We start from the raw sequence: 72,089 nt of genomic DNA on the forward strand, positions 1-72,089 counted from the left end.
GCTTGTGATATATATAGGTAAGATATGTACTATCGAGAAATTCCAATACAAATGTGAATATTACACCACTTTCCACTCAAATTCCAAGGTAACATATCAAACGTATATAGTGAGCTTGAAAACGATAGTTTGTAATTTATAAAAAAACTAGATAGATGCCAACACAAAGTTTGATTCAAACAGTGTGGAAGGCAAAAATGGTGCTTAATAAATAGATATACCAAGATTAAAAATTTAAAAATTTTATAAAAAAGAAATCAATATTATCTTAGATTTTATACATGAAATTTATTAGTAAGATATTCTTTTCTGCAAACTTTGTGTTCGTTTTAATCAAAAAAAACCTTTAAATTATGAAATTTTAGAAAGGCTCTTCCAAGGTTATTCCGAGTGAGCTTTTCTTAATTTCAGAAAAATAAGAATTTCAACAGAATAAGCTTACCAATGGTATTTTGTATCTTATTATGGCATTTTAAATCCAAAATCTAATATATACTTTTATTAGGCTATAAGAAGAAAACCTAGGGTTTACTATAAGCCTAGTATTCAAATACAAATGCCTATTAGCATTAATAGATTAAAATGATTTTTAGTGTATTGGTCTTTATATTTTTATTTATATTGCCCATAATTTTTTTCAAAAATATATGATTTTAAATGAGTTCATGCTTTCTGATTGTAATATACGTATGCTCTTTTTATTGCATAAAGCAATATACTATTTTTAACAATCAAAAAATGCAACGGAATATATAATACTAATATTCTGATAATTTTTGGCTAATAAAAGTGACAGCTATATAAACAAAAAACTGTGTATTATCGAAAAGTATCTTTAAGAATCCGATCATTGTATTGTGTTCTATATTAACATTGATAATTCGTATCTACTTGGTAGTAGATACAAGGCTTCTAGCATTCAATACGTAAATATAATAATATTTTGATTTAAGAAACATTTAATATATGAAAGTATGACTTAAGTAAGTAGAGGATAGAGAGTGAATATGAAAAAGCTGTAAAACATTTATGCTTCTATATCATTTAGGACTGTATCATATAAACAACGTATAACCCAGCTTTCGTGTGAAATAAGCTTTTTATAAATATATAGATGCAATAAAAAAATTTTCGAAGCAAATATCATTGTTCGAAGAAAAATATACATATTTTAATAATATATGTATTCTTTTTTTTTCAATCATAAGCTATTTTTTTGACAGAATTCAAGAAATTTACTTTTTATATTCTAAATTTTAAATTTATATTGTATATAAGCATATCTAAAATAAAGTTCTTTTTAACTAATAAATATCTTTTTGTTTCAAAACAATTTAATATTTTAGAAATTTTATAATTTTGCTTTTATAAAAATATCAAAATGAAAATAGAAATATTTTTTTGCCAAAGCGACATTATAAATTTATTAACTTGAACAAAAATATATAGAATCAGACCTAGATGAATTTTCCAAATTTATAGATTAATTTCAGCTTAAAACGTTATTTGTTTCAAATTTTTACAATCTGATATAAATACAGAACTTTCTTATATTTGATATAATGATCACATTCTTTTATGTGATAAGTGCAATCTTATATTTTGCTATCAGTAAAGAGAGGGTGAAACCAAACAAAACGTGTGATTGTTTGCCGATGAACAATGAAAAGAGGATAATATATATGATGAACACAAGGAATCAGATAGAATTTGATGATCTATCATCTTATTGTAAAGTTAACAAGGAGAAAGAAATAGGATCCTTCTATGAAATATTAGATCACCGAAATTCAGATGATAAATCGGTTAAAGGGATTTTTATTAACAATTACAAGAATGAATGTTCAAAAACAAAAGAGGGGATGGATTTACGCAAAAAGAAAATATCAGAATATGATATGATCTCTAAAACAAATGGCGTAATAGAAGGATTAAACGGAAGCTTTAAATACGAGGGTTCTAATTTTTATCAAGATTTTATTATGGATCGAAAGAAAAAAGATAAACAAGATAGTGAAAATTCATTACATACTGTAAAATCGAAAAATTCTATAATAATAGGAATACAAGAGGTTAAAAAAATAGTTGACAGGAAAAAATATTATAAAACAATATTTAGAGATAAAAGAGGAGATTTGCTGTATATGATTTATGACAATACTAAGTTCGAAAACTCTCATAAGTTAATGATCATGGTTTCAACAATTTATATGAAAAATTTCCTCTTCAAAACAGGAGTTAAGAGAAATAAAATAAAGCGGGTAGAAAATTCGGTGGATCTAAACCAATCAAAGTACAAGAAATTATTTTTGGTATATTACAAAAAATCAAAGGCTATAAGAGACCCTAATTTTTTGCCTTTTTTTGATAACTAACAACTGAGTATTTTTGATCTACTAAAAAAATCAATCTTAAAAACCTCAAAAAAAGTTAAACTAACTGATCATGGCAAATTTGGTAATGAACCTCCAGACATCAAAATAACTATAGAGAATGCTCTTAAAGAAACTAAGATCCAATCAACAACGGATTTGAACAATGAAAGAAAATATGAGTGTTTAAAAATGGAATGCAAAACCTCATTGAAGATTCACAGGAAACATCTGGCTACTCCTATTCTTGGCATCGGATTTAACGATTGGGGTGCGACAAATAAATAAAGGAACTCTATATGATATATTTTTTTGTTTTACTGTATTTATAAATATTGAGTCGATTATATCTTTGTTTTAAAAAATCATAAAATCACAAAATATTTATTATAAACACAGAAATCGGATGCTGATGGATAAAAAATAATAAAAATCAAGACTATCATTAGATATTTTATTGTTTTTAATGAATAAGTCACAATAATCTAAATTTTTGTATTTTTTATGATTTGGAGGAAATGGAATTGTTGAATGTGATATTTAGCTTTTTTATGGCTCAAAATAAATGTACATAATATCAATCAGCTGATATTCAAAACAATTCAAATCGATGGAATAACTATACTATCAAATCTGCAAAAAATATAAAGTTATTTAAATCTTCGTTATTTATAAAATTTATTAGGTTGATATCGGTATCTGATAATAGGTTAAAGAAGGAAAGAAAAATACAAAGACTAAATAACAAAACAAATACAGTCTAAGTATAATTGCAGTAACAAGATTTTTTGACGTAAAATTAACACACATAATATTACTAGAGTTTTCTTAACCACAGAAATCTGCAAGATTTACCCCAGATAATTACAAATAGATATAAGCTGTTTACGCCCAGATCATAAAGCTTCTATAAAGAATGCGAAAAAATCGCCTCAAAGGATTTCTTAGATATTGTAATGATATTCATAAATGTTTATGAAATTTACCCATTACAAAAATATACTTATAAAATACGACGAAAAATAATAAAAAAGCTTTAGGGGTGATTGAAAACAATAAAGAAAGCTAAAAATACTTGCTTATTAATTGAAACATAAAATGTGCATTATAAAAACAGAAAAGAACATTCCGTAACAAATAAAGCAATTTTTTTATGAGAGAAAAAATAACTCAAATTAAAAACATGCTAAAACGAGTACATAAAGATCCCCAAAAATCGCACATAAATTTCACAATATTTAAAAAAGCCGAATATATATAAATCAAGATATAGCCAAGAATCTATGCCGAAAAATGAAAATTTGATATTTTTTTGCAGTAGTAAACGCCTGTGAGAAAAGGCTAAAGCTAGTAGGCAACACACAACTTTACTATCAATCAATTCGATTTGTTTTTTAACACAAACGCTGGTGCTTATGACAGAATTACACAACGTTTCATAAGAAAATGGCCAATTTAAAGCATCATTATACGAGATGGAGTAAATGATACGTTTAAATAGAAGAAGTAAATATATTTTACGGTAATACTAATAAAAAAAATCACAACAAAAAATCCTTAAATAATTTAAATTTAGGCTTACGTGATAAATGGTAACCATAATGAGGTAATCTTCTTGATAATAACATTGTAGTACTAAGCAACATGAATATAAAAGCATATTGTCTATTATAATTCTTTATCCTATTAATTAACGAGCTAAGAGGCGACGATGATATTTGCAGTGAAAAAAGTATATTCACAAATTTCACGTGCAGTGGTTAGAATATAAGAAAACTTGTTGCTCATATGATAAGGATACTTACTTAGCTGTTTATGAAGCTATGTATATAAAAATGAACATTTACATTTCTCTCTATACTTTTAAATAACAGATATAAAATGTCAATACTAAACCATGAAGGCAAATATATAACGTTAATTGAAAAATAAATGCCATCGTTAATGGTTTAAACCACACATTTTTGTGCCGTGTACAAAAACTATAGTCAAATTTTAAACTTACTTTGCACAACAGTATCTATCAAAGAAGGTCCCTACGTTTGGAAACAACAATATTTTTTTGCCGAATCACAAGAGGTTCTACATAAAGACGTGCAAACTTGAAAATAAGACACAGAAGCAGACATTAAATTTATAGTTTAAGAATAGGAACTTACACAAAAAAATAAGAAACATAAATTGTATGAAACAAAGTAAAAGTAACATTACATCCAGAAAAATACGACCAAATACACATTGGAATATATGAGAACCGATACTCGAGACTAATATGGACTAATTTTATAACCTAGAAATAATATATGGAATTTTACATATTAGATGTAAAACTAGACTACAGAGTACTACTAATCACTGCTATGAATTATTATGCCGTATCGCAATGCTCTTTTGGGTATTTGAAAATAAAGACTTTGTATTACTAATTTCTGTTATAATCATAAGAACCCTTTCTTAAATAAATAGGTCTTTAAACAAAAAGTTTGTTTATATATTAGATAAGAAACAAATCTCGACGTATATTAGAAAAAAGGTGTTATGATCTGAAAAAATACTGATCCACTTAAAAAAATCATTATTATAAGAAGAAGAAAAATAACCGTGAAGAGCTACTTTGAATAATGAAAAAGCAGAACTACACCTGGCCTAATCGACTTGAAAATGTTTTAAAATGTAACAAAATACTCAAAGTTTTACCTAAAGTCTAAGTGGTAACAAAAATGGTATCTCTTCAACTTACAACCATAAAACTCCCCATCAAATTTTTTTTATAGCTTTGAAAACTCAAAGTTATATTTTGAACGTTATATTGCGTGAATATAGTATGAGTTAATATTTGGCGATTAATCCTGACTTTGTTTCATATTTGAGGATGCATATTTCTTAAGTAGAAAATAAAAATACACACAGTGATAAATTTTTAAAAATCTTGCACGTATAAAACTATTAAAAAACTGTTAGTGTACGATTACACGAAGAGACGGAATGAAAAAGTAAGACCCCATTCCTTCATGCTAGTGAAGAAAATATCTTTAATGTAACACAGAATATTCAATTATTCAGTAAAAATGTATATTGATTTACTTTCTGTATGAAAATTCTAGATTCGATACAAAAATTTATACAGTTTTATAGTAACAGGCCTTTACTTATATATACGATAAAAAACGAAAAAATGTATCATATTGAAAGAAACCTTGTAACAAGTTGTGATAATAAAAAAAATCTACAGACGAGAAACCGATTCTATATGATTAGATAGCCCATCTATTTTGCATTATTTGCATGCTAAGACAAAGATTATACAATTTGTTTCAGCATGGAATAGTGTGTACACACCAGGCTAACAGGCTTCGAAAAAAACTATTTGTTACATAGAATATTTTTTACTTTATTCAACCATGAATTTATAGTAAACTAAAAGGATATGTATTTTATTGAAGGAAGTTATTGAAGAAGATCTAATCGATAGTATCATATGAAGTGCCTTTTTAGAAAGAATAAAGTTTATACAATACGTGAAAATCTCATATTTCATTGCACAGAAAAATTTTATGCTTACCTTTTGTATAGATAGTTATAAGTATATCAAAAGTATGTAAACCCCGCTTTAATTTTTTTGTTTTCTGTGAATACGGTTATAGAAATCATTCTTTGTTTAAATTTGTTATATTGACATTAATTATTCGTTAGCCAAGTATTTTTAACTTAGATAAAATTTTATGTGATTACCAAGCCTTAAAGGATTGATAATAGCACCCACAAAAATAGAAAGTAAAGCCATAAACGTGCAATATAGCTTATATTAATACACCTTCTACATTTATAAAACTCTAGCTGTTGTTTAGATAGGTGTACTGGTAACCCGAAAAAACAATCGAGATAAAAAGAAATTTATTATATATTTGAGCTATTGAAAGCAACCTTATAATTTTTATGTCGATTTTATAATGTACAGATTCGCAATTTTGTTACAATTACATAGTTTATCATATAAAAAATCTATAATAATCAACTTCCAATCAAGAAATAAAACGATTAAAGAAATATAAATAATTGTTTACTTGGTGTTAAAATACCAAAAGTCGTATCTGAAGATGTAATAAATGCCAACAAAAGCGAAAGCATCCGCAAAAACAATAGGATTGTAGAAGACACTTAAACTAATAAGTCTTGAGTGAAGACGATGCATCGAAAAAGATTGTAAAATGATGAGATGGTAAATAGAATGAGCCAATTGTGTTATATGTAGTAATGTGAAGTTTTTCTTGATTAACTATAAAAAGCTGAAAATCAAATTTAGCTCATAAATTAAAATATTTGTAATTTTTTTTAACATTTAATATTAGATACCCTTTTCTAGATTTCGATTAAAAAATATCTTTTTTTGTATAAAATTGTTTTAATATTTCTAAGTTTAGCATATTTATTATTTAATAATGCAATTATCGATTTTATACAATAGTAAAGTATATCTAAAATCAATTTTATTTTATAATGTAATCACACTTCTCCTTTAGAGAAAATTTAATATTCTAAAACTTTGAGGTTTTGCTTTTAAAAGATAATATAGCAAAAGTCTGAATATATATAGTTCGTTTTATATGAAACATTTATAATATGGTGCCCTCTACATAATATCATTTATGCGATCTAGATGAATCTTTTTTAATTTATACACAAATTAAAATCTAAAACGTTCTGCGTATCAAAAATTATCACAATCAGTATAAATATATTTCTTTTTTGATATTTTATAAAATGAATATATTCTTTCATATCATATTTGTAATCTCAAATTTTACTACCAGTGAAGCATTGAAGGTTATGAAATCAAATTCAATGGGTCATTGCATGCTTAAGAAAAATGATGAAGAGGAAAAAAATGTTATGAACACAATAAAAAAAGAAGAATCAGGCCCTCTGAAATCTGATATAGATTTGAGCAATATGATAGAAATAGTTTCATTTTTTAAAACATGTCGCAAAGACATTCAAGAAGAAGAATGGAAAAATGTGGCTAATAAAAAAATATTAGAATCAGATGAGATATATACAATAGTGATATTGTTGGATAGAATTAAAGCAACCCTAAAATATGGGTCCGCAATAAATCAGGATTTTTTTAGTGATCGAATAAATGCACAAGCAAAGGATAGTAGAAGAAATCCTTTGAAACTGTGTGATTCAAACAGTAAAGGTAAGATAGAATTTTACAAAATGGTGGATACTAAAATAATTGCACGTGATCTAAAAGAAAATACAATGATTAATCTACTGTGGATGTTTTATCAAGAACAATTGCTCAAAAACATATACAGAGAAATGAAAAACATTTTACGTGCTATTGAAAAAAAAAGTCAATTCGAAACAGAAGTAAAGATAAATGGTATGAAAATACAGGAATTTAATTCAAAAAGAAAACGTGAAAGGGTCAAGCAAATTCTTTTGAACGTACTAGAAAAATTAAAGGCTATCAAAGATCCGTCGTCTTTACCCTTTTTTGAAAGCCATGAACTGGAGATTTTCTATTTTAAAAAAAGAACAAAGAAATTACAACCACCAGGGAATGAAGGTAAATCAGATTATGAAAACTCAAAAGAAATCAAACTAACTGATCACGAAAGCTTTGGTGCAGAGGAACCTGACAGTCAAATAAATCTAGCTTACATAATAATCAGAATTTTGATCCTGTCTTTAATAGCGATGCAACAAGATTTGAAAAAATTAGAATCGTTGGATTTTAGAATTAAAAGCTTATTGCGGCAGTTTTGTAGCATACTCTTGATTCCTAAAATTCTAGACTTCAATAATGATGACTGGGGGGGACCAAAAAATAAATAAAAAAAAAACAATAAGAAGAAAATATATTTACATGCTAATATAAAACAATAAAATAAGCACTTTTTTTATATTGACACATACAATATTAAATTATTAATATATAAGGACAATAAGTATGGAAATATTTAAATAAAATATACAACTATCATTATTGAAATTATAAATCGAACAATTAGTGTATATCAATATAATCACTTAATTTTACATATGTTTTTAGGATGTTTTAATCTTATCTTTGATCTGATTTAAGTGATATGTTCAAATTAATTTATGCTTTCATATATTACAAATGTCGACATATAATAGATTTTTTCAGTCATTTTCTATTAATACTAAATGACATTGTATTTGTATTTTGCATTTTTCGAATTTTACGTTTTTTAATTAGTAAATCCTCTGCATGTAAATAATTTTTTATGATTATATATTTTTTGAAATGAATCATTACATATATTATTTGTGTTATAAATTTTAGAGGCTTAGAAATTTTATGAAGCTATGATATATGACATAAAAAAACGTTTTTGTACGAAAGAAATTTATAATATAAAATACTAGAACAAAATAAATTCATATAAATAATGCTTCAACTGTAGAAATATATTCAAATTGATAAATAACCATATATATTAAAAAGGAAAAGGTGTAAAATAAATATGATTATAAAATATAAAAGCAAAAACAAAACTTATATGGTATAATATACATTTTTACGCACTAAAGTGATATAGAATGTATAAAGTATTCAGTATTTTTAAAAAAGGTATTTTAAAAGAAACACAGTTTGATACTTTATATCAAATAAACATGTGTGAGACATACTACAGTTTCTAACATGTTCACCTTACTTATAAAAAATTTGACTCGGATTATGTACAAGTTTTGCAGGAATACATGCACTAAAACGTCACATTTTTTAAAAAATGTAATAAATTTTTTTTATCTAAGTCATTTTCTGCATGATCATTTAACAATTCAGAAGTATTTCAGTTACATAAATAACATATAAATCTGATTATAAAGATTAATGCTACCTGAGCGCAGTAAACATTGTTTATATACCAGAATAATTTATTTTGAAACCTTTAAAATAGAAAAAATGTTCTTTTTATGTATTAGATTATATTTATATAATCATTAAAAAATTATATTTAAAATATTTGATAAATTTTCGAAATCTCTTTAAAAAGATGAAAATATTGCAGTATAAATATCTATAGATAAAAGATATGTTAAAAAGCCAAAAATATAATTTATTTGTATCCTTTTACAAATTTTATAGTGTCATTTGTAGCGTTTCTATTTTAATTTTTACTATTCATTTATTATATATACTTATAATTTGATTTTCTAGATGTGTGAAATTTGATTTTAACCTCGCTAAACCATTTCTGAATTCATTAAAAAATATTTTGAAATCCAAAAATTATATAAGCGTCCACTATAGACATATTTCAGAATAATATTTTGACGTGATACTCTTTGGTTTTTTACCCAATTTTTTTCGCAATAAAATAATTTAAATCGCCTTTTATTGTAGATTATTTGCCTGCAACGCACCTGCTAGTATTTGGAAAAAATGAATTTATATTATGAAACTCGAGTATTTTATTGTGTAATGAAATCCCTTAAAATTGTAGCATAAATGTTATTCTTTTGAAATAGGTCTAAAAAAATAGAAACAAATAAAACTTTTAAATAATATCTCTTAATAAATTATACGAACATTTCTTGTATTTCATAATAATAAATTATATATTATATTTACATGATAAGTTATTTGCAATAAAAAATTTATCCATTAGACTTTGATTTTCGTTATGGTATGAACATATTTTTAGTACTAAGGAACAAAACTAAGAAAGGGGTTTATATTTTTTTTTAACTAAGCTTGGCCAATGTTTTTTGATTTTAGTGCACGAATAGCATATTGATAAACCAAGTATAAATTTATTGAATATATTTTTCAACCGATTTATTACGTTCCGTATTGCGAAGTAATTAGAAATCTATATAAAACACTTGTTAATTATTTAGCAATATTATTCACTATGAAACCTTTATAACCTTTAAAATATAGCTTGGAATTTAGAAGTCTATTAATAACTCGAATAGTGTGATAAAAAATTTATAAAATGTAAATCTGAAATTCTTTTTGTTTTATTATAATACAGCATATATTTTCATAACGATCTTATTAATTTTAGAAACTAGATATGTAACCATATCCTAACATTTTCCTAGATTTCACTTTCTTTATGCACTGTTATTTGAGAAAATATATTTTTTTTATAACATTATAATTATAATATTTTATTTGTAAGTTGTAAAAAATATAGAATATTTAAATTAGATGAAACATATAAACACACAGTAGTTGATCAATTTTACAAAAAAATACAATAAAATTGATTATATTGAATATATCACCAATTCGTTTTTGAATATTGATAGAGGATTTTGTATAGCTTTTGTATAAAAAATAAATAAAATGCATTTACTCAATTTTAAATGTTGATGCTTGCTTAAACCTATAGTATGACAATAATAAAAACAAAGAAGACAAAAAGAATATAAGGCTAAATTATCCAAAAGATAGATATACACTGAAATATATCTTAAGTTTCTTGTTTATTTGTTCTTGAAGGCGAACAGGGAAATAAAGTTTAGCTTGTTTGTCGTATTGTTGATATGCTATAAGCATTACTTATTTAAATCAATAGAAGTTACATTACATCTTGAAATTCATAAATACAGACTTGGATGATTATAAGCATCTTTTTAGACGATATGATCATATCTTAACGTTTTATTAAAGTCTACACTTTTTCAAAATGAAAAAAAAATAAAATTTATATGTAAATGAAAAATTAACCTTTTAATGTTATTACTAGTTTTTTAAAATACAAATAGGTTTATATGACATCAAATTCACTAGATCTCAAAATATCGCTTTTCGAATATTAGTATGCTAGAAATCCATTAAGGATCAAGCAGCTTGACTTAATATGATCGTATTAATATCGCAAAATTACAGTAAAAGTACGGAGAAGGTACAGAAAAAGCTATTTAGAGCAATAAAATATCTAAGTATAAAAGTATGTCGTTTCTTATGAGAAATACAAAGTTTTAAGCAGAAAAGAATAATACGCACATAATTTGTTGTGTCATAAATTGATTTTCTAAACAGAATTGTTTTGAAATTGTAGTGTATATCGTTATGTTAAAATGTTGAATTTTTGAAATTATTAATTCATAAGAAATTTTATGAGTCATAATAAATGGCGTGAATTATCAACAACAAAGCATATCAAAATAATTATAAGATGATTTACATTTTTGTCAGACTTTTTTATTCAAGACAAAACTTTCTACGATAAATACAAATAAAAACTGCCATGTTGATTATAGAATTATTTCACTTCAAATCTATGTTTAAAAGTGAAAGCTAATTTTTATAACACATCATTTTTAAATTCAATATTGTATTAAATTTGACTACATACATTTATATTATTGTGAAAATTGTTGATTTTTATGTTTTAGCTCTTTTTATAAACCATATATCGAAGACGCAAAAAAATATCCAAGTAAATACTTCTAAATAACACTGGCGATAAATTAACTACATTATGTTATATGTGTACAAAATTCGATAAAAGTATAAGAGCTTTTTATTATCTTCCATCTAGAAATAATAGAAAATACTGATTTAAAATCAAATAATTACCTAATAAACAAATATAAATATCAAATTTTTGATCATTATGGGTAATGCAAATTTTGACGCAAAAATATAAATTTACTGTATTAATTTATAGCCGTTTTACATTTGATTATGCATATAATAGATTTATCTTGGTTTTATGCATAGCAAATATATGCATAAACACCACTTTTTATTGTATATGCTCTAGATTATGGATATGAGATTCGAAAGAAAGAATACATATGCAAAACAATAGATTTATGTAAGATCTTACAAATAAAAATCTTAGACGTGAAAATGTACAATGATTAGATATTAGATGGTTTTGTATAAAATATAACAGCAAATTGCCTTGTAGAGCAATCATGAGTTAGACGCAAGTAAACAAAAAATTTTATAAGAAATATAACCTTAAAATAAATATATAAGCTGTCATGGTAGATAACATTCGATCGTATTATATCAATTAAAAATGGTGATTTATTAGATTTCTAATAATATATCATTCCATTTCTATAAAGATTCACATGCTTCTTTTTATTCTTTACGTTAATTATTTAAAAATCAGATTCATCTCTGTATCACATCATTTTAATAGATAGTAATTATTTTATATCATAGACGAAAAAAATTGTTTAACCATAAAGTTTTGGAGATCCTTATATTTTAATGAACACTGGAAATAATAATTATCCATGTAGAAAATGAAATCCCAGTTTAATTATGATATAACACACGATATATTATTTCCTACATTTTTTTAGCTTAGTTTATCGTTTTACTAGATAAGATTTCTGTGTGAAAGAGAATATATTATATTAATCAGTAATGGATTTTAAACATTCTGTAAAACTTAAGATTTTTAAATCATCAATTCCAAAAAAATTACATATAATCTGATAAAAGTGAATCTCAAAAAATATTGTATACATATAATTGATATTATAGGCGTGTTAAATCAACTTCTATAGCTGGCAATGTTGTAAATATACAAAGAAATAATGCTCAAGATAAATTTTTTCATAACTAAACTCCTTTTTTTATATGTTTTTCTTTTATAATGTTTCAAGTTACATCCCAGTGTAACTCCTTACATGTGCAAAATAAACGTATAAATCATATAAAATTATAAAATGATCGATGATTAGTCTGAAAAATCCATTTTTTTCTTTTTTATACGAAAACGCTCATTTTCTATTATTTTATCATAGAACGATGCCATATGAATCTAATTTAAATATATCAATATGCTTCGATTCATGTTACAACGCCACCGAATCTAGAAAATTTTATACAATCATATATTTCATATGAAAATATATGTTTGTATTTATTTATTTAGATAAATTGGTACATTTTATATGGAGATAGAAAAAAATATGAGGTCGAAAAAAATAAAATAAAACGATAAAGCAGTTCAGAATATTTTTTTCTAAAAAACAAAATCAAACTTTGTATTTTCGGTAGATCCTTAAACTATTTATAATGCGCCTTTAAAATAATATTCTTGTGTAAATTGTTATATTTTTTGTTTATTTAAGCAGATAAATATTTTTTTTACAATCGAAATGACATTATACCGTAAATAAAGAATTTTGAGCAAATAATTTTATATTCAGTTTCTTTTTACAATTTTAAAAATAGTCAAGAAGTTACTTAATAATCGAACTTTTTTGTTACTAGAGTTTATTTTCTATTTAATTGCTCATACTTATTATAAAAATAACTTATTGTAATCTGCTAAAATTTTAAAGATTTATTTTAGAATCATAAAGGTGTTTACATAGTATAGTTATATAAAAATGGCTTATATAGCTCATAATAGAGTATATAAAGGTGTTGAATATACAATTTATATATTGCGCACATAGTTTCTAATTTTTTTAATTCATATGGATTTTTGTCGTTCGTCTTCTAATATGATGATAATATTTATTTTCAAAAATTTATAATTTATTTAGAAATCGCCTCAATAAAAAAGTTCTATTCAGCTTGGTAGGCTGAAAGTCATTACTGTTATACGCCAAATATTTTTAAATACAAATAACTATAAAAAAGTTTATCATCACTTTAAATCTATACTATTGCAGTATTGAAAAATTTTCAAGCCAAAAATCTTCGCGATTTCATAAGAAATTCGCAGTGAGATGTTATAAATATATTTAAAAAACTATGACCTTTGCTGTCTTCGCTTTTTTCTATATAAATATGGCGGGTATTATATAAATTTGACTTGGATTATAAAATAAGCAATCTCGCATAAAAATTATATTTTTCTGGATTCAAAAGCAATTTAAAATATATATTCGAAGCATAAATTAGAAGAGGTGCTTGACAAACATGAAAAATTATTACACTGGAAATCTTGAATTGTTTTTCATACATCTCTTTAATATACTTTAAAAGCAAAAAAAAATAAGAATTTTAGAACGCCGGAATCATTTTTTTATACGGTCATAGAAATCAAACTTTTTGCTTTGTTTTTTATCGTTTATTTCTACCTGTTTCAAGAATAATAAATAAAATTTTCAAACAATTAAAAAATTAATATGAAATAAAAACACAAAAAAAATCATGAAAAAAAGGAGCAAAGATTTTAGTTATAATTATTATTGGGTTATTCATCTTCGAAGATTCAATCTTGAATTTAACACATTGAGGCTTTGTATCAAAAAATAATTTTTTTATTTCTGATGAAATATAATCTTTTCGATGCAACTAGTAAAGTAAAGGTTTAAAATGCCATCTGCAGAATACACAAAACAAAAAAAAATCATATAAAACTTAATAATATAGCCTTAAAAATTGAAATTTGGATATGTGATTTTACAGATGATTTTAATATCTAATATCATCAAACTTTTTGTTTGAGCAATCATTAGTTTTTTTGAACTAAAGTAGTCTAAAACCTACAAAATAACGCAATTTCTATGTAAACCAGACACAGAACATATAAAAAACAGATCATTTTAAGATAAAAGAATCTAAAAATTATAAAAAGGTTTGCATTTCTAGATTATTCATTAAAAAACTGTTTTTTATAATCTTTTGCGGAAATCATAATATATCTTATATGAGAGATGCGATATAATATATCACAATAGTGTAAAAGTACAAAAAATGTGATTGATTGTTCAATAATATAAGAAAAAAGATTTTTGTGGGTTTTTTAAGTTGTTAAATCCGCAAAATATAAAAAATGTCTTTCGTTCGAATTCTTGGTTAAAATGGTTTACTATTAGTCATAAAGGACAAAAAACATTGTTTGTTCACATAATAAAATATAAAATTTTCAAATTTAAATAAATCACAGGAATTTTCTAGATAATATATTTAATTAAAAAGACAAATGCTTTTCTATTTACGAGAATTTATGTGCTTAAATGATTCATCTGCAGCAGTATAAAAAATGTAAAAATCTTTAGAAATAAAATAACTTTATGAAAAAAAATCGGTGCGGATAACAACAAGTCTGGTTATTTTAACCAAAGAATGCCTTGAATTTTATAGCTTATCGTTAGTTGTAATTTGTAGACTATTTTCTTTTCGGTCGATTATTTCTCTCTTTTTTATGTGTTTTGAGTTCTTAGTATCCAATCAGGCTTAAAACTGCATGGTTTTAGTTAGTTGTGATGGTTTTAATATTTTTTGCTTTTTTGGAATTTTATAAAAAGTTTTTACGCGAATTATTAGTCCTTAATTATTTATATGTGTTTAGTACAGAAATCTAATAATTTTAGTTTGTGCGATTTTACTATGACATTTAATCAAAAAAAATGCTGCATATTTGTAATTTTATAAATGATAGCTAATCAATTGATATGACTTTTTTTTATGTAATTTCATTATAGTTGAAATTTTCCTGCAAATATTAGAGCCACATAAGGTCCCATCTCAAGATATGTATTCATAGCATTAAAACTATTTTTTAAAATTTATTATATATTAAGCGACTCTAGAATTTCAATAGTTACGTTGTAGTCTCCTATAAAAACTAGCTGATGGTGAACAGGCTAATTTATAACTATAACTCATAAATTATAATGTATTTCAATAACCGTAAAACATATAAAAAACAACCTTTGTTTAAATAGATATATAAAATGTTGCATTAAGTAAGCTCATGAAATTTAAAGGATTTATACTTAATAATGATAACTTTGAAGTTTTATTATAGCAATGTATAAAATGCGCTAGTTATGCGTTCAACTTAAAAATATTCATGACATACACCAAAATTTTCTTTTTGATTTACCGCAAAGGTATCAATATTTTCATCTCATTATAATAAGATTGTGTTACGATTTAAGTCTAATCTTTATTATTATTAGAAAACCTTAAGTCTAATTTTTATAATTTTAGAAAATTATAAGTCCAATTTTTCTTTTATAATGTAAATTATAGCTTAGAATCTGCATAAACATCTTACATAGTTTTTCAGCAATAGAAACTATCATGTGAAAAAGAAAAATAAATTGTGATTTAATACATTTAATGTATGTATTCTTTTAGAATTGAATATTACTATTTTAATATCATATTTGAATTGAAAATATTTATAATCTGCATATAGTTTTTTTCATACTGAAATCAAGTTTTGATATAATCTAAAATTGTATCGTTTTTACAATTATTTAGGCACAACGTATTTATCTTATTTTCACATCAAATAAGATTATTTGATTTATTGAAACCTATATATCCATTTCAATTTTTTCCTCTATGAATGAAAATATTTATATGCTCATACAAAGAAGATTAAAGGTAAAAGACGAAAAGAAATAAATTGATATATAATATAAAAATAGACTTAAGATTTCTGGGCGAGACTAATAATATATAAAATGTACAAATGAATATATATATTCGTACAGTTATTTTTAGATATTCACTAGGAATATCGAAAACTAATGCACTTGATTTTTCTTGTGGAAATAGAACTATATTACGGAAAAAAGTTTATAAAAAATCTTTTGGAATTTTATACATTACAAGCTTGTAATAGATAATATTTAAAGATCCTAAAAAATGCAAATTAAATTTTTTTAGACTAGAAAAGAGGAATTTTAATTAATGAACAAATTATATATGTTATATAGATATTTTAAGATGTATAAATTTCTATAGACATCCATGATTATTTATCAAATCATTTGAATTTCAAGTTTTAATATATCTTTTTTTGTAATTTAATGAAGGATCTAGATTTATGTAAATGGAGATCTTAATGCTATAATCACATTTCTATTTCAAAATATAATCCAATTATAATATAAGAACCAATAAGTATTGCAAGCTAAATCGAATCCGGAATGAAAATATTTTTTAAAAATATATTCATAATATAATTAAAGTGAGAAGTCGGCAGCTAATCAGTTATTATACCTTTTTTTATAATCCAATGTTCAGAAATATAAATTAATATTTTACAAAGAAGAATACTCGCATTTTAATCCATCTCTTATATTATAAATATGCTATTTTTTGTTTTTCTCAAGAAAAAACCGCATAAAATTATCCATATTATATCCATGAAAACGCAAATTAATACCTTTGTTAAAATATTAAAATATTAAAAATTTTTACTTTTTTAAGTTTATATAAAGCAATATTCTAGTTAAAAAAAGAGGAGCGCACATATTTTATCGACTTTTATAAAGTTTTAATGGCTAAGGAATACAAATATATTTTTTGAGCCTTTATTTTATTTATTGAGGGTAAATTTACTTTCTATCTATTATATCTTATATAAACATAACGTCAGGTTGCTCTTTAGAAAGATTATATGATGCTTTTACATCTCTTCATTAGTAAAAATGCGGTCTAAAATACATATTTATGTCTTTAAAGCAGGATAATACGGAAGGGTCTTTTAAATTCCGAAATGTAAATTTTTATCGCCCCTCTGAGTATGTAGAGAATATGTTTAAGCTGTTTTACAGTAAAATAAACCCTTTTAATATAAAAAACACTTTTATATGCAGATTATTCATTTTTAATTGATTTCTCGGCGCAAGTATATAATTTTGGCGACATAGTGTGGTATAATTGTGATATCTTCCAAGGCTAGGATCTGATATGCACATAGAAAAATTCTTTCTTTCTATTTATCTTTAATCATACTTTAATATGAATTCTTACAATACTAAACACAAATTTAGAATATTATACTTATGTTTTATTTTTATAGGCTAAAAATTAAGATTTTATTACGTGAACGGTCGTCATTAGCAGATGACTTCATACGAAATGTCACATATAATATAGTTAGTCATAGAAAATATGTTAAGAAGTTGAAAATCCTGGATGAAGTGGAAGCATACATGCAAGCACTCTCACACCGCAAGACACTTGAACTCATCTCATTTAGAGAAGAAGAGCAATTTAATGGATATAGATCAGGGCAGGGGATAAAAGATGTATTAAGGAGTTGTGCGATATTCCCAACACGCTGATTACGTCTAAATAGATAAAATCGATAAAAAGAAAGTTACTTCATAAATAAATATCCAATCAAAAGTGTTTAAAAAAATTGTGGTCTAAATATATTAACAAATATGTATGTACTGCTTTTCCATCCCTATTCTTTTTTGGAATAAAGAAATGCGATTATCGAATAATTCTAATTTACACGTCATTTTTGAGGCTTGTTTTTCTTTCATTTAATACTTGTTCTGTAGGCATATTGCAAAATCACTAAAAATCTGGCCATATTCATTTTTAGAAAATATAAAAGAAATTCAAAGAATTGACATATTTCCAGATATATCAATACATGGAATAGTAATTTTTGAAATCATTATGCATATACTTATGATCAGTAGAAGAAAAACATGGAATAGTAATTTATGAAATCATTATGTATACACTCTTGATCATTAGAAGAAAAACAAAGACGGAGTGATAAAAATTTTAACTTTGATTATTAAAATACAACTGTTTTATTTTCTTGAAAAAAATTCACCTGTTGCTATCGCAAGATATCAAGCCTTTAAGCGAAATTTTTTTTTGATTTTCAAAAAGAGCTGATATAATTTAAACGTATATAATTTTTTATTCTAAATAAATATGATAGTATTAACAAAAAATAAAATAAAAAAATAGTTTCTTTATTTTCAAACTTCACTAATATATTAGTATCTATCTTCATTGTATTTTTTAATATCAGGTTTAAGATCCAATGGTTCATATTCTACTTAAATAAAAAAAATATGAAGTTCCTAGGATATTCAAGTTTTTTAGTATGAATATATTATATTTAGACATTTTTCTTCTTTTTTAATTAGCATTTAATTATTTTCCAATATTATTTTCTAAAGGATCAATAGCATTACATCTTTAATCAATAGTTTTATAATTTTATTAAACTCTTCAGATATAAGAAAAATTATAACCATTAAATATATGCCCAGTGTTTCTTAATATTTCTTTTCTTAATAATAGCCTAGATTTCTTAAACATATTTTTTTCTTATACTTTTTTGAAAAATAAAGAGTCCAATCTAGAAATCAGAAGTATTAAATAAGTAAAAAAACTCTTCTTTAGACATCAGTTTTGAAGATGTAATGAATATTAATTATATAAATATTTCTATAATGTTAATATTTTTTTTATAAAAATAAAATTCAAGTATAATAAAAAAAGATAAACAGTTTAAATTTGACCACACCGATCGGGTTACCTCTACGATGAAACATCCTCTGAATACCAATTTTTGATTCAATAACTAGCACTTGCATCCTAAAATTGATTAAAAATGTTTCAACGGTACAATCAAGTATGCTTTATAAACTAAAAGGTATTATTTACAATGGAATAACCTAAGAGTGTTTCTTTTCATGTAGATAGCTAAAATAATTACTTGTTTGCTATTTATAAATGTACTCACGTGAGTATAATACGCAATCATTTAATTATAGTGAAAGAATTAAATTCGAATATCTAGACCTCCGAAAATCGCTACTTTTTAATCGTGATAAATATTTTCTATGTCAACCAGATTTTTATTTTTAAAAATAAAATAACAAACATTTTAGAAGCATATTAATATTTCGCATCCACGTTTGTTTTTATATTTAAATTTTTTTTTCTTAAATATAATAAGAAAAAATATGTAACTATGATACTAATTCGTATCAAATATTGTGTTTGGTGTTACATATTATACTTTCATAAATATAGCTAAATATAATAGCAAGCTTAAGATATAAATCCGCATCTATAATCGTTTACTATGATGCATAAAAAAAATTTACAAACAAATGGTATATTGGAAAAATTGATGAGAATCCGGATCGATAAAATATTTTGTACGATAAAAAAAATGTTAATTGATCTACATGATATTAATATATTTTTTTAATATATTATCATGATTTATACATTTTTTTGTAAATAAATACTATAAAAAGAAAAGAATTTTAATTGAGTCGTTCAAATATTTTTTATGATGTCTAAATAATATTATTCAGAATATATATATACATTCATAAAAATAATTTTTTTTTCGATAATAATTAAGGGCTCAGAGAAAAAATCATTTAGAATAAAGCAAACCTAATGTTAATATTTCTTCTGTAGATACATATAAATTTGATTTAGTAAAAAATAAAAAATATTTAACAATTATAATACCATTCATGGCTGGAATAGGTTATAAAAATTTTTTATTTAAATTATAGCACATTTTATAGTAAAAGAATATGATATTAGATGCACAAGCATGTTTTATATACATTATGAATGTTTTTAATTAAAAGACTAAATACAAATATAATGTATATCTGACAATATTTATGATAAATTAACCATTATAAATACCTTCTGATTGAAAAGATGATTGGGAAACTGAGAAAATAAAATAAAAGTTAATATTTAAAATCCATAAAGTTATGATTAATGTTCCAAGATTGGAATTTAGACTGTATTTATATGTATTGTATATTTATTAAGTCTTTTCTAAAGCACTTTATTGCAAGATGATTAATGTCCTATTGTTCGGTATTTAAAAAGTTAGAACATCTGACGATATACTTAGAAAAACTTAAGTGGACATATTACCATGCGTTTTTGCTTTTAAAAATATATAGTATACATGAAATATTTGTTAATTAGATTTTTTTTGATCTATATATTTATCAAAATATACTTATTGCTTATATTAATGTGATTTCATTTTATATAATAAAAATCGAATAGTTATAATTTATATTTGATTTCATCTTATATGTATTTACCAAGAGATACTGGTTACTTATATTCGATTTTATTCTTTTAATTATATCATTTAGCTAAGAAAGAATGCTAAATGCCAGTTTTTTTATACATCTAAATTAATATAGTTTAAGGTATAAATTTTCTTGAACTAGGCGCCTTCACCCAATTTTTTTTTATAAAAATGTTTATTTTTATCATTAATAAAATGCTAAAATGGTATTATAGAAGCGAAAAGTCAAAAAGTATAATTTTTTGTATGGGAAGCAAGTTAAAATATTGGAATTACACTTATTTCTAAATTAAGCAGGATTTTTTGTCAAAAAAGATTAATTTTTACTATTATAAGGATACTTAATTTATCGAGAACGTTTTAAGTATATATATTTGAATCATCAAGAAAATAAAATCCATTTTTATTTCTAACATCGAAATTTATATTTCTCGGCGTTAAAAAAAAGATTATAAATCATGTATGGTATTTTACAAGTAGTCTATTCTATAAAACTGTATATTAATGCATTTAGAATTACAAAATACTAGCTTAAAATTTTTATAAAAAATAAATAAATTATTTATTCATCCTAGAAAATGTATCATATCACGTGATAAAAAAAATTACGAAATATGGCATGTACAAAAAGTGTTTTCTTCACATACGTATTTTCTATTTTATACATTCTAGATATAATTCAAGGCATCAATAGTTTTAATATCGAGTCCAATTTACATACTGACTATATTACGTTGGTTTAAGAATTTTTAAATATATACGTCATAGCTTAAATTCATTTTCATGTATCTTCGAATGAAAGATATGGCTCAGAGATAATGATATAGCACGAAAAAATAATAGAAGTAATATGTGTATTAGTGTATAGTTTATAGATAAAGAAATGCATTACAACATAAGTAAAAATTTAGAAAAGTTGCGATATACTTATACTGGACTAATTTGGGGCTTTATCTTATTTTAGCCATCCCATAAAATAGAATGAAGTTAGATGATTTATAAAGACGGTTTTCACTTTAAACTTATAAACTTTAAGAAAATTTAAGTTATTTAATAAAGAAAATATTAAAATTCTACTTGAATTTACTTTATTTATTTATGTTTTACGTCTTCGTCTTTTAGGAAGTTCGCTTTATACTAATAGGAACTATTGCTTTACTGATGCTTCTCCATGTGGAACTCCCCCAGCATATCTTGTCACCCGAATTCACTCGGATTCTGCCATATCTCATAGGCGGTAGTCATTATGAGGTGGTCAAAGGATTATGTCTACTGTTAATCGCTAAGAGTTACAAGCTACAACCACACTTACCTATATCCTTGCTTCACGGTGTGGGGTTTTTTCATTCTGGAGGCACAGTTCAACGGCTTACACAGCAACATCCTATTTCTCATGACTTGTCAAGTCTTTATGGTTTATCTTTTCTTGTTCACTGGCCGCCCACTTGGGTATTTTTCTTTAGAGTAAATTCGTTTCGGAAATTAGTGGGTGGGTAGAAGTGGAACCCGCGACCCCTCACCTTGGGGACCAACTTGTAAACCACTCAACCATACCACCCATAAAAAAAATGATATATATAATTATCGAAAATATATACAAAAAAAAATTCATTTAAAATTATCGTGACATATGGCTTTGCATAACACAATTTATAACATAATTAGATTTGAGGAAGAATGCCCGGAATAAAAAAATATAGTATAGTCCAATAAAGACCGATGAGCCTAAAATTTCTAACATAATTGAATCTGAAGAAGAATACTTGGAATAAAAAAATATAGTATAGTCCAATAAAGACCGATGAGCCTAAAAGCTAGATCTTATTAAGAAAAAATCATAATTTATCTGTCACAATATAAGAACACCTATAATCTTTTTTCAAAAAATACCTTGACCTGTATAAATCGATTTTCAACAAGGTTATACGACACCAATATGATGAAAACCACACAATGCAGTTTTTATATGGCTTTGATAAGCCGATTAACCGTAAAATTGCATAATTTAGTTGTTTATCGGCAATAATTATCATTTTTTACAAATAAGGTGCAATTTGTCAAGAGTGTAGGAGTATAGTAGATTCAAGCAAAAAACACATATTTATATATTCCAACATCAAATTAATACTTTTTCACTCCTACGCAAATACCCGCAATTATATTTTCATCGATTTTTTTAAGAGTAGATAAATATCCAAAAACTAAATTCTACATTATCATAAGTATAAAATTATGCATAAATAGTAATAGACATAAGAGTAAAATGGAACTCATAATAATTATCGTGGTATTTATGACGTCTATGTAATTAAGCACAAAGTTGAAATTTGTGGACTTTGAAAAATAAATACATATTAACGTAGATTTAATAGATGTGATAATATCCAAGAAAAAAAAAATGATGTTCCAATGGTAAATATATCACGTCATACTTGAAGAAAAAACGCAAAATAACAACCTTAAAATCAGGTAAAAGTTGGAATATATACTGTAATCATTTTAATTCACATCTAACAGTGCGTTAAGATGTTAATATTCTTATGGTTTAACTTATATTTATTCTGTTAATAAAACCAGTTTAAGTTATAAATTCCTTTTTTTCGTTCTAATAGGTACTAAAGTTAAGATGACAATAGATCCATGATTTTGTGTAAATTGAGAAAAAATGCTGTGTGACTAATGATTTATTTATTCTTTAAAAGTCGATCTTACAAGAAAAGAAGCATAAAATAATTACGGATAAATTAAGAAAAAAAACAAAATTATTTTTGTTAATGTTATTTAAGACGCAAAACAGACTTTAAAAGGTTTAACATAAAAGTTTTAGCATGTAAAAAGATTTTTTCTGACTTATTCTTGGTTTAAAAATATAATAAGCTGCAAAATACGAGATAAATAGACAAATATGTAGTGCACTAATATTTTTATATTTAGTAGTTAACTGTCATTATATAAATTTTTTTTAAAAACGTAATATTCCTATGTTTTTTGAAGGATGATAATTTATAGAGCAAATTTTATATAAAGTGATGCGTATAATATGGAACTTGATATTTAGTAAAGAAAAAAATCACGCTGTCTGTGATTTAATTTAAAGATAAAAAGGTAGTTAATGAAAAAAATGTGTGTGAATAAAAGGTGAACCAAATAAATATTGAAGTTTTAAAGCATATAGCGAATAACGAAAATATGAAAATTACTTTAGATAATTAAATTAAAAGAAATTAAATCATAATTTTACAATTGTAAAAAAGAATAAATGAATCAAATTATAATTAAAATAAATAGAGCATTAAATATTTGCTAAATTATCACTGCGTATTCAAAATATTTTTGTGCTGTCTTAAATACACATCTAGTTTTGCGCGTTTAATTTTGAAAATTTCCATAAAGTTATTCATTGCACAAATTCATTCATATTTATCCATTGAAATAAATAGTTTTATTAATATTTTAGCTAATTCATAACAAGGATGTTTATGTATTAAAATTAATATCAAAACATATGTTTGCCATTAAATTATATAAAAATTTAGATTTCAGCATAAAAACGACCTTATAATGTACATATACTATGCAGAAAGCTTAAGTGAAAATATTATATTTTATATGTAAATTTGCTAAAAAAAATGAATATGTAGATTAAACTATACTGTATAACCAAAAGTGTGGGTAACTTGCTTGAAAATAGAGTCAAAAAACCTCGAAATTTATTATTCAAATAAGTACATTTATACAATTGGACGGATTGTTTTTACAATTTTTATGCCATAAAAAACGTATTTTTGGAAATTATAATATTTTTGTGCGAAACTTTAAAATAAAATATTTTTTTATTTTTTGCATATTTTTCTAGCTATAAATCATATAAAAACTCAATGTAACATTTTTTATGGATGTATTTCCCAAAAAGATCAAAATTGGAAAGAGTCGATAATTACTGAAGCAAATAAAAAGTCAGACTTACATTTTAAACATATGATTATGATTTTCTAAAGTATTAAAGCATTTTATTAAAACTCTTTCTCAGCAAGAAAAATCGCTTAATTATCTAAACGCTAATTCAAGATAAAAAATTATTTAGCGTATTTTTTTTTGCAATGCACATACTAATTATTATTTAAAATGCGTTTTTAAGTTTAGTTCAGTTGAAGACCCACATTTTAAATAAATTTGAATTGCTTTTGAATAACAGTAGAAATTTTTTTAGTTTTGTATATATTTTCCTTAAATTTATTTACCATCTCGTTGTTAATCTATTCTTTTTTGCTTTTTTTAACAACTTAATTTAAGAATTTTGTAAATTGGGTAATTTATTAGTCAACAGAAGCATAAAAATAAAATAAACATTAAAAAAAAGGAATTGTCGTGCAAAAATATTGACGAATGACTTAAATAGATATACTTCAGATCCTAAATAGATGTAGTAAAAAATAATTCAGATAAAAATCTGCTCAACATATAATTAAAATCCAAATTTTTGATTATTTTTAATTTTAATTTTGAAGACGCCGACTATAAACAAGGTTGAAAGTGCTGGTGTTACGAAAAATAAGGATTGCAAATGGTTTTAAATTCTAAGAAGATTATATACATAAAAAAGCCTGCGAGATACTAAAAAATGTACATGTAATTATTGCTGTTTATGAGAAGAAACTTGCATGCAAAAAATATAATAGGTATACTAGCAAATATGTATGATGCATTGAAATTTATAAAATAATACTTGATTAATGATCGGCTTGTGATATATATAGGGAAGATATGTACTGTAAAGAAATTCCAATACAAATGTGAATATTACACCACTTTCCACTCAAATTCCAAGGTAACATATCAAACGTATATAGTGAGCTTATAAACGATAGTTTGTAATTTATAAAAAAACTAGATAGATGCCAACACTAAAATTGATTCAAACAGTGTGGAAGGCAAAAATGATGCTAAATAAATAGATATACCAAGATTAAAAATTTAAAAATTTTATAAAAAAGAAATCAATATTATCTTTGATTTTATACATGAAATTTTATAGTAAGATATTCTTTTCGCAAACTTTGTGTTCGTTTTAATCAAAAAAAAACCTTTAAATTATGAAATTTTAGAAAGGCTCTTCCAAGGTTATTCCGAGTGAGCTTTTCTTAATTTCAGAAAAGTAAGAATTATAACAGAATAAGCTTACCAATGGTATTTTGTATCTTATTATGGCATTTTATATCCAAAATCTAATATATACTTTTATTAGGCTACAATAAGAAAACCTAGGGTTTACTATAAGCCTAGTACTCAAATACAAATGCATATTAGCATTGTTAGATTAAAATGATTTTTAGTGTATTTGTCTTTATATTTTTATTTATATTGCCCATAATTTTTTCAAAAATATATGATTTTAAATGAGTTCATGCTTTCTGATTGTAATATACGTATGCTTTTATTTCTGCATAAAGCAATATACTATTTTTTTTCAATGAAAAAATAAAAATGAATATTAAATACTAATATTCTGATAATTTTTGGCCCATAAAAGTGACAGCTATATAAACAAAAAACTGTGTATTATCGAAAAGTATCTTTAAGAATCCGATCATTGTATTGTGTTCTATATTAACATTGATAATTCGTATCTACTTGGTAGTAGATACAAGGCTTCTAGCATTCAATACGTAAATATAATAATATTTTGATTTAAGAAACATTTAATATATGAAAGTATGACTTAAGTAAGTAGAAGATAGAGAGTGAATACGAAAAAGCTGTAAAACATTTATGCTTCTATATCATTTAGGACTGTATCATATAAACAACATATAACCCAGCTTTCGTGTGTAATAAGGCTTTTTATAAATATATAGATGCAATAAAAAATTTTCGAAGCAAATATCATTGTTCTAAAAAAAATATACATATTTTAATAATATATATATTTTTTTTTTCAATCATTAGCTATTTTTTTGACAGAATTCAAGAAATTTACTTTTTTATATCAAAAATTTTCAATTTATATTGTATATAGCATATCTAAAATAAAGTTCTTTTTATATAATAGATATCTTTTTGTTTCAAAACAATTTAATATTTTAGAAATTTTATAATTTTGCTTTTATAAAAATATCAAAATGAAAATAGAAATATTTTTTTGCCAAAGCGACATTATAAATTTATTAACTTGAAAAAAAATCTATAGAATCAGATCTAGATGAATTTTCCAAATTTGTAAATTAATTTCAGTCTAAAACGTTATTTGTTTCAAATTTTTACAATCTGATATAAATCCAGAACTTTCTTATATTTGATATAATGAATACATTCTTTTATGTGATAAGTGCAATCTTATATGTATCTACCAGTAAAGAGAAAGTGAGGCCAAACAAAACATGTGATTGTTTGCCGATGAACAATGAAGAGGGGACAATATATATGATGAACACGAGGAATCAGATAGAATTTGATGATCTATCATCTTATTGTAAAGTTCACAAGGAGAAAGAAATAGGATCCTTCTGTGAAATATTAGATGATCACCGAAATTCAGATGATAAATCGGTTAAAGGGATTTTTATTAACAATTACAAGAATGAATGTTCAAAAATAAAAGAGGGGATTGATTTATGCAAAAAGAAAATATCAGAATCTGATATGATCTCTAAAACAAATGGCGTAATAGAAGGATTAAACGGAAGCTTTAAATATGAGGGATCGAATTTTTATCAAGATTTTATTATGGATCGAAAGAAAAAAGATAAACAAGATAGTGAAAATTCATTACACACTGTAAAATCGAAAAATTATATAATAATAGGAATACAAGAGATTAATAATACAGTTGACAGGAAAAAATATTATAAAACAATATTTAGAGATAAAAGAGGAAATTTAGTGTATACAATTTTTGACAATACTAAATTCAAAAACCTTTATAAGTTAATGATCATGGTTTCAACTACTTATATGAAAAAATTCCTCTTCAAAACAGGAGTTAAGAGAAATAAAATAAAGCGGGTAGAAAATTCGGTGGATCTAAACCAATCAAAGTACAAGAAATTATTTTTGGTATATCACAAAAAATCAAAGGCTATAAGAGACCCTAATTCTTTGCCTTTTTTTGATAACTACCAACTGAGTATTTTTGATCTACTAAAAAAATCAATCTTAAAAACCTCAAAAAAAGTTAAACGTACTGATCATGGCAAATTTGGTAATGAACCTCCTGACATCAAAATAACTGTAGAAGATGCTCTTAAAAGAACTAATATCCGGTCAACAACGGATTTGAACAATGAAAGAAAATATGGGTGTTCAAAAATGGAATGCAAAACCTCATGGAAGATTCATAGGAAACATCTGGCTACTCCTATTCTTGGCATCGGATTTAACGACTGGGGTGCGACAAATAAATAAAAGAACTCTATATGATATATTTTTTTGTTTTATTGTATTTATAAATATTGATTCAATTTTATCTTTGTTTTACAAAATCTTAAAATACAAAATATTTATTATAAACACAGAAATCGGATGCTGATGGATAACAAATAATAAAAATCAAGACTATCATATATATTTCAAAGGTTTTACTGAATAAGTCACAATAATCTAAAATTTTTGTATTTTTATGATTTGAAGGAAATGGAATTGTTGAATGTGATATTTAGCTTTTTTATGGCTCAAAATAAATGTACTTTAATATCAATCAGCTGATATTCAAAACAATTTAAATCGATTAAATAAGCGTACTTTTAAATTTGGATAATATAAGTATATTAAAATTCACCTTATTAATATAATTTTTTTTTGATATGGGTATCTGGTAATAGGTATAAGAAAAAGAAAGAAAAATTCCTAGACTAAACATACAAATAAAATCCAGATAAAGTAAAATCTTATCAACAAGGAATTTTTTGACGTAAAATAATCACACAAAATATTACTAGAGTTCTCTTAACCACAGAAATCTGCAAGATTTACCACAGATAATTACAAATAGATATAAGCTATTTACGCCCAGATCATAAAGCTTCTATAAAGAATGCGAAAAATGGCCTCAAAGGATTTCTTAGATATTGTAATGATATTCATAAATGGTTTATAAAAATTACCCATCTCAAAAAAATACTTATAAAATACGACGAAAAATAATAAAAAAGCTTTAGGGGTGATTGAAAACAATAAAGAAAGCTAAAAATACTTTCTTATTAATTAAAACATAAAATGTGCATTATAAAAACAAAAAAAGGCTATCCGTAAACAAAAAAAGCAATTTTTTTATGAGAGAAAAATAACTCAAATTAAAAACATGCGTAAACGAGTACATGTAGATCCCTTACAATCGCACATAAATTTCACAATATTCTAAAAAGCCGAATATACATAAATCAAGATTCGGCCAAGAATTAATGCCAAAACATGAAAATTTGATATTTATTTGCAAAATTAAACTCCTGTGAGAAAAAATCAAAGCTAGTAGGCAACGCACAACTTTACCTTCAATTAATTCGATTTGTTTTTTACTACAAACGCTGCTGCTTATGACAGAATTTAACAATGTTTCATAAGAAAATGGCCAATTTAAAGCAACATTATACGAGATGGTGTGAATGAAACGTTTAAATAGAGGAAGTAAATATATTTTACGGTAATACTGATAAAAAAAATCACAACAAAAAATCCTATAAATAATATAAATTCAGGCTTACTGGATAAATGGTAACCATAATAAGGTAATCTTCACGTTAATAACATTGTAGTACTAAGCAACATGAATAATAAAGTACATTGTCTATTATATTTTTTATCCTTTAAATTTACGAGCTAAGAGGCGACGATGATATATTTGCAGTGAAAAAAGTATGTTCACTGATTTCCGTGTAGTGGTTAGAATATAAGAAAACTTGTTACTCATATGATAAGGATACTTACTTAGCTGTTTATGAAGCTATGTATATGAAAATGAACATTTATATTTCTCTCTATACTTAAAAATGACAGATATAAAATTTCAATACTAAATCATGAAGGCAAATATATGACATTAATTGGAAAATAAATGCCATCGTTAATGGTTTAAACCACACATTTTTGTGCCGTGTACAAAAACTATAGTCAAATTTTAAACTTCCTTTGCACAGCAGTATCTATCAAAGATAAATTTCCTACATTTGGAAACAACGATATGTTTATGCAGAATCACGAGAGGTTCTACATAAAGACGCGCAAACTTGAAAATAAGACACAGAAGCAGACATTAAATTTATAATATAAGAATAGGAACTTACACGAAAAAATAAGAAACATATATTGTATACATCAAAGTAAAAGTAACATTACTGCCAGAAAAACACGACCAAATACACATTGGAATATATGAGAACCGATACTCGAGACTAATATGGACTAATTTTATAACCTAGAAATAATTTATATGATTTTACAAATTAAATGTAAAACTAGACTACAGAGTACTTAGTAATCACTGCTATGAATTATTATGCCGTATCGCAATGTTCTTTTGGGCAAGTGAAAACAAAGACTTTGTATTACTAATTTCTGTTATAATCATAAGAACCCTTTCTTAAATAAATAGGTCTTTGAACAAAAAGAAAATGTTATATATTCGATAAGAAACAAATCTCGACGTATATTAGAAAAAAAGTGTTATGATCTAAAATAAAGCTGATCCACTTGAAACAATCATTATTATAAGAAGAAGAAAAAAAACCGTGAAGAGCTACTTTGAATAATAGAAAAGCGCAGCTACACCTGGCCTAATCGACTTGAAAATGTTTTAAAATGTAACAAAATACTCAAAGTTTTACCTAAAGTCTAAGTGGTAACAAAAATGGCATCTCTTCAACTTACAACCATAAAACTCCCCATCAAATTTTTTTTATAGCTTTGATAACTCAAAGTTATATTTTGAACGTTATATTGCGTGAATATAGTATGAGTATATATTTGGCGATTAATCCTGATTTTGTTTCATATATAAAGAAAGCATATTTCTTGAGTAGAAAATAAAAATGCACACAGTGATAAATTTTTAAAAGTCTTGCACGTATAAAACTATTAAAAAACTGTTAGTGTACGATTACACGAAGAGACGGAATGAAAAAGTAAGACCCCATTACTTCATGCTAGTGAAGAAAATATCTTTAATGTAACACAGAATATTCAATTATTCAGTAAAAATGTATATTGATTTACTTTCTGCATGAAAATTCTAGATACGATACAAAACTTTATACAGTTTTATAGTAACAGGCCTTTACTTATATATACGATAAAAAACGAAAAAATGTATCATATTGAAAGAAATCTTGTAACAAGTTGTGATAATAAAAAAAATATATAGACAAGAAACCAATTCTATATGATCAGCTAGCCTATCGATTTTGCATTTTTTGCATGCTAAGACAAAGATTATACAATTTGTTTCAGCATGGAAAGGTGTGTACACACCAGGCAAACAGGCTTCGAAAAAAACTATTTGTTACATAGAATATTTTTTACTTTATTCATACTATGAATTTATAGTAAACTGGAAGGATATGTATTTTATTGAAGGAAGTTATTGAAAAAGATCTAATCGATAGTATCATATGAAGTGCCTTCATAGAAAGAATAAAGTTTATACAATAAGTGAAAATCTCATATCTCATTGCACAAAAAACTTATATGCTTATCTTTTGTATAGATAGTTATAAGTATAACAAAAGTATGTAAATCCCGCTTTAATTTTTTTGTTGTCTGTGAATACGGTTATAGAAATTATTCTTTGTTTAAATTTGTTATATTAACATTAATTATTTGTTAGCCAAGTATTTTTGACTTAGATAAAATTTTATGTGATTACCAAGCCTTAAAGAATTGATAATAGCACCCACGAAAATAGAAAGTAAAGCCATAAACGTGCAATATAGCTTATATTAATGCACTTTTTACATTTATAAAACTCTAGCTGTTGTTTAGATAGGTGTACTGGTAACCCGAAAAACAATCGAAATAAAAAGAAATTTATTATATATTTGAGCTATTGAAAGAAACCTTTTAATTTTTATGTCGATTTTATAATGTACGATTCGCAATTTTGTTACAATTACATAGTTTATCATATAAAAAATCTATAATAATCAACTTTCAATCAAGAAATAAAACGATAAAAATAAATATAAATAATTGTTTACTTGGTGTTAAAATACCAAAAGTGTATCTGAAGATGTAATAAATGCTAACAGAAGCGAAAGCATCCGCAAAAACAATAGGATGTAGAAGACACTTAAACCAATAAATCTTGAGTGAAGAAGATACATCGAAAAAGATTGTAAAATGATGAGATGAAAAGAAGAATTACCAATTCTGTTATATGTAGTATTGTGAAGTTTTGCTCGAACAACGATAAAAAACTGTGAATCAAACTAAAAAAATAGATTAAAATATTTGTAATTTTTTTTAACATTTAATATTAGATACCATTTTTCAGATTTCGAATAAAAAATATCTTTTTTGTATAAATTATTTTTAATATTTCTAATTTTAGCATTTTTATTATTTAATAATGCAATTATCGATTTTATACAATAGTAAAGTATATCTAAAATCAATTTTATTTTATAATGTAATCACACTTCTCCTTTAGAGAAAATGTAATATTCTAAAACTTCGAGGTTTTGCATTTAAAAAATAAAATAGCAATGTTTGAATATAAATAATTTGTTTTATATGAGACATTTATAATATGGTGCCCTCTACATAATATCATTTATGCGATCTAGATGAATCTTTTTTAATTTATACACAAATTAAAATCTAAAACGTTCTGCGTATCAAAAATTATCACAATCAGTATAAATATATTTCTTTTTTGATATTTTATAAAATGAATATATTCTTTCATGTCATATTTTTAATCTCAAATTTTACTACCAGTGAAGCATTGAAGGTTATGAAATCAAATTCAATGGGTCATTGCTTGCTTAAGAAAAATGATGAAGAGGAAATAAATGTTATGAACACAATAAAAAAAGAAGAATCAGGCCCTCTGAAATCTGATATGGATTTGAGCAATATGATAGAAATAGTTTCATTTTTTAAAACATTACGCAAGGACATTCAAGAAGAAGAATGGAAAAATGTGGCTAATAAAAAAATATTAGAATCAGATGAGATATATAAAATAGTGATATTGTTGGATAGGATTAAAGCAACCCTAAAATATGCGTTTGCAATAAATCTGGATTTTTTTAGTGATCGAATAAATGCACAAGCAAAGGATAGTAGAAGAAATCCTTTGAAACTGTGTGATTCAAACAGTAAAGGTAAGATAGAATTTTACAAAATGGTGGATACTAAAATAATTGCACGTGATCTAAAAAAAAATACAATGATAAATCTACTGTGGATGTTTTATCAAGAACAATTGCTCAAAAACATATACAGAGAAATGAAAAACATTTTACGTGCTATTGAAAAAAAAAGTCAATTCGAAACAGAAGTAAAGATAAATGGTATGAAAATACAGGAATTTAATTCAAAAAAAAAACGTGAAAGGGTCAAGCAAATACTTTTGAACGTACTAGAAAAATTAAAGGCTGAAAAAGATCCGTCTTCTTTACCCTTTTTTGAAAGCCATGAACTGGAGATTTTCTATTTTAAAAAAAGAACAAAGAAATTACAACCACCAGGGAATGAAGGTAAATCATATTATGAAAACTCAAAAGAAATCAAACTAACTGATCACGAAAGCTTTGGTGCAGAGGAACCTGACAGTCAAATAAATCTAGCTTATATAATAATCAGAATTTTGATCCTGTTTTTAATAACGATGCAACAAGATTTGAAAAAATTAGAATCGTTGGATTTTGGAATTAAAAGCTTCTTGCGGCAGTTTGGTAGCATACTCTTGATCCCATAAATTCTAGACTTCAATAATGAGGACTGGGGGGACCAAAAAATAAATAAAAAAAAACAATAAGAAGAAAATATATTTACATGCTAATATAAAACAATAAAATAAGCACTTTTTTTATATTGACATATACAATATTAAATTATTAATATAAGGACAATAAGTATGGAAATATTTAAATAAAATATACAACTATCATTATTGAAATTTTAAATCGAATAATTAGTGATATCAATATAAACACTCTATTTTCCATATGTTTTTAGGATGTTTTAATCTTATCTTTGATCTGATTTAAGTGATATGTTCAAATTAATTTATGCTTTCATATATTACAAATGTCGACATATAATAGATTTTTTCTGTCATTTTTTATTAATACTAAATGACATTGTATTTGTATATTGCATATTGCGAATTCACGCAGTTTATTAAGTAAATCCTCTGCATGTAAATGTTTTTTTATGATTATATATGAGTCGAAATGAATCATTACATATATTATTTGTGTTATAAATTTTAGAGGCATAGAAATTTTATGAAGCTATGATATATGACATAAAAAAACGTTTATATACGAAAGAAATTTATAATATAAAATACTAGAACAAAAATAAATTCATATAAATAATACTTCAAATATAGAATTATATATTCAAATTATAAAAGAAAAGGTGTAAAATAAATATGATTTTTAAATATAAAAGCAAAAACATAAATTATATTGGTATAATATACATTTTTACGCACTAAAGTGATATAGAATTTTAAAGTATTCAGTATTTTTAAAAAAGGTATTTTAAAAGAAACACAGTTTGATACTTTATATCAAATAAACATGTGTGAGACATACTACAGTTTCTAACATGTTCACCTTACTTATAAAAAATTTGACTCGGATTATGTACAAGTTTTACAGGAATACATGCACTAAAACGTCACATTTTTTAAAAAATGTAATAAATTTTTTTTATCTAAGTCATTTTCTGCATGATCATTTAACAATTCAGAAGTATTTCAGTTACATAAATAACATTTAAATCTGATTATAAAGATTAATGCTACCTGAGCGCAGTAAACATTGTTTATATACCAGAATAATTTATTTTAAAACCTTTAAAATAGAAAAAATGTTCTTTTTTCGTATTAGATTATATTTAAATAATCATTAAAAAATTATATATGAAATATTTGATAAATTTTCGAAATCTCTTTAAAAAGATGAAAATATTGCAGTATAAATATCTATAGATAAAAGATATGTTAAAAAGCCAAAAATATAATTTATTTGTATCCTTTTACAAATTTTATAGTGTCATTTGTAGCGTTTCTATTTTAATTTTTACTATTCATTTATTATATATACTTATAATTTGATTTTCTAGATGTGTGAAATTTGATTTTAACCTCGCTAAACCACTTCTGAATTCATTAAAAATATTTTTTTATCCAAAAATTATATAAGCGCCTACTATAGACATATTTCAGAATAATATTTTGACGTGATACTCTTTGGTTTTTTACCCAATTTTTTCGCAATAAAATAATATAAATCGCCTTTTATTGTATATTATTTGCCTGCAACGCACCTGCAAGTATTTGGAAAAAATGAATTTATATTATCAAACTCGAGTATTTTATTGTGTAATGAAATCCCTTAAAATTGTAGCATAAATGTTATTCTTTTGAAATAGGTCTTAAAAAAATAGAAACAGATAAAACTTTTAAATAATATCTCTTAATAAATTATACGAACATTTCTTGTATTTCATAATAATAAATTATCTATTATATTTACATGATAAGTTATTTGTTATAAAAAATTTATCCATTAGACTTTGATTTTCGTTATGGTATGTACATATTTTTAGTACTAAGGAACAAGACTAAGAAAGGGGTTTATATTTTTTTTCAACTAAGCTTGGCCAATTTTTTTTGATTTTAGTGCACGAATAGCATATTGATAAACCAAGTATAAATTTATTTAATATATTTTTCTACCAATTTTTTACATTCCGTATTGCGAAGTCATTAGAAATCTATATAAAACACCTTTTGTTTATTTAGCAATATTATTAACTATGAAACCTTTTTAACCTTTAAAATATAGCTTGGAATTTAGAAGTCTATTAATAACTCGAATAGTGTGCTAAAAATTTTATAGAATGTAAATCTGTTATTCTTTTTGTTTTATTATAATACAGCATATATTTTCATATCGACAATCTAATTAATTATAAAAACTTCATTCGTAACCATATCCTAACATTTTCCTAGATTTCACTTTCTTTATGCACTGTTATTTTAGAAAATATCATTTTTTTTAGCAATATAATCATAATATTTTATTTGTAAGTTGTAAAAAATATAGAATATGTAAATTAGATGAAACATATAAACACACAGTAGTTGATCAATTTTACAAAAAATACAATGAAAATTGATTATAATGAATATATTACAGATCATTTTTTGAAAATTGATTATAATGAATATATTACTAATCATTGTTTGAATATTGATAATAATGAATATATTACTAATCATTTTTTGAATATTGATATAGGATTTTGTATAGCTTTTGTATAAAAAATATATAAAATGCATTAATACAATTTTAAATGTTGATGCTTGCTTAAACCTATAGTATGACAATAATAAAAACAAAGAATATAAAGCTAAATTATCCAAAATTATAGATATACACTGAAATATAAGTTAAGTTTCTTGTTTATGTGTTCTTGAAGGCGAACAGGGAAATAAAGTTTAGCTTGTTTGTCGTGTTGTAAATATGCTATAAGCATTATTTGTTCGCAACGATAAAAGTACTATTACATCTTGAAATTCATAAATACAGACTTGAATGATTATAAGCATCTTTTTATACGATTAATCATATCTATGAGGTTTTTTCTAAATTCTACACTTCTTTCAAAATGAAAAAAATAAAACTTATAAACAAATAAAAAATCAACTTTTTAATGTTATAACTAGTTTTTAAAATGCAAATAGGTTGATATGTCATCGAATTCAATAGATCACAAAATATCGCCTTTCGAATATTAGTATGCTGGAAATCCATATAAGATCAAGCAGCTCAACTTAATATGATCGTATTTATCTTGCAAAATTACAGTAAAAGTATAGAGAATGTACAGAAAATTCTTTTAAGAGCATTAAATAATCTAAGTATAAAAGTAAGTCGTTTCTTATGAGAAATACAAAGTTTTACGTACAAAATAATAAAATGCATATAATTTGTTTTGCATAAATTTATTTTCTAAACAGAATTGTTATGAAATTGTAGTGTATATCGTTATGTAACATGTTGAACTTTTGGAAAGTTATAATTTTTTATTTATACGAAATTTTAAAAGTTAAAATAATTGGCGTGGATTATCGACAACAAAGAAGATCAAAAAAGTTATATGATTTACATGATTGACGGACGTTAATATATAAGATGAAACTATCTACGATAAATAAAAATCAAAACTGCGATGTTGATCATAGAATTATTGCATTTCCATACTATATTTATAAGTAAAAGCTAATTTTTATAACACATCAATTGTAAATACAATATTGTGATGATTTTGGATACATACATTTTTATTATTGTGAAAATTCTTGATTTTTATGTTTCTGCTCTTTTTATAAACCATATATCGAAGATGCAAAAAAATATTTGAGTAAATTTTTCTAAATAACACGGTTGATAAATTTACTGCATTATGATATATGTGTACAAAATTCCATGTAAGTATGTATATTTCTTTTTATTAATTTTCATTAGAAATAATATAAAATGCAGATTTAAAATCAAATAATTACTTAATAAACAAATATAAAAATCAAAGTTTTAAACATTATGGGTAATACAAATTTGGAAGCATAAATTTTATTTACTGCATTAATTTGTTAGCTTTTTTACATTTTTTTCACGTATATAATAGTGTAATCTTAGTTTATTGCATGGAAAATATACATGCAAAAAAAAAACTCTTTTTTCTCCATATGCTCTAGAATATGGATATGGGATGCGAAAGAAAGAAAGAAAGAAAGAAAATACTTACAAAACAATAGATTTATGAAGACTTAAAAATATTGTATAGACTCAAAAATGTACAATGAATAGATGTACAATAGTTTTGTATAAAATATATACAGCAAATTGCCGTGTAGAGCAATCATGAGTTAGACGCAAGTAAACAAAAAATTGCATAAGAAATATAACCTATAAATAAATATATAAGCTGTCATGGTAGATAACATTCGATCGTATTTTATCAATTAAAAATGGTGATTTATTAGATTTCTAATAATATATCATTCCATGTCTATAAAGATTCACATACTTCTTTTTATTCTTTACGTTAATTATAAAAAAAATCAGATTCATCTCTGTATCACATCATTTTAATAGATAGTAATTATTTTATACCATAGACAAAAAAAATTGTTTAACCATAAAATTTTGGAGATCCTTATATTTTAATGAACACTGGAAATAATAATTATCCATGTAGAAAATTAAATCCCAGTTTAATTATGATATAACACACGATATAGTATTTCCTACATTTTTTTAGCTTAGTTTATCGTTTTACTAGATAAGATTTCTGTGTGAAAGAGAAAATATTAAATTAATCAGGAATGGATTTTAAACATTCTGTAAAACTTAAGATTTTTAAATCACCAATTCCAAAAAAATTACATATAATCTGATAAAAGTGGATCTCAAAAATAATAATATACATATAATTGATATTATAGGCGTGTTAAATCAACTTCTATTGCTGGCAATGTTGTTAATATAAAAAGATATAATGCTCAAGATAAATTTTTTCATACCTAAATTCCTTTTTTTATATTTTTTTCTTTTATAATGTTTCAAGTTACATCACAATGTAACTCCATACATGTGCAAAATAAACGTATAAATCATACAAAAATATGAAATGATCGTCGGTAGGTCTGAAAAATGAATCTTTTCCTTTTTTATACGAAAACGCATATTTTTTATTATTTTATCATAGAACGATGCCAGATGAATCTAATTTAAATATATCAATATGCTTCGATTCATGTTGAAACACCACCGAATCTAGAAAATTTCATGCTGAAAAAGTTAAACAATCATATATTTCATCTGAAAATATATGTTTAAATTTATTTATTTAGATAGATTGGTACATTTTATATGGAGATAGAAAAAACTATGAGGACGAAAAAAATAAAATAAAACGATAAAGCAGCTCAGAATATTTTTTTTAAAACACGAAACAAATCTTTGTATTTTCGGTAGATCCTAGAACCATTTCTATAGCGCCTTTAGAATAATATTCTTACGTAATTTTGTTATAGTTTTTGTTTATTTAAGTAGACAAATATTTTTTAAAATAGAAATGACATTATACTGTAAATAAACAATTTTGAGCAAATAATTTTATATTCTGTTACTTTATACGATTTTAAAAAAAGTCTTGAAATTACTAAATAATTGAAGTTTTTTGTTACTAGAGTTTATTTTCTATTTTATTGCTCATAGTTATTATAAAAAGAACTTATTGTAATCTGCTAAAATTTTAAAGATTTATTTTAGAATCATAAAGGTGTTTACATAGTATAGTTATATAAAAATGGCTTATATAGCTCATAATAGAGTATATATAGGTGTTGAATATACAATTTATATATTGCGCACATAGTTTCTAATTTTTTAAATTCATATGGATTTTTGTCGTTCGTCTTCTAATATGATGATAATATTTATTTTCAAAAATTTATAATTTATTTAGAAATCGCCTCAATAAAAAAGTTCTATTTAGCTTGGTAGGCTGAAAGTCATTACTGTTATACGCCAAATATTTTTAAATACAAATAACTATAAAAAAGTTTATCATCACTTTAAATCTATACTATTGCGGTATTGAAAATTTTTCAAGCCAAAAATCTTCGCGATTTCATAAGAAATTCGCAGTGAGATGTTATAAATATATTTAAAAAACTATGACTTTTCGCTGTCTTCGCTTTTTTCTATATAAATATGGCGGGTATTATATAAATTTGACTTGGACTATAAAATAAGCAATCTCGCATAAAAATTATATTTTTCTGGATTCAAAAGCAATTTAAAATATATATTCAAAGCATAAATTAGAAGAGGTGCTTGACAAACATGAAAAATTATTACACTGAAAATCTTGAATTGTTTTACATACATCTCTTTAATATACTTTAAAAGCAAAAAAAAATAAGAATTTTAGAACGCCGGAATCATTTTTTTATACGGTCATAGAAATCAAACTATTTAAATTATTTTTTATCGTTTATTTCTACCTGTTTCAATAATAATAAATAAAATTTTCAAAAATTTTTAGAATTAATATGAAAAAAAAACACAAAAAAAATTATGAAAAAAAGGAGCAAAGATTTTAGTTATAATTATTTTTGGGTTATTCATCTTCGAAGATTCAATCTTGAATTTTACACATTGAGGCTTTGTATCAAAAAATAATTTTTTTATTTCTGATGAAATATAATCTTTTCGATGCAACTAGTAAAGTAAAGGTTTAAAATGCCATCTGCAGAATACACAAAACAAAAAAAAATCGTATAAAACTTAATAATATAGCCTTAAAAATTGAAATTTGGATATGTGATTTCACAGATGATTTTAATATCTAATATCATCAAACTTTTTGTTTAAGCAATCATTAGTTTTTTTGAACTAAAGTAGTCTAAAACCTACAAAATAACGCAATTTCTATGTAAACCAGACACAGAACATATAATAAACAGATCATTTTAAAGTAAAAAAATCTAAATATTAAAAAAGGTTTGCATTTCTAGATTATTCATTAAAAAACTGTTTTTTATAATCTTTTGCGGAAATCATAATATATCTTATATGAGAGATGCGATATAAAATATCACAATAGTGTAAAAGTATAAAAAATGTGATTGATTGTTCAATAATATAAGAAAAAAGATTTTTGTGGGTTTTTTTAGTTGTTAAATCCGCAAAATATAAAAAATGTCTTTCGTTCGAATTCTTGGTTAAAATGGTTTACTATTAGTCATAAAGGACATAAAACATTGTTTTGTTCACATAATAAAATATAAAATTTTCAAATTTAAATAATCACAGGAATTTTCTAGATAATATATTTAATTAAAAAGTCAAATAATTTTCTATTTACGAGAATTTATGTGCTTAAATGATTCATCTGCAGCAGTATATAAAATGTAAAAATCTTTGGCAATAACATATATTTATGCGAAAAAATCGGTGCGGATAACAACAAGTCTGGTTATTTTAACCAAGGAATGCCTTGAATTTTATAGCTAATTGTTTCTTGTAATTTGTAGACTATTTTCTTTTCGGTCGATTATTTCTCTCTTTTTTATGTGTTTTGAGTTCTTAGTATCCAATCAGGCTTAAAATTGCATGGTTTTAGTTAGTTGTGATGGTTTTAATATTATTTGCTTTTTTGGAATTTTATAAAAAGTTTTTACGCGAATTATTAGTCCTTAATTATTTATATGTGTTTTGTACAGAAATCTGATAATTTAGGTTTGTGCGATTTTACTATGACATTTAATCAAAAAAAATGCTGCATATTTGTAATTTTATAAATGATAGCTAATCAATTGATATGACTTTTTTTTATGTAAGTTCATTAAAGTCGAAATTTTCCTGCAAATATTAGAGCCACATAAGGTCCCATGTCAAGATATGTATTCATAGCATTAAAACTATTTTTTAAAATTTATTATATATTAAGCGACTCATGAATTTCAATAGTGACGTTGTAGTCTCCTATAAAAACTAGCTGATGGTGAACAGGCTAATTTATAACTATAACTCATAAATTATAATGTATTTCAATAACCGTAAAACATATAAAAAACAACCTTTGTTTAAATAGATATATAAAATGTTGCATTAAGTAAGCTCATGAAATTAATATGATTTATATCTAAATAATGATGTTTTTGAAGTTTGATTATAGAAATGTCTAGAATGCGCTAATTGTGCGTTCAACTTAAAAATATTCATGACATACACCAAAATTTTCTTTTTGATTTACCGCAAAGGTATCAATATTTTAATCTCATTATAATAAGATTGTGTTACAATTAAAGTCTAATCTTTATTATTATTAGAAAACCTTAAGTCTAATTTTTATAATTTTAGAAAATTATAAGCCCAATTTTTCTTTTATAATGTAAATTATAGCTTAGAATCTGCATAAAAATCTTACAAGTTTTTCAGCAATGGAAACTATCATGTGAAAAAGAAAAATAAATTGTGATTTAATACATTTAATGTATGTATTCTTTTAGAATTGAATATTACTATTTTAATATCATATTTGAATTGAAAATATTTGAAAATCAGCATATAGTTTTTTTCAAACTGAAATCAAGTTTTGATATAATTTAAAATTGTATCGTTTTTACATTTATTTAGGCACAACGTATTTATCTTATTTTCACATCAAATAAGATTATTTGATTTATTGAAACCTATATATCCATTTCAATTTTTTCCTCTATGAATGAAAATATTTATATGCTCATACAAAGAAGATTAAAGGTAAAAGACGAAAAGAAATAAATTGATATATAATATAAAAATAGACTTAAGATTTCTGGGCGAGACTAATAATATATAAAAGGTACAAATGAATATATATATTCGTACAGTTATTTTTAGATATTCACTAGGAATATCGAAAACTAATGCACTTGATTTTTCTTGTGGAAATAGAACTATATTACGGAAAAAAGTTTATAAAAAATCTTTTGGAATTTTATACATTACAAGCTTGTAATAGATAATATTTAAAGATCCTAAAAAATGCAAATTAAATTTTTTTTAACTTAAAAAGAGGAATTTTAATTAATGAACAATTATATATGTTATATAGATATTTTAAGATGTATAAATTTCTATAGACATCCATGATTATTTATAAAATCATTTGAATTTCAAGTTTTAATATATTTTTTTTTGTAATTTAATGAAGGATCTAAATTTATGTAAATGGAGATCTTAATGCTATAATCACATTTCTATTTCAAAATATAATCCAATTATAATAAAAGAACCAATAAGTATTGCAAGCTAAATTGAATCCGTTATGAAAATTTTTTTTAAAAATATATTCATAATATAATTAAAGTGAGAAGTCGGCAGCTAATCAGTTATTAAACCTTTTTTTATAATCCAATGTTCAGAAATATAAATTAATATTTTACAAAGAAGAATACTCGTATTTTAATCCATCTCTTATATTATAAATATGCTATTTTTTGTTTTTCTCAAGAAAAAACCGCATAAAATTATACATATTATATCCATGAAAACGCAAATTAATACCCTTGTTAAAATATTAAAATATTAAAAATTTTTACTTTTTTAAGTTTTTATAAAGCAATATTCTAGTTAAAAAAAGAGGAGCGCACATATTTTATCGACTTTTATAAGATTTGTTGGCTACGGAATACAAATATCTTTTTTGAGCCTTTATTTTATTTATTGAGGGTAAATTTACTTTCTATCTATTATATCTTATATAAACATAACGTCAGGTTGCTCTTTAGAAAGATTATATGATGCTTTTACATCTCTTCATTAGTAAAAATGCGGTCTAAAATACATATTTATGTCTTTAAAGCAGGATTTCACGGAAGGGTCTTTTAAATTCCGAAATGTGAACTTTTATCGCCCCTCTGAGTGTGCAGAGAATATGTTTGAGCTGTTATACAGTAAAATAAATCTTCTTAATATAAAAAACACTTGAATATGCTAATTATACTTTTTTAATTGATTTCTCGGTGCACGTATATAATTTAAGCCACATAGTGTGGTATGATTGTGATATTTTACAAGGAACGAGGGTCTGATATGCACATAGAAAAATTCTTTCTTTCTATTTATCTTTAATCATACTTTAATATGAATTCTTACAATACATAACACAAATTTAGAATATTTTACTTATATTTTATTTTTATAGGCTAAAAATTAAGATTTTATTACGTGAACGGTCGTTATATGCAGATGACTTCATACGAAATGTCAAATATAATATAGTTAGTCATAAAAAATATGTTAAGAAGTTGAAAATCCTGGATGAAGTGGAAGCATACATGCAAGCACTCTCACACCGCAAGACACTTGAACTCATCTCATTTAGAGAAGAAGAGCAATTTAATGGATATAGATCAGGGCAGGGGATAAAAGATGTATTAAGGAGTTGTGCGATATTCCCAACACGCTGATTACGTCTAAATAGATAAAATCGATAAAAAGAAAATTACTTCATAAATAAATATCCAATCAAAAGTGTTTATAAAAATTGTGGTCTAAATATATTAACAAATATGTATGTACTGCTTTTCCATTCCTATTCTTTTTTGGAATAAAGAAATGCGATTATTGAATAATTCTAATTTACACGTCATTCTTGAGGCTTGTTTGCTTTCATTTAATACTTGTTCTGTAGGCATATTGCAAAATCACTAAAAATCTGGCCATATTCATTTTTAGAAAATAAAAAAGAAATTCAAAGAATTGACATATTTCCAGATATATAAATACATGGAATAGTAATTTTTGAAATCATTATGCATATACTTATGATCAGTAGAAGAAAAACATGGAATAGTAATTTATGAAATCATTATGTATACACTCTTGATCAGTAGAAGAAAAACAAAGACGGAGTGATAAAAATTTTAACTTTGATTATTATAATTCAACTGTTTTATTTTCTTGAAAAAAATTCACCTGTTGCTATCGCAAGATATCAAGCCTTTAAGCGAAATTTTTTTTTGATTTTCAAAAAGAGCTGATATAATTTAAACGTATATAATTTTTTATTCTAAATAAATATGATAGTATTAACAAAAAATAAAATAAAAAAATAGATTCTTTATTTCCCAACTTCACTAATATATTAGTATCTATCTTCATTTTATTTTTTAATATCAGGTTTAAGATCCAATGGTTCATATTCTACTTAAATAAAAAAAAATATGAAGTTCCTAGGATATTCAAGTTTTTTAGTGTGAATATATTTTATTTAGACATTTTTCTTCTTTTTTAATTAGCATTTGATTATTTTCCAATATTATTTTCTAAAGGATCAATAGCATTACATCTTTAATCAATAGTTTTATAATTTTATTAAACTCTTCAGATATAAGAAAAATTATAACCATTTAATATATGCCCAGTGTTTCTTAATATTTCTTTTCTTAATAATAGCCTAGATTTCTTAAACATCTTTTTTTCTTATACTTTTTTGAAAAATAAAGAGTCTAATCTAGAAATCACAAGTATTAAATAAGTAAAAAAACTCTTCTTTAGACATCAGTTTTGAAGATGTAATGAATATTAATTATAGAAATATTTCTATAATGTTAATATTTTTTTTAGAAAAATAAAATTCAAGTATAATAAAAAAAGATAAACAGTTTTAATTTGACCACACCGACGGGTTACCGCTACGATGAAACATCCTCTGAATACCAATTTTAGATTTTATAACTAGCACTTGCATCCTAAAATTGATTAAAAATGTTTCAACGGTACAATCAAGTATGCTTTATAAACTAAAAGGTATTATTTACAATGGAATAACCTAAGAGTATTTCTTTTCATCTAGATAGCCGAAATAATTACTTGTTTGCTATTTATAAATGTACTCACGTGAGTATAATACGCAAAAATTTAATTATAGTGAAAGAATAAAATTCGAATATCTAGACCTTCAACAATCGCTACTTTTTAATCTTGATAAATATTTTCTATGTCTACCAGATTTTTATTTTTAAAAATAAAATAATTAAAAATTTTTAGAAGCAGATAATATTTCGCATCCACGATTGTTTTTTATATTGAATTTTTTTTTTCTCTAATATAATAAGATAAAATATGTAACATTAGATACTAATTCGTATCAATAATTGTGTTTGGTGTTGCATATTATACTTTCATAAATATAATAAAATATAATAGCAAGCTTAAGATATAAATCCGCATCTATAATCGTTTACTATGATGCATAAAAAAAATTTACAAACAAATGGTATATTGGAAAAATTGATGAGAATCCGGTTCGATAAAATATTTCGTACAATAAAAAAATAGTAAATTGATCTACATGATATTAATATATTTTAATAATATATTACCATGATTTATACATTTTTTTGTATATAAATACTATAAAAAAAAAATTTTAACTGAGTCGTTCAAATATTTTTTATGATGACTAAATAATATTAAAAAAAAAAATTCATAAAAATAAATTTTTTTTTCGATAATAATTAAGGGCTCAGAGAAAAAATCATTTAGAATAAAGCAAACCTAATGCTAATATTTCTTCTGTAGATACATATAAATTTGATTTAGTAAAAAATAAAAAAAATTAAACAATTCAAATACCATTCATGGCTGGAATAGGTTATAAAAAGTTTTAGATAAGATATCACAAATTTCGAATAAAAATTTTTTTATTTAAATTATAGCACATTTTATAGTAAAAGAATATGATATTAGATGCACAAGCATGTTTTATATACATTATGAATGTTTTTAATTGGAAGACTAAATACAAATATAATGTATATCTGACAATATTTATGATAAATTAACCATTATAAATACTTTTTGATTGAAAAGACTTGATAAATGAGAAAATAAAATAAAAGTTAATATTTAAAATCCATAAAGTTATGATTAATGTTCCAAGATTAGAATTTTAACGGTATTTATATATATTTTACATTTATTAAGTCTTTTCTAAAACACTTTATTGCAAGATGATTAATGTCCTATTGTTCGGTATTTAAAAGTTAAATCATCTGACGAATTATTAATTAAAACCTAATACGGACATATTAACATGCGTCGTTGCTTTTAAAAAATTATATTATACATGAAATATTTGTTAATTAGATTGTATTTGATCTATATATTTATCAAAATATACTTATTGCTTAAATTTAATGTGATTTCATTTTTATAAAATAAAAATAGGATAGTTTTAACTTATATTTGATTTCATCTTATATAAATTTACCAAGAGATACTGGTTACTTATATTTGATTTTATTCTTTTAATTATATTATTTAGCTAAGAAAGAATGCTAAATGCCTGTTTTTTCTTATACATCTAAATTAATATAGGTTTAAGGGATAAATTTTCTTGAACTAGGCGCCTTCACCCAATTTTTTTATACAAATATTTAGTTTTATCATTAATAAAATGCCATAAATGGTATTATAGGTGCAAAAAGTATATTTTTTAGAATGGTATGCAAGTTAAAGTATTGGCATTACACTATTTTCTAAATTAAGCAAAATTTTTTGTCAAAAAAAAAGTATTTTTACTATTAAAAGTATACTTAATTTATCTGAAAACGTTGTAAGTATATATATTTGGATCATTCATAAAATAAAATTCATTTTAATATTTTTTCATCGAAATTTATATTTCTCGGTGTTGAAAAAAGATTATATATCATGGATGGTATTTTACAAGCAATCTATACTATAACACATGATATTGATGCATATAGAACAGCAAAATACTCACCAAAAATTTTTATAAAAAATATATAAATTATACATTCTCTGCAGAAAATGTATCATATCACGTGATAAAAATAAATACGCATCATGCAGAATGATCAAAAAGAGTTTTCTTCACATATCTATTTTCTATTTTATAATATTCTAGGTATAATTTATGGCATCAAAAGTTTTAATATCGAGTCCACTTTACATACTGACTATATTCATTTGGTTTGAAATTTTTTAAATATATAAGTGATAGCTTAAATTCGATTTTCATGTATCTTAGAATGAAAGATATGGCTCAGAGATATGATATAGCACGAAAAAATAATAGAAGTAATATATGTATTTTTGTATAGTTTATAGATAAAGAAATGCATTACAACATAAGTAAACCTTTAGAAAAGTTGCGATATACTTATACTGGACTAATTTGGGGCTTTATCTTATTTTAGCCATGACATAAAATAGAAAGAAGTTACATAATTTATAAAGACGGTTTTCACTTTGAATTTTTAAACTTTAAAGAAAATTTAAGTTATTTAATAATAAAAATAATATATATAAGTATCGAAAATATATACAAAAAAAAATTCAATATAAATCATCGTGATATATGGATTTGCAAGACACAGTTTCGTACATAATTTAATCTGAAGAAGAATACCCGGAATCAAAAAATATATTATAGTCCAATAAAGACCGATGAGCCTAAAAGGTAGATCTTAAATTAAAAAAAATAATAATTTATTTATCACAATAAATGACCACCCATAAATTTTTTTCAAAAAATTCGTTGACCTGTTAAAATCAAATTTTAACAAATTATACGACACCAATATGATGAAAACCACACAATGCAGTTTTTATATGGCTTTGATTCGCCCATAAACCGTAAAATTGACTAATTTAGTTGTTTATCGGCAATAATATTCTTTTTTACATATAAATTGCAATTTGTCTAGAGGGTGGGAGTATAATCAAACAAAGTAAAAAAACACATATTATTATATTCCAACAAAAAAAAATGATTTCAACTCCTAACGCAACTACCCGCAATTCTATTTTCATGTATTTTTCTAAGAGTGGATAAAGATCCAAAAACTGTATTCTACATTATCATAAATAGAAAATTATGCATAAATAGTAATCGATATGATAAATAAATGGAACTCATAAATATTTTCGTGGTATATATGAGGTCTATGTAATTGAGCACAAACTTGAAATTTGAGGACTTAGAAAAAAAATTAATATTAACAAAGATTTAATAGATGAGATAATATCCAAGAAAATAGATATGATGTGCCAATGGTAAATTAATCACGTCATGCTTGAAGAAAAAACGCAAATATCGACCACACAATTGAGAAAAGTTTGAATATATACTGTAATCATTTTAATTCACATCTAAAAATGCCTTAAGACGTTTTTATTCTTATGGTTAAACTAATATTTATTCTGTAAATAAAAGCTGTTTAAGAAATATTTTTTTTTTTACAAAATAGGTATTAAAGTTAAGATGACAATAGATCCATGATCTTGTGTAAATTGATAAAAGAATCTATGTGACTAATGATTTATTTATCTTTTAAAAGTCGATCTTACAAGAAAAGAAGTAATAAAATAATTACGGATTAATTAAGAAAAAAACAAAATTATTTTTTTTAATGTAATTTCAGACGCAAAACAGTCTTTAAAAGGTTTAATAAAAAGCTTTAGTGCGTAAAAATATTTTTTCTGATCTATCCTTGGTTTAAAAATATAATAAGCTGCAAAATACGAGATAAACAGAAAAATATGTAGTGCATTAATATTTTTATATTTAGTAGTTAACTGTCAAATTAAAATTTTTTTTTACATAACGCAATATTATAATGTTTTTTGAAGGATGATAATTTATAGAGCAAATTTTATATAAAATTGATGCATATAATATGAAATCTGATATTTTGTAAAGAAAAAAAGGTTGTTAATGATTAAAAAATGTGTGTTAATTAAAGGTGAACCAAATAAATATTAAAGTTTTAAAGCATATAGCGAATAACGAAAATATGAAAATTACTTTAGATACTTAAATTAAAAGAAACTAAATCATAGCTTTATAATTGTAAAAAATAATAAATGAATCAAATTATAATTAAACCCCATAGAGCATTAAATATTTGCTAAATTATCACTGCGCATTATAATATTTTTGTGCTGTCAAAATACACATCTAGTTTTATACGTTTAATTTTGAAAATTCCATAAAGTTATTCATTGCACAAATTCATTCATATTTATACATTGAAATAAATAGTTTTATTTATATTTTAGCTAATTCATAACAAGGGTGTTTATGTATTGAAATTAATATTAAAACATATGTTTGCCATTAAATTATAAAAAATTTATGGTTTCAGCATAAAAACGACCTTATAATGTACATATAATAAGCAGAAAGCTTAAGTGAAAATGTTATATTTTATATGTTAATTTACAAAAATAAATGAATACGAAGATTAAACTATACGGTATAACCAAATGTGTGGGATAGCTTGCTTGAAAATACAGTCAAAAAAACTTGAAATTTATTATTTCAATAAGTACATTTATACAATTGGACGGATTTTTTTACAATTTTTATGCCAAAAACAACGTATTTTTGAAAATTATAATATTTTTGTGCGCAAACTTTTAAATAAAAATACTTATATGTATTTTGCATGCTATTCTAGCTATAAACCATATAAAAACTCGATATAACATTTTTCATGCATGTATTTCCCAAAAAGATAATAATTAGAAAGAGTCGATAATTACTGGAAGCAAATTAAGGGGCAGGCTTATATTTTAAACATATGATTAAATTTTCTAAGGTATTTAACAATTTTATTAAGAACCTTTCTCGGCAAGAAAAAGCGCTTAATTATCTAAACGCTAATTCAATATAAAAAATTATTTAGTGCTTTTTTTTTGCAATATTCTCACTATTTATTATATATAATGCGTTTTAAAGAATAGTTCAGTTTAGCGCCTACATTATTTATAAATTCGAATCGCCTTTGAATTACAGTAGAAATTTTTTTGGTTTTTTTTATATTTTCCTTGGAATCTATTTACCATCTCGTTGTTAATCTATTCTTTTTTGCTTTTTTTAACAACTAAATTTAAGAATTTTGTAAATTGGGTAATTTATTAGTCAACAGAAGCATAAAAATAAAATAAACATTAAAAAAAAGGAATTGTCATGCAAAAATATTGACGAATGACTTAAATAGATATACTCCAGATCCTAAATAGATGTAGTAAAAATAAATTCGGATAAAAATCTGCATAACATATAATAAAAGTATTTTTAATACATAATTAAAGTCCAAATTTTTGATCATTTTTAATCTCTATGTTTAAGACGCCGATCATAAACATGGTTGAAAGTGCTGGTGTTTCGAAAAGAAAGGAGTGCAAATGTTTTTGAATTCTAAGAAGATTATATACATAAAAAAGCCAGCGAGATACCCTTAAAATGCACATGTAATTATTGCTGTTTATGAGAAGAAACTTGCATGCGAAAAATTCAATAGGTATACTAGCAAATATGTATGATGCATTGGAATTTATAAAATAATACTTGATTAAAGATCGGCTTGTGATATATATAGGGAAGATATGTACTGTAAAGAAATTCCAATACAAATGTGAATATTACACCACTTTCCACTCAAATTCCAAGGTAACATATCAAACGTATATAGTGAGCTTGAAAACGATAGTTTGTAAATTATAACAAAACTAGATAGATCTCAATACAGAGTTTGATTTAAACACGCAGGAAGGCAAAAATGGTGCTATATAAATAGAAATACCTATATTAAATATTTTAAAATTTTATAGAAATGATATCTATAATTCAAGCTTTTATGCATGAAATTTTATGCTAAGATGTTTTACTTGCAAACTTTGTGTTCTTTTTAATAAAAAAAAACCTTTATAATTATGAAATTTTCGAAAGGCTCATTCAGGGTTATTCCGAGTGAGCTTTTCTTAATTTTAGAAAAATAATAATTTCAACAAAATAAGCTTACCTATGGTATTTTTTAATCTTATTATGGCATTTTGAATCCAAAATCTAATATATACTTTTATTAGGCTATAAGAAGAAAACCTAGAGTTTACTAAAGTCTGGTACTCAAATTTTAAATTCCTATTAGTATTTTTAGATTACGATGATTCTTTTTTTTATTTTGTGCTTTATATTTTTATTTTGTTGCACATGATTTTTTCAAAAATATATGATTTTTAATGAGTTCATACTTTCTAATTGTAATAAAGTATGCTCTTTTTTTTTATTGCATATAGCAGTTACCTTTTTTTTCAATGAAAAAATAAAAATAAATATTAAATACTAATATTCTGATAATTTTTGGCTAATAAAAGTGACAGCTATATAAACAAAAAACTGTGTATTATCGAAAAGTATCTTTAAGAATCCGATCATTGTATTGTGTTCTATATTAACATTGATAATTCGCATCTACTTGGTAGTAGATACAAGGCTTCTAGCATTCTATACGTAAATATAATAATATTTTGATTTAAGAAACATTTAATATATGAAAGGATGACTTAAGTAAGTAGAAGATAGAGAGTGAATACGAAAAAGCTGTAAAAAATTTATGCTTCTATATCATTTTAGACTGTATCATATAAACAACATATAACCCAGCTTTCGTGTGAAATAAGGCTTTTTATAAATATATAGATGCAATAAAAAAATTTTCGAAGCAAATATTATTGTTCTAAAAAAAATATACATATTTTAATAATATATGTATTCTTTTTTATATCAAAAATTTTCAATTTATATTGTATATAATCATATCTCAAATAAAGTTCTTTTTATATAATATATATCTTTTTGTTTCAAAACAATTTAATATTTTAGAAATTTTATAATTTTGCTTTTATAAAAATATCAAAATGAAAATAGAAATATTTTTTTGAAAAAGCGACATTATAAATTTATTAACTTGAAAAAAAATATATAGAATCAGATCTAGATGAATTTTCCAAATTTGTAAATTAATTTCAGTCTAAAACGTTATTTGTTTCAAATTTTTACAATCTGATATAAATACAGAACTTTCTTATATTTGATATAATGAATACATTCTTTTATGTGAAAAGTGCAATCCTATATTTTACTATTAGTAAAGAGAGGGTGAAATCAAACAAAACGTGTGATTGTTTGCCGATGAACAATGAAGAGAGAACAATATATATGATGAACACGAGGAATCAGATAGAATTTGATGATCTGTCATCTTATTGTAAAGTAAACAAGGAGAAAGAAATAGGATTCTTTTATAGAATATTTCTTCACCGAAATTCAGAGGAAAAATCGGGTATAAGGAATTTTACTAACAATTGCAAGAATAAATGTTCAAAAATAAAAGTGTGGATGGATTTATGCAAAAAGAAAATATCAGAATCTGATATGATCTCTAAAACAATAGGCTTAATAAAAGGATTAAACGGAAGCTTTAAATACGAGGGTTCGAATTTTTATCAAGATTTTATTATGGATCGAAAGAAAAAAGATAAACAAGATAGTGAAAATTCATTACATACTGTAAAATCGAAAAATTCTATAATAATAGGAATACAAGAGATTAATAATACAGTTGACAGGAAAAAATATTATAAAACAATATTTAGAGATAAAAGAGGAAATTTAGTGTATACAATTTTTGACAATACTAAATTCAAAAACCTTTATAAGTTAATGATCATGTTTTCAACTACTTATATGAAAAAATTCAATTCCGAAACAGGAGTTAAGAGAAATAAAATAAAGCGGGTAGATTATTCGGTGGATCGTAACCATACGAAGTTTAAGAAATTATTTTTAATATTATACAAAAAATCAAAGGCTATAAAAGACCCCACGCCTTTGCCTTTTTTTAATAACTTTCAACTGTTTATTTTTGATCTACTAAAAAAATCAAGGAAAAAGAATCCACACAGGTATCTGAAAAATCAGTCGAATAAGAAAAAATCAATCTTTAAAACCTCAAAAAAAGTTAAACTAACTGATCATGCCAAATTTTGTAATGAATCTCTTGACATCAAAATAACATTAGAGGATGCTCTTAAAGGAACTAAGATCCGGTCAAAAACGGATTTGAACAATAAAAGAAAATATGAGTGTTCAAAAATGGAATACAAAACCTCATTGAAGATTCAAGGGAAACATCTGGCCACTCCTATTCTTGACATCGGATCTAACGACTGGGGTGCGACAAATAAATAAAGGAACTCTATATGATATATTTTTTTGTTTTATTGTATTTATAAATATTGAGTCAATTTTATCTTTGTTTTACAAAATCTTAAAATACAAAATATTTATTATAAACACGGAAATCGGATGCTGATGGATAACAAATAATAAAAATCAAGACTATCATATATATTTTAAAGGTTTTACTGAATAAGTCACAATAATCTAAAATTTTTGTATTTTTATGATTTGATTAAAATGGAATTGTTGAATGTGATATTTAGCTTTTTTATGGCTCAAAATAAATGTACTATAATATCAATCAGCTGATATTCAAAACAATTCAAATCGATTGAAAGAGTGTACTTTTAAATTTGGATAATATAAGTATATTAAAATTTACCTTATTAATATAATTTTTTTTTTATATGGGTATCTGGTAATAGGTATAAGAAAAAGAAAGAAAAATTCTTAGACTAAACATACAAATTAAATCCAGATAAAGTAAAATCATAGCAACAAGGAATTTTTTGACGTAAGTTTTAACACACAAAATATTACTAGAGTGATCTTGACCACAGCAATCTGCAAGATTCACCACGGATAAATACAAATTAATTTCAGATGGTTTACACCTAGATCATAAAGCTTCTATATAGAATGCGAAAAAATGGCCTCAAAGGATTCTTAGATATTGTATTGATATTCATAAATGTGTTATAAAAATTACCCGTATAAAAATATACTTATAAAATACGACGAAAAATAATAAAAAAGCCTTAGGGGGTGATTGAAAACAAATAAGAAAGCTAAAAATACTTGCTTATTAATTGAAACATAAAATGTGCATTATAAAAACAAAAAAGAACACTCCGTAAACAAATAAAGCAATTTTTTTATGTGAGAAAAAATAACACAAATTAAAAACATGCTAAAACAAGTACATAAAGATTACCAAAAATCGCACATGAATTTCACAATATTTAAAAAAGCCGAATATATATAAATCAAGATTCGGCCAAGAATTAATGCCGAAACATGAAAATTTGATATTTATTTGCAAAATTAAACGCCTGTGAGAAAAAGCCAAAGCTACTAGGCAACGCACAACTTTACTATCAATCAATTCGATTAGTTTTTTTACACAAACGCAGCTGCTTATGACAGAATTTAACAATGTTTCATAAGAAAATGGCCAATTTAAAGCAACATTATACGAGATGGTGTAAATGATACGTTAGATAGAGGAAGTAAATATATTTTACGGTAATACTAATAAAAAAAATCATAACAAAAAATCCTTAAATAATTTAAATTCAGGCTTACTGGATAAATGGTAACCATAATAAGGTAATCTTCTTGATAATAACATTGTAGTACTAAGCAACATGAATATAAAAGCACATTGTCTATTATAATTGTTTATCCTTTAAATTTACGAGCTAAGAGGCGACGATGATATATTTGCAGTGAAAAAAGTATATTCACGGATTTCACGTGTAGGGGTTAGAATATAAGAAAACTTGTAACTCATATGATTAGGATACTTACTTAACTGTTTATGAAGCTATGTATATAAAAATGAACATTTATATTTCTCTCTATACTTAAAAATGACAGATATAAAATGTCAATACTAAACCATGAAGGCAAATATATGACATTAATTGGAAAAGAAATGCCATCGTTAATGGTTTAAACCACACATTTTTGTGCTGTGTACAAAAACCATAGTCAAATTTTAAACTTTCTTTGCACAGCAGTATCTATCAAAGATAAATTTCCTACATTTGGAAACAACAATATTTTTTTGCAGAATCACGAGAGGTTCTACATAAAGACGTGCAAACTTGAAAATAAGACACAGAAGCAGACATTAAATTTATAATATAAGAATAGGAACTTACACAAAAAAATAAGAAACATATATTGTATACATCAAAGTAAAAGTAACATTACTACCAGAAAAATACGACCAAATACACATTGGAATATATAAGAACCGATACTCGAGACTAATATGGACTAATTTTATAACCTAGAAATAATTTATGGAATTTTACAAATTAGATGTAAAACTAGACTACAGAGTACTTAGTAATCACTGCTATGAATTTTATGCCGTATTGCAATGCTCTTTTGGGTAAGTGAAAACAAAGACTTTGTATTACTAATTTCTGTTATAATCATAAGAACCCTTTCTTAAATAAATAGGTCTTTGAACAAAAAGAAAATGTTTTATATTCGATAAGAAACAAATCCCGACGTATATTAGAAAAAAAGTGTTATGATCTGAAAAAATACTGATCCACTTGAAAAATCATTATTATAAGAAGAAGAAAAATAACCGTGAAGAGCTACTTTAAATAATGGAAAAGCGCAACTACACCTGGCCTAATCAACTTGAAAATTTTATAAAATGTAACAAAATACTCAAAGTTTTACCTAAAGTCTAAGTGGTAACAAAAATGGCATCTCTTCAACTTACAACCATAAAACTCCACATAAAAAATTTTTTTATAGCTTTGATAACTCAAAGTTATATTTTGAACGTTATATTGCGTGAATATAGTATGAGTATATATTTGGCGATTAATCCTGACTTTGTTTCATATATTGAGTATGCATATTTCTTAAGTAGAAAATAAAAATGCACACAGTGATGAATTTTTAAAAGTCTTGCACGTATATCTCTATTAAAAAATTGTTAGTGTACGATTACACGAAGAGACGGAATGAAAAAGTAAGACCCCATTACTTCATGCTAGTGAAGAAAATATCTTGAATGTAAAACAGAATATTCAATTATTCAGTAAAAATGTATATAAATTTACTTTCTGCATGAAAATTATAGATACGATACAAAACTTTATATAGTTTTATAGTAACAGGCCTTTACTTATATATACGAAAAAAAACGAAAAAATGTATCATATTGAAAGAAATCTTGTAACAAGTTGGGATAATAAAAAAAATCTATAGACAAGACACCAATTCTATTTGATCAGCTAGCCTATCGATTTTGCATTATTTGCATGCTAAGACAAAGATTATACAATTTGTTTCAGCATGGAATAGTGTGTACACACCAGGCTAACAGGCTTCGAAAAAAACTATTTGTTACATAGAATATTTTTTACTTTATTCATACTATTAAGTTATATAAACTGGAAGGATTTGCATTTTATTGAAGGAAGTTATTGAAGAAGATCTAATCGATAGTATCATATGAAGTGCCTTTATAGAAAGAATAAAGTTTATACAATAAGTGGAAATCTCATATCTCATTGCACAAAAAACTTATATGCTTACCTTTTGTATAGATAGTTATAAGTATATCAAAAGTATGTAAACCCCGCTTTAATTTTTTTGTTGTCTGTGAATACGGTAATAGAAATCATTCTTTGTTTAAATTTGTTATATCGACATTAATTATTTGTTAGCCAAGTATTTTTAACTTAGATAAAATTTTATCTGATTACCAAGCCATAAAGGATTGATAATAGCACACACGAAAATAGAAAGTAAAGCCATAAACGTGCAATATAGCTTATATTAATTCACTTTCTACATTTATAAAACTCTAGCTGTTGTTTAGATAATTGTACTGGTAACCCGGAAAAACAATGGAGATAAAAAGAAATTTATAATTTATTTGAGCTATTGAAAGCAACCTTATAATTTTTATGTCAAATTATACTGTATATATGGACAATTTTATAGTTTTTCACACCAAAAATCTATAAAAATCATTTTTAAATCAAGAAATAAAACGATGAAAATAAATATAAATAATTGTTTACTTGGTGTTAAAATAACAAAAGTCGAATCTAGAGATGTAATAAATGCCAACAAAAGCGAAAGCATCCGCAAAAACAATAGGATTGTAGAAGACACTTAAACTAATAAGTCTTGAGTGAAGAAGATACATCGAAAAAGATTGTAAAATGATGAGATGAAAAGAAGAATTACCAATTCTGTTATATGTAGTATTGTGAAGTTTTGCTCGAACATCGATAAAAAGCTGTGAATCAAATTTAGCTCATAAATTAAAATATTTGTAATTTTTTTAACATTTAATATTAGATACCCTTTTTCAGATTTCGATTAAAAAATATCTTTTTTTGTATAAAATTGTTTTAATATTTCTAAGTTTAGCATTTTTATTATTTAATAATGCAATTATCGATTTTATACAATAGTAAAGTATATCTAAAATCAATTTTATTTTATAATGTAATCACACTTCTCCTTTAGAGAAAATATAATATTCTAAAACTTTGAGGTTTTGCTTTTAAAAGATAATATAGCAAAAGTCTGAATATATATAGTTCGTTTTATATGAGACATTTATAATATGGTGCCCTCCACATAATATCATTTATGCGATCTAGATATATCTTTTTTAATTTATACACAAATTAAAATCTAAAACGTTCTGCGTATCAAAAATTATCACAATCAGTATATATATATCTTTTTTGATATTTTATAAAATGAATATATTCTTTCATGTCATATTCGTAATCTCGAATTTTACTACCAGTGAAGCATTGAAGGTTAAGAAATCAAATTCAATGGGTCATTGCTTGCTTTAGAAAAATGATGAGGAGGAAATAAATGTTATGAACACAATAAAAAAAGAAGAATCAGGCCCTCTGAAATCTGATATGGATTTGAGCAATATGATAGAAATAGTTTCATTTTTTAAAACATTACGCAAGGACATTCAAGAAGAAGAATGGAAAAATGTGACTAATAAAAAAATATTAGAATCAGATGAGATATATAAAATGGTGATCTTGTTGGATAGGATTAAAGCAAGCATAAAATATGGGTTTGCAATAAATCAAGGTTTTTTTAGTGATCGAATAAATGCACAAGCAGAGGATATTAAAAGCAATCCATTGAAATCGTTCGATTCAAGATGTAAAAGTAAGATAGAATTTTACAAAATGGTGGATACTAAAATAATTGCACGTGATCTAAAAAAAAATACAATGATAAATCTACTGTGGATGTTTTATCAAGAACAATTGCTCAAAAACATATGCAGAGAAATGAAAAACATTTTACGTGCTAGTTTAAAAAAAAGTCAACCCGAAACAGAAGTAAAGATAAATGGTATGAAACTACAGGAATTTAATTCAAAAAAAAAACGTGAAAGGGTCAAGCAAATACATTTCAACGTACTAGAAAAATTAAAGGCTATAAAAGATCCGTCGTCTTTACCCTTTTTTGAAAGCCATGAACTGGAGATTTTCTATTTTAAAAAAAGAACAAAGAAATTACAACCACCAGGGAATGAAGGTAAATCATCATATTATGAAAACTCAAAAGAAATCAAACTAACTGATCACGAAAGCTTTGGTGCAGAGGAACCTGACAGTCAAACAAATCTAGCTTATATAATAATCAGAATTTTGATCCTGTCTTTAATAGCGATGCAACAAGATTTGAAAAAATTAGAATCGTTGGATTTTGGAATTAAAAGCTTCTTGCGGCAGTTTGGTAGCATAGTCTTGATCCCTAAAATTCTAGACGTCAATAATGATGACTGACTGGGGGACCAAAAAATAAATAAAAAAAACAATAAGAAAAAAATATATTTACATGCTAATATAAAACAATAAAATAAGCACTTTTTTTATATTGACACATACAATATTAAATTATTAATATATAAGGACAATAAGTATGGAAATATTAGAATTAAATATACAACTATCATTAATGAAATTTTTAATCTGAACACTTAGTGTATATCTATATAATAACTTAATTTTACATATGTTTTTAGGATGTTTTAATCTTATCTTTGATCTGATTTAAGTGATATGTTCAAATTAATTTATGCTTTCATATATTACAAATGTCGACATGTAATAGATTTGTTCAGTCATTTTCTATTAATACTAAATGACATTGTATTTGTATTTTGCATATTGTGAATTCGCGCAGTTTATTTAGTAAATCCTCTGCATGTAAATAATTTTTTATGATTATATATTTGTTGAAATGAATCATTACATATATTATTTGTGTTATAAATTTTAGAGGCATAGAAATTTTATGAAGCTATGATATATGACATAAAAAAACGTTTATGTACGAAAGAAATTTATAATATAAAATACTAGAACAAAAATAAATTCATATAGATAATACTTCAAACATAGAATTATATATTCAAATTGATAAATAATTATATATATTATAAAAGAAAAGGTGTAAAAAAAATATGATTATTAAATTTAAAAGCAAAAACAAAAATTATATTGGTATAATATACATTTTTACGCACTAAAGTGATATAGAATGTTTAAATTATTCAGTATTTTGGAAAAAGGTATTTTAAAAGAAACACAGTTTGATATTTTATATCAAATAAACATGTGTGAGACATACTACAGTTTCTAACATGTTCACCTTACTTATAAAAAATTTGACTCGGATTATGTACAAGTTTTGCAGGAATACATGCACTAAAACGTCACATTTTTAGTAAAAATGTAATAAATTTTAGTTATCCAAGTCATTTTCTGCATGATCATTGTACAATTCAGAAGTATTTCAGTTACATAAATAACATATTAATCTGATTATAAAGATTATATCCTACCCGAGCGCAGTAAACATTGTTTATAACCCAGAATAATTTATTTTAAAACCTTTAAAATAAAAAAAAAGTTCTTTTTTTCGTATTAGATTATATTTATATAATCATTAAAAAATTATATATTTAATAGTTGATAAATTTTCGAAATCTCTTTAAAAAGATGAAAATTTTGCAGTATAAATATCTATAGATAAAAGATATGTTAAAAAGCCAAAAAATAATTTATTTGTATTCTTTTACAAAGTTTATAATGTCATTTGTAGCGTTTCTATTTTAATTTTTACTATTCATTTATTATATATACTTATAATTTGATTTTCTAGATGTGTGAAATTTGATTTTAACCTCGCTTAACCACTTCTGAATTCATTAAAAAATATTTTGATATCCAAAAATTATATAAGCGTCCACTATAGACATATTTCAGAATAATATTTTGACGTGATACTCTTTGGTTTTTTACCCAATTTTTTCGCAATAAAATAATATAAATCGCCTTTTATTGTATATTATTTGCCTGCAACGCACCTGCAAGTATTTGGAAAAAATGAATTTATATTATAAAACTCGAGTATTTTATTGTGTAATGAAATCCCTTAAAATTGTAACATAAATGTTATTCTTTTGAAATAGGTCTAAAAAAATAGAAACAAATAAAACGTTTAAATAATATCTCTTAATAAATTATACGAACATTTCTTGTATTTCATAATAATAAATTATCTATTATATTTACATGATAAGTTATTTGTAATAAAAAATTTATCCATTAGACTTTGATTTTCGTTATGGTATGTATATATTTTTAGTACTTAGGAACAAGACTAAGAAAGGGGTTTATATTTTTTTTCAACTAAGCTTGGCCAATGTTTTTTGATTTTAGTGCACGAATAGCATATTGATAAACCAAACATAAATTTATTGAATATATTTTTCAACCGATTTATTACGTTCCGTATTGCGAAGTAATTAGAAATCTATATAAAACACCTTTTGATTATTTAGCAATATTATTAACTATGAAACCTTTTTAACCTTTAAAATATAGCTTGGAATTTAGAAGTCTATTAATAACTCGAATATTGTGCTAAAAAATTTATAAAATGTAAATCTGAAATTCTTTTTGTTTTATTATAATACAGCATATATTTTCATAACGATCTTATTAATTTTAGAAACTAGATATGTAACCATATCCTAACATTTTCCTAGATTTCACTTTCTTTATGCACTGTTATTTTAGAAAATATATTTTTTTTATAACAATATAATTATAATATTTTATTTGTAAGTTGTAGAAAATATAGAATATTTAAATTAGATGAAACATATAAACACACAGTAGTTGATCAATTTTACAAAAAATACAATGAAAATTGATTATAATGAATATATTACCAATTCGTTTTTGAATATTGATATAGGATTTTGTATAGCTTTTGTATAAAAAATAAATAAAATGCATTAATACAATTTTAAATGTTGATGCTTGCTTAAACCTATAGTATGACAATAATAAAAACAAAGAAGACAAAAAGAATATAAGGCTAAATTATCCAAAATTATAGATATACACTGAAATATTTCTTAAGTTTCTTGTTTATTTGTTCTTGAAGGCGAACAGGGAAATAAAGTTTAGCTTGTTTGTCGTGTTGTTGATATGCTATAAGCAGTACTTATTTAAATCAATAGAAGTACCATTACATCTTGAAATTCATAAATACAGACTTGGATGATTATAAGCATCTTTTAGACGATATAATCATATCTTAACGTTTTATTAAAGTCTACACTTTTTCAAAATGAAAAAAAAATAAAATTTATATGTAAATGAAAAATTAACCTTTTAATGTTATAACTAGTTTTTTAAAATACAAATAGGTTTATATGACATCAAATTCACTAGATCTCAAAATATCGCTTTTCGAATATTAGTATGCTAGAAATCCATTAAAGATCAAGCAGCTTGACTTAATATGATCGTATTAATATCGCAAAATTACAGTAAAAGTACGAGGTACAGAAAATGGTATTTAGAGCAATAAAATATCTAAGTATAAAAGTATGTCGTTTCTTATGAGAAATACAAAGTTTTAAGCAGAAAAGAATAATACGCACATAATTTGTTGTGTCATAAATTGATTTTCTAAACAGAATTGTTATTTAATTGTAGTGTATATCGTTATGTTAAAATGTTGAATTTTTGAAATTATTAATTCATAAGAAATTTTATGAGTCATAATAAATGGCGTGAATTATCAACAACAAAGCATATCAAAATAATCATAAGATGATTTACATTTTTGTCGGACTTTTTTATTCAAGACAAAACTTTCTACGATAAATACAAATAAAAACTGCCATGTTGATTATAGAATTATTTCACTTCAAATCTATGTTTAAAAGGGAAAGCTAATTTTTATAACACATCATTTTTAAATTCAATATTGTATTAAATTTGACTACATACATTTATATTATTGTGAAAATTGTTGATTTTTATGTTTTAGCTCTTTTTATAAACTATATATCGAAGACGCAAAAAAATATCCAAGTAAATACTTCTAAATAACACTGGCGATAAATTAACTACATTATGTTATATGTGTACAAAATTCGATAAAAGTATAAGAGCTTTTTATAATCTTCCATTTGGAAATAATAGAAAATACTGATTTAAAATCAAATAATTACCTAATAAACAAATATAAATATCAAATTTTTGATCATTATGGGTAATGCAAATTTTGACGCAAAAATATAAATTTACTGTATTAATTTATAGCCGTTTTACATTTGTTTATGCATATAATAGATTAATCTTGGTTTTATGCATAGCAAATATATGCATAAACACCACTTTTTATTGTATATGCTCTAGATTATGGATATGAGATTCGAAAGAAAGAATACATATGCAAAACAATAGATTTATGAAAGATCTTACAAATAAAAATCTTAGACGTGAAAATGTACAATGATTAGATATTAGATGGTTTTGTATAAAATATAACAGCAAATTGCCGTGTAGAGCAATCATGAGTTAGACGCAAGGAAAAAAAAAATTTATAAGAAATATAACCTTAAAATAAATATATAAGCTGTCATGGTAGATAACATTCGATCGTATTATATCAATTAAAAATGGTGATTTATTAGATTTCCAATAATATATCATTCCATGTCTATAAAGATTCACATGCTTCTTTTTATTCTTTACGTAAATTTTAAAAAAAATCAGATTCATCTCTGTATCACATCATTTATATAGATAGTAATTATTTTATACCATAGACAAAAAAAATTGTTTAACCATAAAATTTTGGAGATCCTTATATTTTAATGAACACTGGAAATAATAATTATCCATGTAGAAAATGAAATCCCAGTTTAATTATGATATAACACACGATATATTATTTCCTACATTTTTTTAGCTTAGTTTATCGTTTTACTAGATAAGATTTCTCTGTGAAAGAGAATATATTAAATTAATCAGGAATGGATTTTAAACATTCTGTTTAACTTAAGATTTTTAAATCATCAATTCCAAAAAAATTACATATAATCTGATAAAAGTGGATCACAAAAATAATAATATACATATAATTGATATTATAGGCGTGTTAAATCAACTTCTATTGCTGGCAATGTTGTAAATATAAAAAGATATAATGCTCAAGATAAATTTTTTCATAACTAAATTCCTTTTTTTTATATGTTATTCTTTTATAATGTTTCAAGTTACATCACAGTGTAACTCAATACATGTGCAAAATAAACGTATAAATCATACAAAAATATGAAATATCCGTCGATAGGTCTGAAAAATGAATCTTGCCCTTTTTTATACGAAAACGCTCATTTTTTATTATTTTATCATAGAACGATGCCATATGAATCTAATTTAAATATATCAATATGCTTCGATTCATATTACAACGCCACCGAATCTAGAAAATTTTATGCAATCATATATTTCATATGAAAATATATGTTTTAATTTATTTATTTAGATAAATTGGTACATTTTATATGGAGATAGAAAAAAATATGAGGTCGAAAAAAATAAAATAAAACGATAAAGCAGTTCAGAATATTTTTTTCTAAAAAACAAAATAAAACTTTGTATTTTCGGTAGATCCTTAAACTATTTATAATGCGCCTTTATAATAATCTTGTGTAAATTGTTATATTTTTTGTTTATTTAAGCAGATAAATATTTTTTTTTACAATCGAAATGACATTATACCGTAAATAAACAATTTTGAGCAAATAATTTTATATTCAGTTTCTTTTTATAACTTTAAAAATAGTCAAGAAGTTACTTAATAAATGAACTTTTTTGTTACTAGAGTTTATTTTCTATTTTATTGCTCATACTTATTATAAAAAGAACTTATTGTAATCTGCTAAAATTTTAAAGATTTATTTTAGAATCATAAAGGTGTTTACATAGTATAGTTATATAAAAATGGCTTATATAGCTCATAATAGAGTATATAAAGGTGTTGAATATACAATTTATATATTGCGCACATAGTTTCTAATTTTTTAAATTCATATGGATTTTTGTCGTTCGTCTTCTCATATGATGATAATATTTATTTTCAAAAATTTATAATTTATTTAGAAATCGCCTCAATAAAAAAGTTCTATTTAGCTTGGTAGGCTGAAAGTCATTACTGTTATACGCCAAATATTTTTAAATACAAATAACTATAAAAAAGTTTATCATCACTTTAAATCTATACTATTGCAGTATTGAAAAATTTTCAAGACAAAAATCTTCGCGATTTCATAAGAAATTCGCATTGAGATGTTACAAATATATTCAAAAAACTATGACTTTCGGCTGTCTTCGCTTTTTTCTATATAAATATGGCAGGTATTATATAAATTTGACTTGGATTATAAAATAAGCAATCTCGCATAAAAATTATATTTTTCTGGATTCAAAAGCAATTTAAAATATACATTCGAAGCATAAATTAGAAGAGGTACTTGACAAACATGAAAAATTATTACACAGAAAATCTTGAATTGTTTTTCATACATCTCTTTAATATACTTTAAAAGCAAAAAAAAATAAGAATTTTAAAACGCCGGAATCATTTTTTTATACGGTCATAGAAATCAAACTATTTAAATTATTTTTTATCGTTTATTTCTACCTGTTTCAAGAATAATAAATAAAATTTTCAAAAAATTTTAAAATTAATATGAAATAAAAACACAAAAAAAATCATGAAAAAAAGGAGCAAAGATTTTAGTTATAATTATTTTTGGGTTATTCATCTTCGAAGATTTAATCTTCAATTTAAAACATTGAGGCTTTGTATCAAAAAATAATTTTTTTATTTCTGATGAAATATAATCTTTTCGATGCTACTAGTAAAGTAAAGGTTTAAAATGCCATCTGCAGAATACACAAAACGCTAAAAATCTTATAAAACTTAATAATATTGCCTTAAAAATTATATTTTGGATATGCGATTTTACAGATGATTTTAATATCTAATATCATCAAACTTTTTGTTTGAGCAATCATTAGTTTTTTTGAACTAAAGTAGTCTAAAACCTACAAAATAACGCAATTTCTATGTAAACCAGACACAGAACATATAATAAACAGATCATTTTAAGATAAAATAATCTAAATATTATAAAAAGGTTTGCATTTCTAGATTATTCATTAAAAAACTGTTTTTTATAATCTTTTGCGGAAATCATAATATATCTTATATGAGAGATGCGATATAAAATATCACAATAGTGTAAAAGTATAAAAAATGTGATTGATTGTTCAATAATATAAGAAAAAAGATTTTTGTGGGTTTTTTTAGTTGTTAAATCCGCAAAATATAAAAAATGTCTTTCGTTCGAATTCTTGGTTAAAATGGTTTACTATTAGTCATAAAGGACATAAAACATTGTTTTGTTCACATAATAAAATATAAAATTTTCAAATTTAAATAATCACAGGAATTTTCTAGATAATATATTTTATTAAAAAGTCAAATAATTTTCTATTTACGAGAACTCATGTGCATTAATGATTCATCTGCAGCAGTATATAAAATGTAAAAATCTTTGGCAATAACATATATTTATGAAAAAAAATCGGTGCGGATAACAACAAGTCTGGTTATTTTAACCAAAGAATGCCTTGAATTTTATAGCTTATCGTTAGTTGTAATTTGTAGACTATTTTCTTTTCGGTCGATTATTTCTCTCTTTTTTATGTGTTTTGAGTTCTTAGTATCCAATCAGGCTTAAAATTGCATGGTTTTAGTTAGTTGTGATGGTTTTAATATTATTTGCTTTTTTGGAATTTTATAAAAAGTTTTTACGCGAATTATTAGTCCTTAATTATTTATATGTGTTTTGTACAGAAATCTGATAATTTAGGTTTGTGCGATTTTACTATGACATTTAATCAAAAAAAATGCTGCATATTTGTAATTTTATAAATGATAGCTAATCAATTGATATGACTTTTTTTATGTAATTTCATTAAAGTTGAAATTTTCCTGCAAATATTAGAGCCACATAAGGTCCCATCTCAAGATATGTATTCATAGCATTAAAACTATTTTTTAAAATTTATTATATATTAAGCGACTCTAGAATTTCAATAGTTACGTTGTAGTCTCCTATAAAAACTAGCTGATGGTGAACAGGCTAATTTATAACTATAACTCATAAATTATAATGTATTTCAATAACCGTAAAACATGAAAAAAACAACCTTTGTTTAAATAGATATATAAAATGTTGTATTAAGTAAGCTCATGAAATTAAAAGGATTTTTAATCTAAATAATGATAACTTTGAAGTTTTATTATAGCAATGTATAAAATGCGCTAGTTATGCGTTCAACTTAAAAATATTCATGACATACACCAAAATTTTCTTTTTGATTTACCGCAAAGGTATCAATATTTTCATCTCATTATAATAAGATTGTGTTACGATTTAAGTCTAATCTTTATTATTATTAGAAAACTATACGTCTAATTTTTATAATTTTAGAAAATTATAAGTCCAATTTTTCTTTTATAATGTAAATTATAGCTTAGAATCTGCATAAACATCTTACATAGTTTTTCAGCAATGGAAACTATCATGTGAAAAAGAAAAATAAATTGTGATTTAATACATTTAATGTATGTATTCTTTTAGAATTGAATATTACTATTTTAATATCATATTTGAATTGAAAATATTTGAAATCTGCATATAGTTTTTTTCATACTGAAATCAAGTTTTGATATAATCTAAAATTGTATCGTTTTTACAATTATTTAGGCACAACGTATTTATCTTATTTTCACATCAAATAAGATTATTTGATTTATTGAAACCTATATATCCATTTCAATTTTTTCCTCTATGAATGAAAATATTTATATGCTCATACAAAGAAGATTAAAGGTAAAAGACGAAAAGAAATAAATTGATATATAATATAAAAATAGACTTAAGATTTCTGGGCAAGACTAATAATATATAAAATGTACAAATGAATATATATATTCGTACCGTTATTTTTAGATATTCACTAGGAATATCAAAAACTAATGCACTTGATTTTTCTTGTGGAAATAGAACTATATTACGGAAAAAAGTTTATAAAAAATCTTTTGGAATTTTATACATTACAAGCTGTAACAGATAATATTTAAAGGTCCTAAAAAATGCAAATTAAATTTTTTTAAACTAAAAAAGAGGAATTTTAATTAATGAACAAATTATATATGTTATATAGATATTTTAAGATGTATAAATTTCTATAGACATTCATGATTATTTATAAAATCATTTGAATTCTAAGTTTTAATATATTTTTTTTTGTAATTTAATGAAGGATCTAAATTTATGTAAATGGAGATCTTAATGCTATAATCAACTTTCTATTTCAAAATATAATCCATTTATAATAAAAGAACCAATAAGTATTGCAAGCTAAATCGAATCCGGAATGAAATTTTTTTTTAAAAATATATTCATAATATAATATAATTGAGAAGTCGGCAGCTAACCAGTTATTAAACCTTTTTTTATAATCCAATGTTCAGAAATATAAATTAATATTTTACAAAGAAGAATACTCGTATTTTAATCCATCTCTTATATTATAAATATGCTATTTTTTGTTTTTCTCAAGAAATAGCTGCATAAAATTATCCATATTATATCCATGAAAACGCAAATTAATACCCTTGTTAAAATATTAAAATATTAAAAATTTTTACTTTTTTAAGTTTTTATAAAGCAATATTCTAGTTAAAAAAAGAGGAGCGCACATATTTTATCAACTTTTATAAGATTTAATGGCTAAGGAATACAAATATCTTTTTTGAGCCTTTATTTTATTTATTGAGGGTAAATTTACTTTCTATCTATTATATCTTATATAAACATAACGTCAGGTTGCTCTTTAGAAAGATTATATGATGCTTTTACATCTCTTCATTAGTAAAAATGCGGTCTAAAATACATATTTATGTCTTTAAAGCAGGATTTCACGGAAGGGTCTTTTAAATTCCGAAATGTGAACTTTTATCGCCCCTCTGAGTATGCAGAGAATATGTTTAAGCTGTTATACAGTAAAATAAATCTTCTTAATATAAAAAACACTTTAATATGCTAATTATACTTTTTTAATTGATTTCTCGGTGCACGTATATAATTTAAGCCACATAGTGTGGTATGATTGTGATATTTTACAAGGAACGAGGGTCTGATATGCACATAGAAAAATTCTTTCTTTCTATTTATCTTTAATCATACTTTAATATGAATTCTTACAATACATAACACAAATTTAGAATATTTTACTTATGTTTTATTTTTATAGGCTAAAAATTAAGATTTTATTACGTGAACGGTCGTCATTAGCAGATGACTTCATACGAAATGTCAAATATAATATAGTTAGTCATAAAAAATATGTTAAGAAGTTGAAAATCCTGGATGAAGTGGAAGCATACATGCAAGCACTCTCACACACAAGACACTTGAACTCATCTCATTTAGAGAAGAAGAGCAATTTAATGGATATAGATCAGGGCAGGGGATAAAAGATGTATTAAGGAGTTGTGCGATATTCCCAACACGCTGATTACGTCTAAATAGATAAAATCGATAAAAAGAAAATTACTTCATAAATAAATATCCAATCAAAAGTGTTTATAAAAATTTTAGTCTAAATATATTAACAAATATGTATGTACTGCTTTTCCATTCCTATTCTTTTTTGGAATAAAGAAATGCGATTATTGAATAATTCTAATTTACACGTCATTTTTGAGGCTTGTTTTTCTTTCATTTAATACTTGTTCTGTAGGCATATTGCAAAATCACTAAAAATCTGGCCATATTCATTTTTAGAAAATAAAAAAGAAATTCAAAGAATTGACATATTTCCAGATATATAAATACATGGAATAGTAATTTTTGAAATCATTATGCATATACTTATGATCAGTAGAAGAAAAACATGGAATAGTAATTTATGAAATCATTATGTATACACTCTTGATCAGTAGAAGAAAAACAAAGACGGAGTGATAAAAATTTTAACTTTGATTATTATAATTCAACTGTTTTATTTTCTTGAAAAAAATTCACCTGTTGCTATCGCAAGATATCAAGCCTTTAAGCGAAATTTTTTTTTGATTTTCAAAAAGAGCTGATATAATTTAAACGTATATAATTTTTTATTCTAAATAAATATGATAGTATTAACAAAAAATAAAATAAAAAAATAGATTCTTTATTTCCCAACTTCACTAATATATTAGTATCTATCTTCATTTTATTTTTTAATATCAGGTTTAAGATCCAATGGTTCATATTCTACTTAAATAAAAAAAAATATGAAGTTCCTAGGATATTCAAGTTTTTTAGTGTGAATATATTTTATTTAGACATTTTTCTTCTTTTTTAATTAGCATTTATTTATTTTCCAATATTATTTTCTAAAGGATCAATAGCATTACATCTTTAATCAATAGTTTTATAATTTTATTAAACTCTTCAGATATAAGAAAAATTATAACCATTTAATATATGCCCAGTGTTTCTTAATATTTCTTTTCTTAATAATAGCCTAGATTTCTTAAACATCTTTTTTTCTTATACTTTTTTGAAAAATAAAGAGTCTAATCTAGAAATCACAAGTATTAAATAAGTAAAAAAACTCTTCTTTAGACATCAGTTTTGAAGATGTAATGAATATTAATTATATAAATATTTCTATAATGTTAATATTTTTTTTAGAAAAATAAAATTCAAGTATAATAAAAAAAGATAAACAGTTTAAATTTGACCACACCGATCGGGTTACCTCTACGATGAAACATCCTCTGAATACCAATTTTAGATTTTATAACTAGCACTTGCATCCTAAAATTGATTAAAAATGTTTCAACGGTACAATCAAGTATGCTTTATAAACTAAAAGGTATTATTTACAATGGAATAACCTAAGAGTGTTTCTTTTCATGTAGATAGCTAAAATAATTACTTGTTTGCTATTTATAAATGTACTCACGTGAGTATAATACGCAATAATTTAATTATAGTGAAAGAATTAAATTCGAATATCTAGACCTCCGACAATCGCTACTTTTTAATCGTGATAAATATTTTCTATGTCAACCAGATTTTCATTTTTAAAAATAAAAATACAAAAATTTTAGAAGCAGATAATATTTCGCATCCACGATTGTTTTTTAATATGAATTTTTTTTTTCTTAAATATAATAAGATAAAATATGTAACTATAGATACTAATTCGTATCAATAATTGTGTTTGGTGTTGCATATTATACTTTCATAAATATAATAAAATATAATAGCAAGCTTAAGATATAAATCCGCATCTATAATCGTTTACTATGATGCATAAAAAAAATTTACAAACAAATGGTATATTGGAAAAATTGATGAGAATCCGGATCGATAAAATATTTTGTACGATAAAAAAATAGTCAATTGATCTACATGATATTAATATATTTTAATAATATATTACCATGATTTATACATTTTTTTGTAAATAAATACTATAAAAAGAAAAAAATTTTGACTGAGTCGTTCAAATATTTTTTATGATGACTAAATAATATATTCAAAATATATATATACATTCTTAAAAATAATTTTTTTTTCGATAATAATTAAGGGCTCAGAGAAAAAATCATTTAGAATAAAGCAAACCTAATGTTAATATTTCTTCTGTAGATGCATATAAATTTGATTTAGTAAAAAATTAAAAAAATTCAACAATTATAATACCATTCATGGCTGGAATAGGTGTTAAAGATTTTTAGTTTAAATTATAGCACATTTTATAGTAAAAGAATATGATATTAGATGCACAAGCATGTTTTATATACATTATGAATGTTTTTAATTAGCAGACTAAATACAAATATAATGTATATCTGACAATATTTATGATAAATTAACCATTATAAATACCTTCTGATTGAAAAGATGATTGGGAAACTGAGAAAATAAAATAAAAGTTAATATTTA

Source organism: Rhyacophila brunnea, unplaced genomic scaffold (assembly GCF_057557595.1).
Source record: "Rhyacophila brunnea isolate RB1 unplaced genomic scaffold, BYU_Rbru_1.0 scaffold_113, whole genome shotgun sequence".
In the NCBI taxonomy this organism is placed as follows: domain Eukaryota; kingdom Metazoa; phylum Arthropoda; class Insecta; order Trichoptera; family Rhyacophilidae; genus Rhyacophila; species Rhyacophila brunnea.